Source organism: Nematolebias whitei, chromosome 4 (genome assembly GCF_014905685.2).
Source record: "Nematolebias whitei isolate Nwh7 chromosome 4, NemWhi1, whole genome shotgun sequence".
Lineage (NCBI taxonomy): Eukaryota > Metazoa > Chordata > Actinopteri > Cyprinodontiformes > Rivulidae > Nematolebias > Nematolebias whitei.
Window position 1 is genome coordinate 21,758,278 of NC_056501.1, and position 61,580 is coordinate 21,819,857.

The window sequence follows — 61,580 nt, forward strand, 5'->3', positions numbered from 1 at the left end:
ATATATGTATATGTATATATAGTTGCATTCTTTTGTTGCTGTGATTTAAATCAAACCGGTTTACAAATTCACGTTGTTATTTTAAGTGCTTTATAAATAAAGTGGTATGGCATGGATGGTATGTTAGTCCAGAGCAGGGGTGTCCACACTTTTTCAGCATGCGAGCTACTTTTAAAATGACCAAGCCAAAGTGATCTACCTACTATAAAAATACAAAACCTATACTTATTTATAAACACATTAAGTATTCTTTATTTGTACAATATATGTTGATGTATCTTGCATAACTGCAAGAACCTATATTGTGCTCTACAACTCTGTATATGTTTTTGTCATTACCGTACTCTGATGACTTTCACTGAATGGAATCGGCCAGGGATGCATAGTCTGGACATTAGCTACTGATAGCCTCAAGCACACTTCCAAATGACCATCAGTCATGGTGGAACAGTATTTGGATTTAATAATCTTCATGTGGGAAAAGGCCTACTCGCATAAATAAGTGGAACCGAATAATACGGTCAAGGAGGTAACACATTTCCTCATGTTGGGGTACGGTATTTTTCCTTCCAGAACTGTCCATGAGCCCTGGCCTTAAGCTGAATGTCAGCTTGTAGTGTCAAAATCTCATCCTCCACTCCAGAAAAGTTTAGGTGAAACAACAGTGTTTCAATCTTTGATGCCAAGCAACCTCAGCATCTTGGCACATGAATGTAGCGACTGGCTCCTCCAGTAAAACGAGTCTCGAAAGCATTTGTCAAACTCTGACAGACAGCTCTCCATCTGCTCTGTGTAGCACACACGCCTTCCCCTGCGTCTCCAGCTCTGTGAGTGGGGTTCTTGGAAGTTTGCCTAATAATGGTGCTGCAGCTTTAAGGAGATGTTGCACTGAGATGATCATATCAGTCAGTTTTGTCTTTTCAACAATGTTCAGGCAGGTCATCTGGACCGTTTCTTTTTTTTTTTTTGTCTGAGACATTTTGTTGTCCTTCATCCAAAGGACTTCTTTGATCTTAGGAGCCACCAACGGTGTTTAGAACCACTTTGGCACGACTGTCTCAGAGAAGTTGATGGGGGAGAGGACGGGCCCCGGAGGCCATCTTAGCACCAGCAAACTGTGTTTTTCCCACTATGGAGTGTGCTGTTTGTGGGCATCAGTTTTGTTTGTTGGTGGCAGATTGAAGAAGTCCTTTGGATGAAGGACGAAACGTCTCATCAAAAAAAGCATAAAAAAAATAGAAACCATCTAGATGGCATGACTGAACATTGTTGGATTTTATACCTGGATTATCGAGCATGACCTTTGGTGTTTTCTTTTCCTTGCAACATTAAAGTCATTCAACATGTTTGTCAGATTGGTTAAAAATGCTAAATTAGAGGCTAACTAGGCAACTCGGTAGCTTGCTTGCTAGTTTTTTGCGCAGTTGTATGCGCATGCGTGGTGACCCACGTGTCCAGAAAAGGTCAGGTCTCATATTGGGGGCCCTGCATATCAATCAAGTGACAAATTACATAGTGAGGATGGATGATGGGTTGACGTCTATTTTTTTATGCCATGCGATCTACTCATATTACCTTTGGTATCAACCAGTAGATCGTAGTTGACGTATTGGGCACCCCTGGTCCAGAGGTATCTCCTTCAGACTCCTCACTCAAATCTCCCAGGCTACTCAATCTTTTCTCATCCATCATGAAATTGTTCATAACTTACACCTTTTGTATTGATATGTACTAATATGCTATTAGTGCTTAGTGTATATTTAGTTGATGTTTTTCTTAGTTCATATCTTAGATGTTATTACTGTTTTTCTTATACATTTTATTGTTGGATGTAACGGGGACCCTGTGTACATAATTGCGCTCCACCACATGTACCACATGTGGTGTGAATGACAATAAAGAATCTCTGACTCTGATAACAGCCGAAATAAGCTAACTTTACCACGTTGGTTTCAAATGCTACACGCTTCCTGCCAGAGCAGAAATCCCATTTTATTGTTGGATGGACAGACAGTAAACAGGAAACTTTATTAAGAGCAATTTTTCAGGAGGACCCAAGGTACAGTCAAATGTATTGTAAAACGAAATGAACATAATAGCTGCAGTTTTCACCAGGTAGACCGATGCATGATCTGAAAGGGTCACCAAATGCAGTGGTGGGCACAGTTCTGCTAATCTGTTAACAGCTAATAACAGAACTAATATTTCGATTAACAGATTGGCGTCTTCGCTAACTTTGGAAACCATTGACCATGGGATACGTTACAGGAAGTTGGGTATAGGAGAGCCGTCAGGAATAAAGAGGTTACGCAGAGAGATTTCCCAAAATTGTAAATGACCCATCCTTTAAAAATACATCAGATGTTGCTTATTTTATATCCTGTTTTGAAAGCCTCACCTAACATAAACTGGTCTATTTGTGTATATCTTGTAAATGTCACAACTTTTTTTTTTTTTTGTGCTGGTCTTGATTTGCTGAATTTTCCTAAAAACAGTGGGTTTGTTCAGGAAAACTAAAGCCCAGTCTTTTATACTTGTGCTGCTTAAGCAAAGTTTTTTTTTTTACAGATTTAGATTTGAAAAATCACATTACAGATTATCACTGTTTTCCTGAAAAATACTGTCTCCGACACTAACCCTTTGTTTTTTATGTGCATTTTCAGCCTGTGCTGAGACGATCGTTAAGTTTTATATGACTGAGTTCACGCTTGACGTTGATACAGCAGTTCAAGTGTTGGACTTCACACCACTGGACAGTTTGGGCAAGCCGATAATCCTGTGGAACCGTACAAACCCTCAGAGCAACGATGAAAGAAGAGGAAACGTCAAAAACAATGTGTGGAAGATGTCCAACCTCACCCAGGCAGACAGCGGTTACTACAACTTCAAGCTAAAAAGCAACGTTGTGGAGTCGAGGATTTATCTCCTGGTAAAAGGTAATGACTGGGAGATAGATAGAACCTGCATGTGAAGATTTTATTATTTAATTCATGCACAGATTAAATGTTATTTTGCAATCTTTTCTGTTCCCTACAGAAAATACCTTTCACTATGACCTAAATGAAAATGAGCCCTTCATCATGACATATCCTCAGTTTGGTCGATCGTGGACTGTGATTTTTAAACCCAAGAATGGAGAAAACCAGGAGACGGTGATGAGAGGCGGCTTGTTGCTTTTAGAATTTCACCGATTCGCTCAGAGAATCAATATTAAGGGTAACGGCATTGAAATTGAGAATGTGGAACTCAAAGATTCTGGTACCTTCGAGTTTAAAGATTCACAAGGCAACCTGGCCATGGCTGTCCATCTGAATGTCAGCACAGGTGAGACACAGTACATTTACTTTTCTGTTTTAAAAAAATCACTGTGGGTTCCAGCTAATATTTCCCTTCATATTTATGTGTTTCTAAAGAACGCAATGATGCGATCGTTACGTATATTGCTGTTTGCATCGGGGCTGTCTTTGTGGGGATTTGCTGCTGCGGCTGTTGCTGTTGGTGTAAAAGAAGTTGCTGTGCAAAAGACAGCTCTTCACACCCGACAGAAGCAGCGGCACCGGCTGTGTATTATCATGTAAGTATTTGCTTAATCAGACTCTAAAATCAAGTGCTGTACTTCATGTTCAAATTTAAAATGTAGTATTGTCATAAAAACGGATGTGACTGCTCCTGAGACTAAAGCAACACATGCTTTGTATTATTGTGTAAATATTGTTAATGATTTACTTTTTATGTCTAATTTTCCTATTATTATTCCAGAATCCAGTTCCACAAACCGTCCCAAGTTACTCGGTTCCATCAGTTTACCCTCAACAGCCTGTAAGTCCCACAGCCACCAGTCAGTTTATTGCAAATGTGCTTTTGAGGATGTCCATGCTAGAAAAAAATATATATTAAAGAGTCTTAGAGAGGTCATCAGGTGAATGCAATACGTTTCCCATTACGTGTGTTAAAGTGTGACACGTCCAAAATGTCTGTAGTGAGGTCGTAGAGGAAAACACCTGCCATCTTCTCAAGCTGCTGAGTCGTGTGTCCTCCTTTTACAGCCAGGCTGAAACCTTCAGTTTGGTTGGACCTGGTTATTTTGGAGCTTCAGCCTGGACAGTTTTATTTAATCCAAGAAGTTAAAAACACGTACAGATGTGACACCTGTTGTGGTAGCGGTGTGATTGCATGGTGTGATGTCCTAGCTCGTAGCTGTATCCTCACGCAGTCTGAGAGAGAGTTGTGTCGTATCTGGTAGTGTTACTGTGGGAACAGGGTGCTGATGGTTGGAGCAGGAAAACTTCTTGACGTGTAAAGTAGCAGGGAAAAAACAATTTGATGAGGACTAGGAGCGTAGCAGCATCATGGCTGCCTTCACAATGAAGGTTGTCTAAATTTGTTGCAATCTGGCCACGTTGATGGAGGCTTTAAAACTAATGAACAGATGAGACAGAAAACAATGTATACTTTCCTTTGAGAAGAACACATTTTTCAAGCGGTGTGACTTAATGTAAAGTTGAGTTGATACATTCTGGATTAGCCCCCGGTCTGACTGAACTACTAATTTAACTCCTAATCCCAATCAGCACTTCATTATGGATTTATTTAGCCTAATCCTAAAAGTCGTCTCATTGCTCACATGGCATTAAAGCATCATTATCCATCAAGTACAAAATGGACTAAAGAGCAGTTCCTGTCTTTTTGATTCACTGTTTAAATGAATATTTATTTATTTTACCTTGCAGGGGTACCAACCTGTAAATATCTACCCCCCTCTATCTGGTATGGACATGAATCCCCCTCAGCCTGGTGTCAGCTTATACCCCCCTCAGCTTGGTACCAACATAACCCCCCCTCAGCTTGGTACCAACATAATCCCCCCTTCAGCTGGTATCAACGTGAACCCCCTTCAGCCTGCTACTGACGTGAAGCCCCCACAAACTGAGGTGCAAATGCAAACACACACAAATGAACCTTAAATATACAAAAAAACCAAACATGAAACCTAAACCTGTATTTGATTATTTGTCGTTTCACGTCTCTTCGTTCTAACTGCTGTTTCCAGGTTGGGCCTCCAACAGATCAGGGACCTCCAACAGCTCCGACATTCAGCTCCGCGTTCCTCTCCTCAGACGTTGAACCAACGTTTGAGCTGAAAGGATTCAGCTCTGCTAACCCCCTCAGTTCAGCCACGCCTTCCTACGATGTTCACAACTTGGATAAACTAAACTTCCTGTGAAGAAAACACTGAAAATTCCCGTAACGCTGATGTGACCTGTTATGTTAAAAACTCTTTGAGTTCACTCAGTTTTAGGGAAACTGTTTTTTATTTTTGTATGAAACTCAACTCTGGCTCTATCACCATGGTAACAAAGACTGACAGGATTACTTAAAAAAACCTCAAAATTTTTAATCAATAAACCAAATACCTTCTAAATGTAGCAAAGTATAATTCTAAATTTGATTAAATCTACTGTGTAGAGGAAGCTAATATTTGTTATAGGAGTCTGGAAGTTATTTTATAAGGTCATAATTTGCTGTTTTTGTTTTGTTTAAGCAGCTTCTTTAAAGTGATTACCTCTAAAATCACATGGTTGCTTTGGCTCTCATTGTACAGACATGTACGTCTTCCTAAAGGGAAAACACAAAAAGTATATTCATAAAATCAGACTATGAATTAAAGGTTGCGGGTAAATACATTCAGCTCTACTTGCCAACTAACCCTTAGCGTACTTGATATTTAGAAATCTCCTCAATCGTTTTATTTATTCTTTCTGTGGTTGCCATGTTGAGTCAGGGGATTGGGGCTCTAGATTTATTGTGCTCTTGCATGTGTTCAGGGTGAAGATACTCAGAGTCGTTGTAATCAGCTATAAGAAAACTACGAGTTTGAGTTTATGGATAAACTGGTTGAATATACTTTCAAGAATACCTCTCTGGAATTTGCATATTATTTTGTTTATATATTCTGAATATTACTCTGCCTGTATCAGTGTACTTAAAGCAATGTGCCGACTACTAGAACCAAAATATCTACTTGATAAACAAATATGCATACTAAACTACTTGTATTGTCTGTAGTGAATTTTCCAGTTTGTTTTGATTGTCCTATAGGGTTGTAGTTGAAAGTGAAGAAGTGGAGGGTGGATATAATCTATATGTGCATGAGATATAAACTAATTAAAACACATAACCGGACTGACTAATATGTTTAGACTGTTTTTAAGAAAGAATTCAATGCATTTTTCTCAGGTAAAACAAAGTGGACTGCCATATTCACAATTATTGAAGAATAAATGTATAAAATTCTGTTACATTATGAATGCATATGTTTATGTTTCCAGTGCCTTCAAAGAATGGATAATCTTTACTGTTGTTAATGTAAAGTGTTGGTTTATGTCGATGTTTTTTTTATATTATTTGTGCTGTTTTTGTATTTTATTACAAAGTCATAAAGTAAAATAAAAGATTTATTATACAAGTGTTGGCATTATCTGAAGAACTGTAATAGCACTGTGGGGAAATAAAGTTTAAACCATAAAATATATGTTTACAGTAATTGGAATTATATTTAAAAAAAAATCTAGATTATAACTGTATCCTGGGTATTTTAGTGAACAAATACCTGCATGAGTTTATATGTCTAATAACACTATTAAAAACCACAATTAATACAAAATTACAATGTACTTTTCTCTTTGCAGTTCAGATTAGTAACAACTATACATGATTAGAACTAACTGGATTATTCAGTTTTACTTGTTACATAAAGATTTTATCAACGTTTCTTTATTCATATTTTGCTTCCTGCAGTTTTTATGGACTGAAAAAAATTCTTGTATCTGAATAAATAGTGAAGCATTGTGTTAGGAAGGCTTCCTTTAATTTCAGACACGGAAAATAAATATGAATCTATGTAGCGGATTATAATTACAATATTTGCTTAAAATAAAGGTCTTTGCCCTTAAGGACTAATAAGTGATTCACTTAGGTCTTTTCAAGATGGCTACCATAAATGTCGCCTTGCACAGTCTGTGTCCGTTGAGCTCTGTTTCAGAGACCCCATCTTGAAAGAACCGAGTTAGCTTCATTTTCCTTCAGTGTACTTTATTTGCAAAGATTTAGTGTAAAATAGTGTCTTATCTTTCTCGTTCTGTTTACACATTAAGGTGTTTGACGGTTTTAATATGACCGGAACAAAAACTCTGTGAAATATGGTTACTGGTTTAAACCGGACGAATTGTTTTGAACCCAAAAGATGCTGCTACTGCTGCTGTTGTTTCTTAGCTCCTGTTTCTCTGTAGGTGAGTAACACTACAGTTAACATAATTAATCTAATCTTAAAGAAACATTTTATTGTTTGATACTGGTTCAGAATTTACGCTTTTCCTGTTTTATTTTTTGTTTCTGTTTTAGCGAAGGTTTGTTTTCTGTTTAGCTTCTAACTACATCCGCCATACAGAAAAACATTCAGGTTAATCAGGAGATGAGTGATATGCCTTTTGGTATTTGTGACTTTTATTCTTTTAAACAGGTTTGACCAGTTTTATTGTGTTTTCACTGGGCGCGACCAACTACGGAAGCCGATATGACATCGCGTTTCTGTAGTAATATTTTGAAACGGTCTGTCAGACAGACGCAGTGTTGCCAGATGAACTCAACTACGCTGCGGTATATGATTAAATAAGTTAACTACGCATATTAATTTATTTATTTAGGTGGGCACTTTTATGTAAAATACTATCCAGAATAGCACTTAATGATTTGGTCTAAAAAAACTAAAAGCAGTATTGGTCTTTTGAAAGCATGTAACTGTTCTAAAATGTAATTTACTTACTAGATACTTTTTGTATTTTCTGTATTTTAAACATATGCCACTAAAATTTATATCACAGTTAGTCAATAGTACACAAAAAGAATATTAACAGTTTTAAAATATAAAATGGTGGATTTTGTTAAAGTAAAATATTAATTTAAGCAAAACTGAATATTTAGTTCTTAGTCATAAACTTTTATTTGTATTACTATGTTTTTTATTTCTTTTTTTTTAGGCATTTCATTTGACAGTTATGACGAGGAAGACTATGGGAACACGCATAGGATGAGGGTGGCAACATGGGTTCATTCCATCGAGTTCGTACCTAAACACAGCTCAGAGGAGACGGTCCTGTGGAGACGAGACAACCCTGAACCCAGCGGGGACACCAGGCGGAGGATGTCCGGCAGCTACTACCTGATAAACAGCGTGACCCAGAGAGACAGCGGCAACTACATCCTAAAGGACAGAGACGGGATGATTCTGTCCAGGAAGACCGTTGAGGTTGTAGGTGAGGATCTTTTTTATATTTCAGGGCCTTGATATTTGACCAAGTATACATCGTTACTCAACAAGAGAAAACAACTGGCTACAGCCTTACACGTCAAGGTTTAACAAATGTATAAATATTCAAATATATATAAAATGTCAAAATAATGACATTTCTATGACTTCTGTTTTTTTGAAAACATTTAAAAAATGTGCAATATATGAAAAAAATCAAGGGTTGTTTTTAAAATATATATATTTTTCTCCATCAGCTAAGAAAGAGACTCGTTCTCTGAGTTCTGGTGAACGTCTCAGCATCACTTTTGACCTGGAACCAAACTCCTGCAACATTTACTTTGCCCCACAAGGTGGATATGAGACCGTGATCGTTTATAAAGGAGAGCTGCAGCAGCTGTCTGGCTGCTCAGGGATTGAGCTTTTAAATCCATGTGGGATTTCCCAAGATGCCGTCCAAACGTCGTGCGGTGGAAGGTTTGAGGTGAGGGATCATAATGACGACGAGGCCTTGGTGGTGTCGGTGGAAGTGGCGCGTAAGAAGCCTGCATGTTTCATGAGATTTCAAAATAAGATTTCACCACAAATATAAAGAAAACTATAACATAGTCTAATATGAGAGACATGCTGATTAAAAAATATATACATTTTCAGCTCAGGTCTCGTTCTCATACGTCCTGTATGGTGGAGGCGCCTTCGCCTTTCTCTTCCTGAGCTGCTGCCTGAAGAACTGCTGTGCTGCAAAGAGCTCCAGGGAAAAGAGCCGTCCTGAACCCAGAGCTGCTGCTGCTGAAGAACCAGCTGATCTACCTGAGGTGAACATGCTCGCCACTGAAGCTGCTCATACCGCTGCGTCATTGTGTGACTTGAGAGTCTGTGTGTGATTAAAACTGCAGTATGACCACGAGCCTGCTGGAGGGAGGCCACACCACCCCAGTGAGACGCTCCACCCCGCCCAGCCTCTTTCTGCACCGACCGGCCCGCTGGTTAGTGTGTGTTGTGTTTTATTGATTCTGAATCTCTTTCCCGCTCTCCACTGATTTGTGTCGTTTCACTCTGCAGATACACAGTCCCCCAACGAACGTGCCGCCTGCTTACTCCGAGGTACGAAAATATGGTCTTATTAATGTGAGCAAACAAAATAAATCAACTATAATTAATCAGTAATAACCTGAATCTAATTAGATATTAATTTGTAATGAACTTGATATTAGCAGCCGTTGTCATCTCCTCCAGTTGACTCCAAAGCAAGGCTTCATGTTTATATAAAAACCTTGTTTTAGTCGTTTTTGTATACGGTTTGTTTAATCTAAAATATTTGATTATCATGATGTGGCTGTTAAGACATTAAAATAATCAAAGTGTCCAATTTAGATGGTACTCCTGAACTATGTGTACTGCTAGTGAAGAGCGCTGTCCGGCCACTCCACTTCCTCACCTCAGAGTTTCGTTCTTTTTGCACACCTCAACATGATGTTGAATAATAATCCATTTTTGACATTATTGAATAAGTTCAGAGTTGTCCGTGTGCGCAGCAGGATGCATCAAAACCAAATCATAACCACCAGACCTTCTCACCAAACATAGAAAACAAACATGTTCAAATCCATCCGGTATTTCTCTGTTCCTGTACAGCAACAGTAATGATGTTAATACAAGAGCCCACAGTGAAAGGTTTGTTTTTCTCTTCAGGTTATAGATCCAGCAGAGCAGGTGGACCCTCAGACGGTCCTGATGAACCCCGACTACGAGCCTCGGTTTGAACTGAAGGGGTTTACGTCCAATTCTCCGCTGAGCTCCGACTCTCCTCACCATGAGGTTTACACCTCAGACAAACTCAACTTTCTCTGACTGACTTAAAAAGAGCCATATATATATATATATATATATATATATATATACAACTGTTGGCTCCTCCGAGCTAAGAAATAATCTGGGACATCACCGCCAGCAGAAAAACAAAGTAGTTGTTTTTTTTAAGCTATTTTTGTGACCACTTTAGGATCGTGATGAATTAACTTTGTTATCTCTGTAAGCTCATTTGAGTTGCTTTATTGTTTTTACTAATTTAATGTTGATCTTTTATCAGTCGTTACACATTTCTGTGTAAAGTACGCGCTGCGAAGTGATAGTCAGGTAAAAACAAAAACAATACAAGAAACAAAATGGACACTATATATATCATTAGTTACTGTGTCCTTCAAAATAAAAAGTTAGTAAAAGTCAGGACCAGAAGCCATCGTGCACATGAGTTCGTTTAATTGCTGAAACAGCCGAAGTGGCTGAAAACGGATCAACGATGGCAACGCTCATAAAAGAGCCGTTTGAGACTCCTGTCTGTTTGGATGTATTGATACATATTTAACTTTAGACATGTTGAATTACGTTTGCAGATCAAAGAATAAGTCAGGTTGAAATGGTACCAGTTTACCAGAAGTTTTACAAGAGCTGTGTTTGAATGAGTTCCACCGCCCAGCTGCATCCCTGGTATTTATTCTTGAGAGTCGTCCTGCTTCGTCTTCCTCTTTTCTTTACGTTTAGCTGCAGGCTCATTGTTCCATCTCAACGTCTTCTCGATGGTCTGATTCTGCCTTATATGTCCTGACCGCAGCCAGCCTGGTGCACAGTCCTGCGACTCGAGCTTCCACGCAGGTTTTCTGTGGGGTCCTTCAACGTCAGGGAGTGCATACCCACATTTCCTTTTACATCCATATATCTGGAACTCTACAGGGTTAAACCCCTTAAAGCTGCACTTTTCATTTAGGCCAGGATAACCGTTTTAAAGTTTTATTTCATATTTTATCATGAGAACATTTAAATCGATTTCAGCAGGTTGAAAGCTACATTTCATGAATATTTTTTAAGCTTGCTTTAAACGGTGTCCCCAGAGATTCACTAATACCTTTGAATACCTCACTGCTTTCACTAGCATTTTAGTTTATCATCTGAGAAGCCAAGTAAATAATTGTTTTTATATTTGCAGCTGTCAAAAATGAATCTTTTGTTTCAGACCAGCCAAACTGTGAATTTTTTCCATGTTCACAAATGCCATCTCACCTGTGTAGAGCCATATTTATACAAAGTATGAACACTGTTTGATATTGTCTGTAATTCTTTATATACAGCTAGTCCCCGTAGTTTGTTCACATAAATGTGTTTTTTTTTAATTTTAGATTAATTGACCTTTAAAAAATGCAAACCCATGAGCTGATCAAGATGAATTCAAAGCAGGGTCCAAATTGAAAGATGAACATTACGTTTTTATTGAACAATCGGCTTAAACGTGTGGAGTTTTTAATAAAAGGTCAGTAATGACAGTAGAAACAAGTAGTGTGGTCTCTGAGTCGTTGTAACTAGATAACCCCGTTGTGTCTGACAAAATGTACCAAAGAGCTCAAGTTTGTTAGACTGTTCAGCTTTTAAGTGCCTCTACAAACGTCCAGTCCATTAAAGACCGGACCGAGTCTTTGAACCTCTTCGTGTTCAGGTTTTTAAAAAATATCTTCCATGCCTGGTTTGTCTCTCACTCCTGCTACTGAGTGATTTCCTCCTCAAAAACAATACAAACCAGAGGAGAAGCGTCTTTTACTGCCTCTCCCGAGTCTGGATGTTGATTTGATTTGGCGTCCATCAGCGTGAACACACGACCATCCAGTTTCATTCTGGCGTTTGGTTTCTTCCTCTGATCCTGAGATGTTTGCCGGCTGGTGTCAGTTGTTGTGTGTGTGGCAGAGTCTGCATTTGTGTTGAAACTACTCTGGGTTCAAACCTTTAAGTCCATGTAGAAAATTACCATTGCTTTAAAATGATACAATTTGACCCAGCCTCTATACAGTGCAGGATGTCCTCTTTGTTTAACTTAATGCGTATTAATATGTTCTGATAAACCTGTTATGATCAAATAATTTGAAATGGACAATTTGGTTCCATTTTGGTGAATCCTATTAAGATTTATACCGGCAGCTTTTTCTCCGCATTTCTTTTAATGAATTGTGGCGTTAAAATACCTCCACATGTCCTCGCTGCACTTCTGTTAACTTTAAGCTCAAAGTGTGTTACTGTAAATCACAAATAAAGTGAGCCTTTCATTGTGTCCAACATTTTTACTTGCATAAAAAAACAGTAGCTCAATAATGAAGGTGAAATTTACTTTAAAACAAAAGTAAAACTTGAACGAGGAATAGTTACTGTATGTATTTGTACTGTATTTGCACGTATTTCTAGGTGTTAGCGTGCACGATGTAGTGTTGCGTAAATGTCTTTGACTAATTTGAATTATTTCAGAAACATAATGTGACAAATAGTGAAAACATGTTCCTGTGTACTGTCATTGTGTGTCAGGTTAAATAAAGCTCTTCCACCCCGAGATGTTTTTGTTCCGTTCTGTCCTCTGGCCTAAAACTTTCCACGGCCACAAAGACAAAAGCTTGCTAAAGCAAATATATTCCTTCCTGACACACCTTTAAATTTAATAAAGACCTAAATCTTAAGTTGTAACTGAGGCTTTTGTGTTCGGAAGAGAAACGGACTCAATGTGAGGACCGAGACAGCTTTAGTAAGGGTCTGTAATGACATTCTGCAAGCAAATGACTTTAGGTCAGTCTGTGATCCTGGTACTCTTCGACCTTACCGCTGCATTCAACACTGTTGATCACAACATCCTTATGTCACGGCTAGAACACTGGGTTGGGATTACAGGTGAGGCGCTAGAATGGTTCCGTTCATATCTGAGTGACAGGAGTTTTTGTGTTAACTTTGGCCATCATTTATCTGCTTCTGTCCCTCTTTCCTGTGGGGTCCCGCAAGGCTCCATTTTTGGACCCCTTCTGTTCTCATTGTATCTGTTCCCCTTGGGGTCTATCCTGAGGAAACATGGTATTTCGTTTCATTGTTACGCCGATGATTCTCAAGTTTATCTGCCTTTAAAACCCAACAGTTCCTGCTCCATCCACCCTTTGCTAAAATGTCTTGATGACATCCAGACATGGATGGCTGCGAGCTTCTTGAGTTTTAATGATCAGAAGACTGAGGTCATTGTGTTTAACCCAAGCTCTACCACTGTCACTGATCCTGTAAACCTGCACTCCCTTCAGCCACATCTAAAGCAGTCGGTTACCAATCTCGGGGTAGTGTTAGACTCAGACTTTAAGTTTAATAAACAGATCAACTCTGTTCTACAAAAAAGTTTATTTCAGCTAAGGCAGATAGCAAAGCTTAAGTCCGTTTTGTCCAGAGAAAAATTAGTCCATGCATTCATTACAATCCGGCTGGACTACTGTAACTCACTTTATGTTGGGATTACTCAGGCTTCACTTTCACGTCTCCAGCTTGTACAAAATGCTGCAGCTCGACTACTAACAGGAACTCACAGGTTTGAGCACATTACTACGGTTCTGTCCTCCCTTCACTGGCTTCCTGTGCGTGTCAGAATCTATTTTAAAATTCTCCTGCTGACATTCAAGTGCATCAATGGCCTCACACCCTCATATCTCTCCGACCTTCTTCATCCCTAGGCTCCTTCTCGGGCTTTGAGGTCATCAGACCAGATGCTTTTGGTGGTACCAAAAACCAGGCTGAAGCTCAGAGGAGATCGAGCATTTTCAGTCGTGGGCCCTAAACTCTGGAACAATCTGCCCGTCAGCATTCGACAGGCCACCTCAGTCTCGACTTTTAAAACTCTCCTAAAAACACATCTATACTCATTGACATTTAACACAGGGTGATCAGATTTAGATTTAGAATTTCATTGATTCTGATTCTGTTTATGCTTTTGTTATTCCTATTTAACACAAGGTCATCAGATCTGATTTAGTATTTCATTGTTTCTAATTATGTTTTCGGTTTTATATTTTTATTCCATGTGCTGTAAATATATCTTGTTACTTTTTATTTGATGTTGTGATATTTTTGTTAAGCACTTTGGTAACAGTTTCTGTTTTAAATGTGCTCTATAAATAAATCTGACTTGACGGCTCATGCCATTTGGAAACGAGAACTTCTTATGAACGAGTTCCTCCTTTCAACTTTTAACAGATTCTGAATCAGTTTTGCATCGTGTGAATGTTTATGAAGCATTCACACTATAGGGATTCATTTTTCTGCCGTACGTTTTTCGACATCTTTCTTGTTCACAATTTTTGTGCTATTTCAACAAATCATAAATCAAAACGTTCAGCTCGTTCAGGACAATCCTATGACTTTTGGTTTTGGTGCAACTTTAGTTGTTAGAAATATTTAGCCTTTTCTGCCATTTTTTTTCTCAGAAAATGAATTGAGCTCTTTTTACATCCTTCAAAGCTTCAGATGTGTTTACAACCTTTTACTGCTCCTTTCACACTTTGTTCTGGTTCAGCTTATTTTAGCTCCTTGTGCAAATAAGAAAAAATTCAGCTACTTTCAGTTTTTTTTTCAGCTGTTTTGTACACCTTTCTGCTTTATTCTGCTAATTACAACATTTTGTGCTTCTTCTAACTTCTTTCTGCTAATTTCAGCTTGTTGTGCTCCTTTCAGCTTATTTCTGCAAGTTTCAACTATTTCTGTTATTTCATCTGTTTTATGCCAAGTTGAGTTTTTTCAGATAATTCCACATTTTTTGCACTCATTTAAACTTTTTTCTATCTAATGCAGCTAAAATGTGCTCTCTTCACTTCCTTCTGGTTAATTTAAGCTTGTTTCTACCTTTTTAGCTACTATTCAGCTGTTTTTTTGGTGTTTGCAAATTTCTGCTTTTTTCAGATAATTTCTACTTGTTTTTGCTCATTTATGCTTCTTTCAGCCTAATCAGGCACAATTGTGCTCTCTCCACTTTCTTCTGGTAATTTAAGCTTCTTAATGCCTTTTCAGCATTTTTTTTTTTGCTAATTTCAACTTTGTAGCTAAACCAAATTCAGCAAATATGTCGGTTTTTTTAATTTTTTTGAAGATGCCATTTTTGTCAATGCTCAGCTTGTTGGTTTGACTGTAATGTTTTTAGCTGCATTGTAAGAAAGGTTTCAAGTGAGCTGAAGCAGTAATTTAAAACCTAACCATGAACAAAGATCAGTGGAGCTAAAATAAGATGAGATATTGTTTTGTTTTCTTGCTGTATCTTGAACTTTACATGTTCTTTAATCTTGTGATTTTGTCAGAGATGCAATAGTAGACTTTATTTTTTACTTTGGCACGCGTCGTGTTGGATGATCTCAGATGGAGCAGCAGTGGAGGGTGAAAATTGCTGCTGCACAGTTGGAAGATCACATCAACTTCCAGATGAATGAGCTGAAGGACTGAAAAGGCTTATAAAGCAAGGCTGCCCTTCATTGTGTGCTATTTTTAAATAAGTCCTAACTTGAGATCTCCACTCACGTCTCCAGGCCAGCCGCTCGCTCATAAATGTTATTCTCACACAAGTCAGGATGGCAAATGTACAAATCGACATCGTTTGATATTACTGGTCCCAATTTATTTGTATGATCATTTCTGCTCTCTGTATCTGAGCTGGAGTCACATTTTGTGCATACCTTACAGCAATTATTTGCTAATGGATCTCAATTAATTCTGCAGGGTTGCTTGTAAATGCAACGTTAAGTCTGGACCTTCTGGTCTTTACATGCCAAGTCAAACACGGTGTTGAAGAGCTGGACCATCAATTTAAACTCGAGGCTAGAAGCGCCTCAGCCCCCATTTATCTGCTTTAAGGGCGCTGTCGTGTTGTATTTTTGGAGCCAGACGGGAACGTGAGGATGAATGTTTTTCCCACATTCCATCACTTTTTAAAGCATTCTATTTGAAAATATGGCAGCAACGTAAGAACTACTGAAATCCCCAAAGTTCATGCTTAATAATCCAGGTATAAAACCCAACAATGTTCAGTAAATTCATCTGGACGTTTTTTTTATTTCTCTTTTTTGCTGAGACGTTTCGTCCTTCATCCAAAGGACTTCCTCAATCTGAGAAGTCACCAAACAAAACTGATTCCCACAAACAGCATACTCCATAGAAAACCATCCAGATGACCTGACTGAACATTGTTGGATTTTATACCTGGATTATTGAGCATGGATTTTGGTGTTTTGAACTACTTTGGTATGACTGTCTCAGAGGAGTTGACGAGGGGAGAGGGCGGCCCCAGAGGCCATTTTAGCACCAGAAAATTGTTTTTTTTTTTCCCCACTATGGATGCTGTTTGTGGGGATCAGTTTTGTTTGGTGGCTTCTCAGATTGAGGAAGTCCTTTGGATGAAGGATGAAACGTCTCAGAAAAAAAAAAAAAAAAAAAAAGAACAACCTGACTGAACATTGTTGAACTACTGAAATCATCATAACAACTGGGAAAAGATTTGAGGTGTATTTTAATTAACCTTTAAGTCAGGAAAAAGTCCGATTCTCACATGGACCTGTTCTGCAGGCAGCCTACAGGGGGCGCCTTTCAGCTTATGACACTGGATGAGCTGAACACAGAACTGAACAGCAAGTCAGAGAAATATCCCTACTCAGACCTTAAGCACACGACACATCCACATTGTGTTTTAGATTAGTGAACACACACGTGTTGTTCTGTCTTGCTGACAACCAACTCTTCATCCATCCATCCATTATCTTAACCAGTTTCTTCCTTTTTGGGTAATGGGGGTCACTGGTGCCCATATCCAGCAGTCACTGTACGAGGGCCTCCTTCAGGTCAGATATCGTCTCCTGTGGTTAACGTGTGAGCACAACAAACTTTAGATTTTTAAAGTGTTTCACTCATTTTACAGTCTCTGCTTCCTACTATGAAGTTTGGCATTTTCTTTATGAGGGTGAAGAAAGAACGTCTCTGATTAAAAATGTCAAAGATTACTTTATTTCTCAAGTTTGTAACAGATAAAAGAAAGCACAAGTCGCCACTCTTCTTGCGCCTGCATCGACACCAGCTCTGTCCCGGTCTCTAATCAGCTTTCGTCCTCTCCACGTCCCTCACCCGCCTCTCCAGCCTGCTCAGCCGGTGCTCCACGGCGGAGGACTTATCGAAGCCAGTCGTGAGCAGAGTCAGCAGGACGAACACCAGCACCAGGACCCCCACTCGGGTCGCCGTGGTCTCTGCGGAGGCGTGCTTGTCGGTCACGATCAGTCCGAAAAGCCAGAGCCCCAGGACCATTTTCACCAGCCAGAACACCTGCCTGAAAACGCCGATCAGGAGGCGGAGAATGATGGCCAGCACCCAGTACCCGATGAGGCCCACCAGACCCCACTGGGCGACGGCAGTCACACCCTCCGGAGTGAAGCGTGGCAGCGTCAACGCAACTGAAAAGGCAGGAAATCCAGTTTAGGCATATTTTCACAGAACAACGAGTAAAAAGAACAAACAACCTTTCTTGTAGAGAGGTAGTAAAAAAGGAGAAAGCGCTCACACCTACGAGGGTGTGGCAGACAGTTCGCCTGCAGAAAGGACTGCATATTTTCACTCGCACATAAAACTTTCAATGCACATTTCGCACACAAAGGGGCAAAAAGCAGAACACGAAAGCACTCTGCCTCAGCTGCAAGTATCCTGGTACCCACCATCGAATCCCGTGACCCTGAGGATCTCTGCCACGTAAACGGCGATGACATTCAGGCCGCTGGCAGCTCCTTCGGCCAGGAATCGGATCACCGTTTCAAAAAACTGTGGGAGGGGAGAGGATTTGTTTACCTTTATCTCACAAGTCAGCAATGAAGAGAGATGACATTCTGATCGTGCAGAGACAAATGAAGAGAGTGTGCAGGCAGCTACAGGACCACTGACAGCAGCACAAACCCATAAATCTGGAAATTTTTGTGTTGCACCTCCATAAAGAGCTGCTGTGCGGTTGATTTGACAGCTGGAGAACACCCCACTGTACGAGCTTAAAGTGCCTCCCCACCCTCCTCTCTTTCAGCCTTGTCCAGCGGGGTCTAGGATATCCTGGATAGTCGGACGGGGAACTTATCTGCACCTGTTGCTCTGCACACACACACAAGGACTGTCCCGTGTGTCAGAGCACGAGTCAAACATCTGTGGCTCCATATCAGCTTAAACTCATTTCCATACGCGAAATGTTTCAGTGATGGAGCTGCAGCTGGACCGTCAGGTGTTCAAACCAAAAGTCTGGCTCTGAAGAGAAACATTTAGAGCTAGAGAAACGGCATTTTCTGCAAAACAGTAGTGTGACTAATGAGTATTGAATGACGAGCAACAAGCTCGACAAGCTAAAAGAAGCCGACCACTCGCAAAAACTACCAAAATGCCAACGAAAAGCTGCTGTGGAGTACAGCTGGCAAAAAGACAAAAGTAGCAAAAAGCTGGTAAAAAACTAAAAACAGCCAAATGGCAGCTAAATGCAGCAAAAGGCTAGTTAAAAGTACCAGAACTGTAGCTAATCTCTAGCTGAAATTAGTGACACCCTAAATTAAATTTAAACATAGCAAACAACGACAAAAATAAAGCAAGTAACTCGAAGCAGATTTTAAAAGGTGAACGTTTTCGAAAGAACTGAAGAAATCTTATAGTTTTTTTAAGGAGTAAAAACATGTAAGATGAAAGGTCACACCTGTACAACAAGCTGAACCTTTTGAGATACAAAATGTCTAAATGAGCACAAAGCATGCAGTTGTCGTTAGATTATAAAAAAATTAAACAGGAAAACAAATGCTGAATCAGCGTTCATACTATTCAGGTGCGTCAAAGCTGATCTGAGGATCCGGTCCTAAAGAGTGAATTTAATGCAGCAACTTTATCTGTTAGACCTTGAAGGAACGTTACTCTGCTGCAGTAATTTTACACGGAGGTGATCAGAGTGCAGAGCTGCTGCTTTTGCTCTGATTGAACAACAGTTATTCCAAGATGTTTTTCTTTTATTGCATTTTATCGGTTCAAATGTGGAGATACTAAGTAGGGAGGTTTTATAGCAAATGGGAGTTACATAAGGAGTACCTGTGCCAAGAATTGTTGCACACCCCCTGCATGTTGCCAGCTGAGTCACAGTGAGCTACTTATGATTTTGCCAGCACAAAAACAAAACCTTACCTGCACAAATTCATGGGTGAAAGCTGCAGCTTGACATGTAAATAACACGTGTGCTCCTACATTCTGCTACAGGCGCGACATGAGCTTAAACTGACCCCCCATTCCCCAGGACGGCACGTTAAAGACACCCCCAGGAGGTTCCTTACCATGGCCATTGTGTAGACGTTCTCCTGACCAAGCAGTGACTCTAGAAACGGCACTGCACTCTGAGAAGGAAGCCGCAGCAGGATGGAAACAGATGCATGGTGGTGTTGGGGGGGGGGGGTATGTGTATGCCATGAGTGTGTGGGGTATAGAAGAAATTAGGGCAAAGCAGATGAGGGGGTCAGGAGGAAGGTTAACAAGTTAAGGAGAGCAGAAGGAAGAATGTGTGTGAAGGAGTAGGTGGAGAGAGGCGACAGCTGAAAATTAGTGATCAGGTTTTTGATCCAGTTAGAAAAATCAGGAATTAGTGCTGCACGTATTTTAAGAAATATTACCGTTATCGCAATATCGATGTGCACCGCGGATCGCAATACATCGCAAACACCAAATGTACGGCAATAACGTATTTGACCATCAGACAGACCACCTAAATGCTCAAAGACAGAGAATTTATCCACAAAGGACGACTTGGATTACTGTAGTTAACGCCACAAATCGAGTCTGAAACACATGCAGAGTGCGCTGCCCGCGTGTCATACACAACTAGGAGAGCACCGATTGCAGTTTTCTGGCTGATCACCGAGTTCTAAAAAGCCCGACCTGCCGATTCCAATTTTGGCCGATACGATTTAGTTTTATAAGCAACACTGTCAGGTGCTATAAGGTCGCAATGCACCTTTAATTTTCCAATATTATTTTTCTGAAAAACATACCCTTGAACAATATCCACTTGTTTTAACTGGCCATGAGGTAGTGCTCTGAAATATAAATGAAGTTCAGACAATTGTTAAAACTAGAAGAAATCGGTAAAATCGGTTTCTCATGCAATTATTTCCGTTTTTCCAAAATTAAGGAAATTGGGGCCGATTTATTGGTGCACCCCTATACACAACCTCACATCATCTGCAAAAGAGATGAGGATCACATGCCCCCAGGTGGATACATGGCTGTTATATTTTTGTGGCTTGTTAAACATTTTGTTTGAATATTCTTTAGCCAGATGTGTGACCGTGACTAAAGACACCAAATATATATAAAAAAAGCAATATTCAGTCTTTATTTGACATCCTCAGCATCTTTGATTGTAAGGACTTAAGGAATATTAAGGCCTATATTAGTCAAAAAGTGCCCTTTTGCAAACTTATACAAAAGGTAGCACTGAATTTATTTAATCTTTCCTCAAGAGTCCGTACTAAAATGGCGTTTTTAATAGTTTACGAAACTCAATTTAATTTATCTGCATAATAAAAATCTTTTATACACCAAGACTCACCAAAGTGTCCTCATCAGTGCCTGAATTTGAACAAACAACTCATAGTTATTGGCAAAAAATTTTTAAAAAAATGCTGATTTTGCTTATTTATTACAAATAATGCTGTAGCCTTTTGGTACTGGATGATGTGCCTTTAGTGGTACATTTATCATATATGATGCAGATATACAAAAAAATCTGAAAAAGATTCTGAAATTTATGGTTTTAAGTTTCCAATTCCAGACACGTCACTAACAGGGGAGCCAAGGGTGGCCAGCCTCCATGTGGGAACCACATGTGGGCCAAATAAGGCCCTTGGACCAGAAGAAGCCCGTGATCCTCATCAGTTTGCCCTTGATGTTCTTATACAAAAATAAGTCAACTTGAAATCAATTTTTTTTCCCCATTTGTTGATAAAATTATCCTCAGATGTAAACAGAGTCAGAGAACAATGGAATCAGAGCCACAAAGAGAAAAGATCTCTCTTCAGCGAGGAAAAAAACAACACAAAACGACGACTGTCACCAGGAAGGTAGCAATTTGGGGGAGGAACTCACGAATACTGTTCAGTAAGAGATGGTGCTATGAGCTGTGCCAAAACATTCCAAACTCTCATGGGAGAATTTCCTTAAACAATTGCCAAATTTACATTTGCTGTTCTCCAATGCAATTCTGGCAAAAACCTTGATTGGTTGGAATTGCATTGTCCCCAGAACAGCCATTTAATGATGGAGAATTACGTTAAACAGATTAAATTCAAAACAAAACTTTGAAAATTTGGGTACGGTCAGCTTTGGTGGCTTTAAAAAATGAAGCACCACTGGTTTTGATCATAAAGACTGTAATGGTGATGCACATGGTGAGTGTTGTGAGCACTATGGCGGCAGGAAAAAAAAAAGTAGATTTATCGCATCAGAATATTATCGCGATATTCAATAATATCGCGGTTATAAGAGTTTTTCTTCTAAAATATCGTGCAGCTCTAATAGGAATTAAAGAAAGCTGTTTAGAGCAAATATGTAGGAAGAAAATGGAGCCCAGTGAGGAGCTGCAGCTGTACCTCAGCGGTGGATCGGATCACGTTGGTCCCCAGAACCGACTCTGCATACCGCTGGAGCTCCTGGCAGGTCCCGGTGATGACGGTGCGCAGAGTGACCACCGGCGGGCCCTCGGAGCCGGCCTGCTGGGCTCCGGAGCGGCTCAGCCCCACGAGGAGGACCAGGGCGCAGGCCAAGAGCCAAACCCGAGCCATGATGGTTTGAAAGAGGAGGAAAGTGTGATGATGAGGAAGAAGGCGGAGCAGCAAAAATCAAGACTTAAAAATGGCTTCTGTTGGAGGGAGGCGACGGAGAGGAGTCAAATGCAAGACTCCAGGTGATTCAAGGATCCCGTTCAGCAGCTGGTGTTGGTCCCAGGCAGATCTAAATGATTGGATGACACCGCTCCTTCAAGCAGGGGCTATTTCTGGTTTCAGCACGAGTCCAAATCTGATGAGCAGCAGCGAGCGCTCACAGTTCATGTGGTCAAAAGAGTAAAAATGTGTATTTTTAAAAAAAAGTTTTCTTTATTTTAATGATTGGGTGAAAAAGCAGCAGCGACGCGGTGACGCTGAGAGCCCGATTTAAACTAAAGCTTCTTATTTGGCTCCGAGCTGCACAAAGCGCCACTTTCTCAGAGCTCCCCCGGTCTCTGATCCTCACAGAAGCTCTGCTGAGGAGGATTATGTTACAAGACGACCCCCGAATAAAAGCAATTTAAAAAAACTCCTTCCTGGTTTCCACTCCCTTCCTACCAGCGCTTTCAACGAGCTCTTTCCATTCGCGTCTGGAGCCACCGTGAGAAGGGGGAGGGGGCGGAGACGCAAATGTACAGTAGTCAACAGAGCGTTGCATCATGGGCCTTGTAGTTTAATGACTCTGGGTAAACGCGAGGATCACTCGCTTAGGTTTTAAGACAGAAAAACGTTTGAAAATTAATTAAATGCACAACGTTTCTTAAGGGACTATACGCCGCATGCAGCCTTTCAAACTATGATTATAAATTACTGAATAGCGACGAAATTGTAGTCGTTTTTAGTTAAAATACGAAAATGCCGCCCACTAAGCGCGATCACATTAAATATCGCGAGATTTCACCCTTGGCGTGTCTGCGGTGAATGACTCTCCGCTACCCCCACGTCGTTTTTGACTGAGCTGTAGCCATTTTTGTACTGGCGGCCATCTTGAATTATGTTTACTTCTAAAATTAATCATTTGCATGTTTTCATCCAGTGTTTACATTTTAAACCTTTATTGAAAATTGCCCAGTAGTTCATGAAACATTTTATTAATGAAAAGGAACCCTGCCAAATTTGGACATCTGTAAAACTGGCTACATTTTGTAGTTTTTTAGTCAGTAGGCATCTTGACTGGGCTCTAAAAGTTAATCAGTTGTAGATGTACATTTAAAGATGTTTTCCTAATAGTTTCATAAAAATTCATGAGTGGATCGTGAGATATTTTGCTAACAGTCTGAGCTGACTATGGCAAAAAATGTAAACAAAGATCTTGATCAATCTGTTAGTGTTTAGAGTGTTGGAGATGATTATCAGCTACTACCACACCAAATTTCAGGTGAATATCTGAAAATTTGACATTGTTATAACATTTGTTTTCTAAAGTTGGCAGTGGCGGCCATCTTGGATCAGTTTGACTCCAAACTATCGGTTGTAGATTTGCATCCAATGATTTCTTTCTGCAAGTTTCATTTAAAATCACTCAATAGCTCATGAAATATTTTGCTAACAGACACGCAAAACCAGGTAAAAATATATTCATGTGCTTTTGTTTCTTCAGTGGCGACAATCAGAAGCAGCAGTTTTGATATAAGTTTAATCACTAGCAGAACTTTGACCAAACCGAACGAGATTTCTTTTTTTCTTAAAAAAGGAACATTTACAACAAACATAAAACACTTGCATGAACTCTGCAGCACTAAAGGAAATGTTTTGTCTCTTTTTCTGTCCCCTTGAAAAGCCTGTTTTTAAATGAAAGCACACAAATGCACCACAAGTTTCTTTCAGTTCCTGATGAAATGATTCTTTCTGCTCCAATAAACACCACCAAAGCTGTGGATGCTCGAAGGAGTCGTGGTTTAAAAATATAAATATTAAAGTCATTTAGTCAGAGCATCCCTGAACGCATCATGTGACTTCACATCGACAGCATCCTGCCAGAGACGAGAGCTTCAGGTGCAGTTTTGTCCATGTCTTGTTTGACCGCCCCTCTTCGTTCTGAGCGTAGAGAGAAAGAGAGAGCGTGGTCGTGGATTTATCCGATGTAAATGCGATGGAAGTCGTTGGCGCCGAAGGCGGCGTTGCACTTGGGGCATTTCCTCTGGCGGGTGTCGTAGCGCGTCTTGACGCACTCGAAGCAGAAGACGTGGAAGCACTTTGTGAGGACGGCATCCTTCACCCGAGAGTTGCAGCACGGGCACGTCAGACGGGCCTGGGGGACACAGAGGGACAGAACGGTTGGAAAATTAAACTCTGAAGGTCTTCCTGCTCGCAGAGTTAGAAGACTAAATTAATGTCAGTTTCAGTCTGCTTCTTGCTGATACTTAAGGAGCTCGCAGGATCAATGGAAACACAAAGCACGTTTTAACTTGGACACCCGGTAAACTCACCTTGTATTCACTAATTTCTTCGTTCAGGATATCGTCTCCGTTGCTGATTTTCTCAGCAGGTTTCTTGGCCTTCTCGATCTTTCTCCTGAGTTTGGAGATGTCCTCCTGAAATAAAAAAATCATTCAACATCTGAAAAAAGGCAAACTCTGCCGACCAGATTTTACTGCGCGATCATGACCACAGTCCTGTTACATGGTAACTGATGTTGTTCCCACTATTTAAAAACAAACTGCAGCACAACTAAAATGAAACAAAATCTGCTCAGCTGTTTCATTAATTAGAAGGACAAAAAAGATAAACAATAATATACACATTAACATTAAAGATACTCAAAAAGGTAGTAGACTACTAAAAACAAATGACTAGAGAAATTGCGTTTCTAGAAAAATGCAGTGCGATGCATACTGCTGAATGATTTTAGCTGACAGCTACCGAAGAAGTTGAAACCAGGCTGAAAAGGTTTCAGCGCTGAACAGTTCAGCTGACATTTGCTGAAAGCAAAAAAATAAAAGCAGGACGCAGAGGAAAAACAGCAGAAATTAGTAGAAAAAGCTGAAATAAAGAGAGAGGCTGAATAGATTAAAAAAATATCTGAAATAAGAAACAAAGAAACTGAAATGAGCAGAAAAAAACTGAAATTGTCATAAAAGGTTGAAATCATTAGAGAAGCCAAAAAGGCCAAAATAAAAAAAAGGCTACAATTAGCAGAAATGTACCTGAAAAGCAGCTAAAAAGCAGAAAAAAGCAAAGAAGCTGAAACAAGCACAAAAAGCTTTAACTAGTAGAAAGAAGCTAAAGAAAATTGAAGAAAGAAGCTGAAATGAGCACAAAGAAGCTAAAAAAATATCTGAAGCAGAACAAAAGCTAAAATGAGCAGTAAAAGGTTTTAAACAGCAGAGAGGGTTTGAAGCATGTGTATTAATATTTAATTCTTTCTGACTGAGTTTATGTATTTGGTTATTATTCTGTGACATTTGACACAAGGTGATCTGATTTAGTATTTCATTATTTCTAATTATTTGTGTTTTATATTTTTATTCCATATGCTGTAATTATATCTCGTTACTTTTTATTTGATGCTGTGATCTTTTTTCTCTTTTGTTAAGCACTTTGGGAACAACAAAGTCCATGCTCAATAATCCAGGTATACAATCCAACATTTTTCAGTCAGGTCATCTGGACAGTTTCTTTTTTTTGTGCTGAAACGTTTCGCCTTCGATCCAGAAGGCTTCATCAGTCAAGGAAACACACAACAAAACTGATTCTTCCCTCAACAGCTTACTCCAAAGTGGAACAAACCAGATATGTTGGTGCTAAGATGGTGTCTTTGGCACACCCCCTCCATTGCCCGCCCTCTTTCTTGTTGACAGTCGTGTCAAACTGGTTGAAAACTACAAAGTCCATGCTCAATAATCCAGGTATACAATCCAGCATTTTTCAGTCAGGTCATCTGGACACTTCGGAGTAAGCTGTTGAGGGAATAATCAGTTTTGTTGTGTGTTTCGTTGACTGATGAAGCCTTCCGGATCGAAGGTGAAACATTTCAGCACAAAAAAAGAAACTGTCCAGATGACCCGACTGAAAAATGTTGCACTTTGGTAACGGTTTCTGTTTTAAATGAGCTATATAAATAAATCTGACTTGACTTGAAGGACAGAAACATGGCTGAATATGACAAATAATTCATAAAAGTTGCATAAATACCAAAAGTCATAACAAGATTCCAGCAAAGTTAAGTCAGGTCCTCTGGATGGTTTCTTTATGTTGAAACGTTTTGTCCATCCAAAAGACTTCAAGATGTTTTGAACCACTTTGGCCATGGCTGCCTCAAACGAGTCAGTGGGGGAGCGGGCGGGCTCCAGAAACCATCTGAGCACCATCAAACTGGTTGACCCACTATGTGAAGGTGCTACTTATAAGACTAAGTTTGTTGCAGCTCCTTGGGCTGACGAAGTCCTTTGGATGAAAGACGAAACATTTCAACACAAAGAAACCATCCAGAGGACCTGACGTAACTTTGTTGGATTTTTTTTACCTGGATTATTGAGCATGAACTGTGATGTCATAACTTGTTCTGAATGAGCTGAATGGTTTGACATATGACTTCATGAAATAGAATCTAAATTGTGGAACGAGTTACGTGCCGAAAAACATACAGAAGATAAATGGATCTCAATAGTTTGAATGCTTTAGAAACGTTCACACTATTGAGATCTGGAGCGCACACAAGGCTGCAGGTGGTCACACATATCCAGCAGCCTGCCCATTCAGGGCCTTACAAACAAACTTTAAAATCAATTCTACATTGAAGAGAGCCACTGAAGGGAGTTTTGTTCAAGTGTTTATAAATGAGCCACAGCAGAAGTTTCTGAAGCGCTGACATTATGGCCTGTAAGCATTTAAAGACTTCTTATCATTCGCCAACAGATTTAATATTAGACGTCTCAAAGTCTCGCAGAGCACGAGTCTTATTTTGCTTTGGTTCTGTTCAGAAGTGCACATCTTTTCCCCACAAATTGTCAGCGTGAAACTGAAGCACATCGGCCATTTTTAATGAACGCTGCAGCTCGGAGGTTCTTGGCGATTTCGTGCTTTGTTACCTGAGCTCGTTGGGCGTTGAATGATTCCTTTTCCCTGGAGATGCTGTTTTCGACCACCTCCTCTCGGACCAGTTTGAGCTTCTGCTGAACCTGTTCCAACTGACCCCGCATCTCCTCCGACTGCAGAGCTGACTCCTGAGCCTAGGGGGACGAGGAGAGAATTCAGTGGACAGCTCTGACCCTGGACTGCTTGAAAGAGAAGCTCATGCCTCTGGCGTCAGTCTGCTTTGTGTCTGTGGCTCTTTGCTCCTGATCACCTTGCGTTTGTTCATGTCTAAAGCTTGCGTTCGAAGCGTCAGCTCTCTCTCTGCAGTGCTGATGGTGCCCTGCAGGAGGCGCTCCTTCTCCTCAAGTTTCCTCACAACCTGCAGCTGCGCATCCACCTGGAAGTAGGCGCAGCCAAACTCTTTAAAGCACGCCCACACATCAACATGAACCACAACAAAATACTTTAACACAAGAACCGAGGCAGAACTTCTGGCTGCATTTCTTGTTTGTATAATTAATAATTATTATAACGTGATGTACATTTAAATATTCTGAAAAATGACAAGTAGTCGTCTCACGCTTCACCTGAGTTTTCAACGTGAGGAGTTGGTCGGCCAGCTCCTCCTTCTCCTCCTTTAGGAGCTTGTGGATCTGGTTGGACTTGATTCGCTCGCTCATCAGCTTGAAGTTGGCGTCGTCTTTCTCCCGGAGCTGCTGCATGAGGCGGATGTTCTGTTCCTGCATGTCCTCGAAGGCCTGTCCCGTCACGTCCATCTCGCTGAGCAGCGCGTCCTCCTCCTGCGCAGAGGAGCGAGCGTCAAAGAACGAAACGCAGCGGAGAACGAAACGCAGCGGAGAACAAGCCGAGCGGCTCACACACCTGCTTGGCTATGGACAGCTTCTTGTTGAGGATGTCGATCTGCTCCTCCACAGAACGGATCTTCCTCAGAGCTTCTTCGTCGGCCATTTTCTTGCCCTCTCTCCTCTCCCTCTCCTCCAGCTCCCGCAGCCTCTGTCGCAGCTCCTCTGCCTAAAACCAGAACAAATAAAGTGCTAAAACTCATCAATTTGTTCACAGAATAAACTAAATTTCAAAAAGAAGCACAAATATTCAAACTTTTTTTTTTTAACTTAAACTAGAGTATCCTTGTTTAATTGAGGGGACAAGATCACCTCTGACTTGGTCTTCTTCTCTGCAGCCATGAGCTGGACTTTGTCCCTCTGCTCCTTTGGTGCTGATCGGTACATGTCCAGCAGCAGCTTCATCTCCCTCTGGGACTCCTGGGCCTTCCTGCACAGTCACACTCAGGCTGTTACTTTTGTCAAACTGGTTCAAAACCAAAAAAGTCCATGCTCAATAATCCAGGTATACAATCCAACAATTTTCAGCCAGGCCATCTGGACAGTTTCTTTTTTTTCTCTCTGAAACGTTTCAACTTCCATCCAGAAGGCTTCATCAGTCAAGGAAACACGAAACACAAAACTGATTCTTCCCCCAAACAGCTTACTCCAAAGTGGAACAAACCAGTGATGTTGGTGCTAAAAGAAACTGTCCAGATGACCTGACTGAAAATTGTTGGATTGTATACCTGGATTATTGAGCATGGACTTTTTTAGTTTTGAACCAGTTTGACATGACTGTCGACAAGGAAGAGGGCCAGCTTCAGAGGAGGGGGCATGCCAAAGACACCATCTTAGCACCAACATAACTGGTTTGTTTAACTTTGGAGTAAGCTGTTTGGGGGAAGAATCAGTTTTGTGTTGTGCGTTTTCTTGACTGATGAAGTCTTCCGGATGGAAGGTGAAACGTTACAGCTAAAAAAAAAAATAAAAAAAAACTGTCCAGATGACCTGACTGAAAATTGTTGGGCTATGTACTATTTCTATAAAATGTCCACAAACATGAATAACACATTATATAAAGTCAATTCAAAACTCAACGATTATTGTCTGACCCCCAAAAAAAGACGCAGTGTAATTGTCTACGTGTTGCCTGTTTGTTAGCAAAATATCTCCTGAACCAGTGGATGTGTTTTAATAGAACGCTCAGAAAGTCATCGCTGGATGTTTATCTAACTTTTGGAGTCAAACCGTTAACAACTAATCAACTAACAAACACAGAAATAACTGTCATTTTTAGGAGTATTGAGCTACGACTGGGCGTGGTTGTAGCTGAGAGTCATCCCCAACACATGCCCTGAGAGCTAAAAGATCACGCAAAATCTGTGTTTAAAACTTTGGAAAGCAAAGCAGCAGAGGATAAGTATTTCTTCAAACAACAACAGTTAAAAATAATGAGAAGCTGCAGAGGTATGATAGTCTCTGTCACGTTGTGAGACATCAGACTATTTAAAGTCACATTAAACTGATGATGTTGACGATTTCAGTCATAAAAATCTTTCAGCTTCAAGCCAACCTACAGAAACAAATTCATCATTAAAAACCATATTATAAAAATAAATTAATAGAGTAATCCAACCAGAGCCACAAACCAAACACTTGTTACGTTCTAAGACGTCTAGAAGATCGAGAATATTTACAGATGTTTCCAGAGGAAAAGCAAGCATTTAATATTAAATCATAATCTATTTTTAAAAACTTTGAAACTTTGTGTTTTCTTGTACACAGTATCAGATCAGGATGGAAAATAAAACTCCCAACGTACTTGAGTTCTGTTCGAACGATTTTCAGCTGCTCCATCTCCTTCCTCTTGGATCCTCCGACCACAGACAGACGATCTCCGGTTAACTCCTCGGCTTGGCTGCTGCTTCCCAGCTTCTCCTCCTTTATGATGCTGCTGCTGCTCCCGCTGCTTCGAGGGGGCCTCTCTCTGTCCTTTTCCTTCTCCCGCTCCCTTTCTTTCTCCTCTTTCTTTATAAAGTCTTTTTTGTCTTCCTTGTCCTTTTTCTCCTCTTTTTCCTCTTCCTTTACAGCCGCCTCTGATTCTACACCGGGCTCTGTTTTTAGTGCGTTGCCTTCAGAAATACAAAGCAAAAGTCCAGATGTGACTTATTATAGTAAGACTGCCTAAAACAATATAATCTAATATGAACTCAGTTTGATACCGATGCTACTGGGTGTTGAGGCGTCGTCCAGCTCCGTCTTCACCACAGATTCTCCAGAAACAGCTGGAGTTGACGGAGAGGTCGTCTCCTCCTTCACGTCCATCTCTGTGCTCGACTGTGATTGGAGAATGGCGCTGCCCTTTGACATTCGAAGCTACGAGGTAAATGGATATCTTTAAGCGTTACTTTTCTGTCATGTTCTGTCTCACAACCTTTAGAGAGGATTTTATATAAAAATAGCTCCTGCTTTTTAATTTTTTTGCTGATGAGATAAAACCTACCTGGTTGAGCTCAGCTTGAGTCTCTCGTAGTCTCAGCTTGTATTTCACCACCTCTCCTTTTAGCTGCTGGTTGTGGGTTTGCAGCGTGCTGATCAGGTGACGCATCTCACGGTTGATGGGACCTGTGAAGCAAGAAGCACGTGAAAATGACAAGAACAGGTCGGGGCTTTAATACACTTGGTGCATATTACTGGTTGCATAGGTTTACCTGCTTGCTCGTTGGCTGCAAGAGTCTGCTCAAATTCTATACGCAACATCTCGTACTCCTTCTTGACCTGAGCCAGTGTGTCCTCCAGCTGAAACACTTCTGTGCGAACCTTCCTCTGCAGAGCCACCTCGTCGTTCTGCACTCAGACGAGACGGAAAATGAACGGAAGGCAAACAGAAACACAGCTACCGACTAAACTAAACATACCTCCATGTGCTCCAGCTGCCGAAGCCGTGCCGTCCTTGTCGTGTTGAGGCGGGCTCGAGTCTCGTCTAACTGGGCCTTGAGGATCAGGGACTCGTTGTAGAGCACAGAAAACTGGGACTGCAGGCAGCGATACTCAGAGGTCTCCTTGACCAAACCTTCAGCTCGGCTGAGCAGCTCCGTCTGAGACAAAAAAAATAAAATAAAAAAAATCAGAGACAAGAACTTAACAGAAATAAAGGCCTAGCATTCTTTGGACAATATTTATTGTCAGTCAGATGCATATTGAGTTTAAAACTAACAATGAAAGAGTTTTTGATCAAATGTGCACCATCGTTAAATGCAACTGCAGAAAAAAACTGCAAGATTTTGCACAATCAGTGTGATATATGTTGAGCTGAACACGTAGAATTTTAACGGAGATGCAAAATTACCCACAGAATGAGGGTGAGAATATACGTTAGCACAAAGCTGAATTGTTGAACTCATGTGGCTTTTCTGTATTTCTGCACGGCCATTAATCTGATGCAGAACATTGCTGTGTTCAGTAAAAATACCTTCATGTTGTTGTTCTCCTGTTGAACGTTCTGCAGATCCTGCTGAAGTTTCTGCAGCTCAATGAAGCGATTATCTGCCAGCTCCCTGTTCTCCTCCATCTCGCTGTTCATTTCCTCAAACTATTTTAGAAGATTAACACAAGTTAAGATCCAAAACAGCACTTCTCACAAAACAGCTTGTTCTAACTAAAATAAAGCGAGGACAAATAAAGTGTACCTTTCTCTTGTTAATAGTGATGGTTCCACAAACACTGCTGGCCTCTCCACACACTTTATAGCCTTTGCTGTTGACCTGGAGTGCACAGGTGACGTTAGAACCTACTTCTGCATAAACAGACACATTGTACTGTTATTATAATCTCACCCTCTCCAGTATCTCGCTCAAGTGTGCGTTCAGTCTGTTTTCTCGTCGACGGATCTTCTCCATGTCCCACTGGAGCTCCTCGATCCGGGCCTGCAGCTCAGTGACGCGCTGGTCTGCTTTGTTAGTCGCCCGACCCAGAGACCGGGACTGCAGAGGAAAAAAGTACAGAGACTGAAGCTCATAGGTGCCGGTACATAACACGCTCGAAGAAATGGCTTCACAACAAAGCACAATCTAACTACAAAGGCCCTCAGAATTTATAACCATACATCTAGTAAATCAAGATGGGAAGTTCTATTGTTATAACAGGGCAAGATGATTTTGAAAAAAATATATGTTTAATTAATTAGTAAGTGATTAAAACATATGAGGCTTACCTCACTGGTCATGTGAATGTGTTTCTGTTTGAGGTCTTCTGTCAGCTGCTGGAGCAGTTCGTTTTCAGTGGCCAGGCGGGAATTCAGCTTGGAAGTTACCTGCTTCAGACTCCCCTCTGAAAATGAATACAGAACAGGGGTAATTACTTCTCTTGTGTACATTTTACATGTAACTGTTCTGGCAGTACATGTATTTTCCTAAGAAAATAAATAAATAAAAATAAAACCTTTTTTCTCTCTCACCGTGTCCAGAGTCTAACTCCAACTTTAGCTGATCCACGGTGTCCTTCAGGCTCTTGTAGATCTCCACAACACGACCGGCCTGCTTCTGGCTGGACTCCACTCGCTCTTGGAGCTCGGTCTCCATCTCCTCACAGGTGCTGCTCGCCAGCGTCGCCAGAAAAGAGTTGGAGGTCTCCCCTTGATGCCCTGTGAGGATAAACAACAGCAGAAAATCTTTTGAGTTCAGATTTTTGTTTTTCGTTGCCAATTATTTCTGTTTCAGGTCTGTTTTCACCTCTGTCTTTGGCCCTCTCCTGGTTAGAGTCTCCATCAGGTTCAGGAGTTTCCGGCTTTAGGCTCCGACCCTCACCTGGTGGAGATTTCTCCGGTTCGCTGTTTGATTGATCATAGCGCCTGATGATGAGCCGAATGTTTTCATCAAACTGAAAAGAGGAGCATTACGTCACATGTTGACATAAGGAACATTTGTTGAACAAGCCATTTTTGTTACAGCTTCCTTCAGCGTTCACCTGATTCCAGTATCTGTTGAGGATGAGCAGGCTGGCGTCATCAGTTGCCTGCCGGGTCTCCAGTCTCTCGATCCGCTCTCGCAGCTCGTCCTCAATCACCTACAAATAAAATCAGAATAAACTTGATTGCAGTCTGAAGATAAAGCACAGCTACTCCCCTGTGTCTGTGTAAAGAGCTGTAAATACAATAAATTTACCTGTCTTTGATCAAGAGCTTCTCCTAGCTTTCGGTTTTTAGCTTGAAGAGCTTTGATGTCTTGCTCTTCCTTTAAAAAAAATAACAATAGTTCACATATAATCATAAAAACAGACATGATGCTTTTGTAATTAGAGGTAATAACACAGATATGACTGCGTGATATTAACGAGATGCTCACAGAGTTGGACACTCCTCCCAGTTTGATGACCGTCTCCACCGCGGTGCTGCCGCCGGCCCCAGCGCTGACACCGGGCCCTCCGTCCTCTCCGTCCCGCTCCCTCCGCTTCTCCGGCGGGGCTCCGGAGAACGAGGGTCCGCAGGGGTCAGCAGGACGCTTCTGTCCAGACATCCTCAGACCCCTGAACACACACACAAAAAAGAAAAATAAGGCAGAGTGTCAGTGCGGATTCGGACCTATAACACATCCTCAAACCTAGGTCTCTTCAACAATGAGCATTCTTAAAGTCAATAATTTGTTTTTTACGTTTCAATCCTTGAAGTTTGGCTGAATCAGTCATGAGGCTAACGCTAGCTTATGGCTAACGTTAGCCTTACGCTAGCGTTAGCAAATATACTAACTGGGTTAAATTCTGGGAAAACAAACAAATAATGCAATAATTGAGCAGTATGGTACACATGGACTAAACCTTACCGATTTAAAGTTTAATAGTTGTTAACTGGCTCTGGTAATAAGGATGCTGCGGCTTTCTGTCTTCACGGAAACGGAAATGATAGCGGTAGCAATCAGCTAACACACTGCCCCCTACCGGGTAGGAGGGCGTTCAAAATGCCTCTAAAGATGACTACATAATAATATACATAATAATACATCAATTTGACCATATTTCTTCTGTTTCTCATTATAAATACAGATGAAAATTAGCCTCTCTGGATAAATCTGGCATATTTATGTGATGTATTCATGTTGATTAATATGCATTGTCCCTTTATGAAATAAAGAAATATGAAATAAACAACTCCACAAGTTGCCCACTCGCTCCTCCAGTTTGTTATCAATATCTCACCTTCTCTGTTCTTCTCAGGAGTCTAAATAGACAACGATGTTCTACGTCGACATTGCGATCCGCAGTGAGAGTAGAGAGCATGCGGAAGAGAGTCTGGAGAGGATGCTCTGGAGAGACGAGGAATGAAAGAAGCAAGACAGAACACGTGTGTGACTAACAGGGGTGGAAGTGAAGTAGCTGGTGTCAAGAAGAGGCAGGTAGGGTGGAGTTGATGGAGATACTGCAGTTTTCATTATACCACTGGCTCTTGCTGCCTCAAGTGGAGGAGTTTAAGTGGCTCAGGTTTTGTTCATGAGTGAGAGAAGAATGGAGTGTGAGATCTGCAGACGAATTGGTGCGGATTTCGTAATATTGCGAACTCTGTGCTGGTCCGCTGTGGTGAAGAAAGATCTGAGCAGTAGATGAGATTCTCTGTTTATCAGTCAATTTAAATTCTTACTTTCACATTTTGAGCTCTAGGTAGAAACCAAAAGAATGAGATCCCGGGCACAGGCGATGAAAAGGACTTTCCTCCGCAGGGTAGCTGGTAAAGACTGAGTAGAGCCACTGCTCCTTCACATTAAAAGTAGCCAGTTGAGAAGTTTCGGGCATCTGGTAAGGATCCCCCCTGGACGCCTCTTTAGGGGGATGCTCGGAGTATTTCCAACAAGAGTAAACCCAGGAAAGACCCAGGACACGCTGGAGAGTTTATGACTTTCAACTGGCCTGGGAACGCCTTGGAGTCCTCAGCTGTGGTGGCTATGGAAAGAGATGTCTGGGCCTCCCTGCTCAACCTGCTGCCCTGTGACCCGACTCTGGAACAAGTGGCAGATAAAGGATAGATGGGACTGACTCTTGACACCTCATGTTTCTGCACATTACTTTTTAAAATATACTTTTTATTCTTTTTGTTGATATTGAAAGTCAATATTCTTTATAAAAAATAGTGATTGTATTTATCATAGCCTAAAGCAGAACTCTGAAATAATCTTATAATGCTTCCTTTGTAATATATGGTTCAACAATTACACAATGTCTAAAAGGCAGACAAACTGCCTATTGCACAGCAGGTGACACAAGCTGTTTATTTTACAGAGACCCGGATATCAGTCTTTACCTCACTATCTAGTCCTTGTTTTTGTTACATTTAAAATTTAACCAAAGTCTCGGACTCTTCCATCAATAAGGTCGCCAAATCACATGACAGAACCAAATCTGTTTTAGTGTCAAAATGCTTTTAGAATCATTACCCTGAAGGTCTGGAAATGTGTACGCTTAGTTTCTTCACAGTGATATGGACTAATAAAAACAACGTTGCTTACTAAACTGAAGTATTTTATAAAATTGAAGTTTTACATCTAATCCAAGACGTGTGGTGATCTGAGTGACAAGCTCTTTTTTTTTTCTTCCATAAATGTGATTTACAACTTGTTGGGTTTTGCCATGTTATATTGAAAACACGCAAACCAGAAATTGTTTAATTACTATCTCACATACTTGCTGGGACGGACAGCATACTTTGTATAAGTTTCAGATTAAAGTACAATATGTGCAAACAAATTCTCAAAGACTGAACTCTGAGCTGTAATATTAGAAAGGACCTTGCACAGAGTGCAGAGTTCAGATTGTGCAAAGGATCTCTTGTCATTATTTGCGAGTTACAAATCAAGCCCAGCCTTGTGGGGTCCAAGATCCCTATCTGCTGTGATACGCTGCATGCGTGAGTTGACAGATGTCAGTTTTAGTTGTCGAAGTAAAAAACAGTTCATGCACGAGACGCTTTGGCATGAAGGTGGTGTTCAAATTTAGCTTTAGATCAAATTTAAACCACTGGAACAATAAATGCTTCTTGGTGTGTGCAGAAAGTACGCTTTGACAGTTATAATGAAAAAAACATAAACATTTAAATGGTCCTTTTTTGAAAAGTAATTCTGCAAAAGAAAGTAAAATTGGCTAAAACTGTTTACGTTGTTATATGCTCATTTAAAGAAGGCTTTAGGTTTTATAACGCTGAGGGAAGACTTAAAAGTTTTTGTGCTCTTTGACTTTAAGGAAAGAGAAATGAGGAAAAGTTTTTTGTGTTTTTTGTTTGTTTGTTTTGTATGGTAAAGTAAATGTAAATGAGTCCCGGAGGCTCACTGGGATTAACCTTTATAAATAAAGGTTGAACGAAAAGTAAAAGGGATCTGACAACTGGACATACCTGCATCTTTTTCTTTCAAAATGAGCACTAGTGGTTCTTTAAAAGCTGTATTTCCTATAAAGCTGGGGCTGAGTCTGTGCAACATCAAATGAGGGGGGGGGCTTAAGAAGCTTTACAGGAATCAAAATAACTTTGAAAATTATTGATAATTTAATTGTCGCAATGACTTAAAATCAGTGATGATAAATGGGTAAAGTGAAACTAGCATTTCTTGAAAGATTGTTTATCACATTAAACAAAGATCTTATTTTCTCTGTTAGCGCAAGTAAATGTAACAGGGTTGACACTTGGCTGCTACCACAATATCTGTAGTTATAGTCATTCAGCTGTGGTAGCCATCTTGAATCCACTTCAAAAGTCAATTAGATCCAGTGTAATCCAATAAATACTTTCTGAGTTTTATTAAAATCCATCCAGTTATTCGTGAGAGATTTTGCTAGGAACTGACTTGCTTGAAACTAACAGTCAATGCCAATGTTTTGAACAAGCTCTAACCCCTAACCCCAAAATGGTGTTCCGCTAGGACGGTGCTTCGGTCCCCAGAAGGACTAGTGGTCCTAACGAGGCATATGTGTATACCATACACATACACATTGTTTTTTGAACCCGTCCAAAGCTGACTTAACTTTTTTAGATTTTTCTACCTAGATTATTGAGCATACATCAGGATATACCATAAAGGATTCTAAAAAGGTAACAAAACCAAGGCATACACACACATGCAACATGATCAGATTTCATGGAAGTGATAATGACTGGCAATAGCATATTTAGGCTTAAATATATAAAATGGTTGGGCTCCTTGGTAAATGCCTTTTTACCATAAGTTTCTGCCCCATTTTATGGGTTGAAAGTTAAAAAGTGTAGCTGTGAAAATAGTAGTACATTATTTGCTTGTGTGAATGTCTGCATTTGACTCTGCAGGAACAGAACCACAAACCTGAAGTGCAACATTTCAACAGGCCTCTCAAGTCAGTGATCAGGAGGCGGAGCTGGTTCACAAACTGTCATGTTTTCCAGCCCAGTCCAGGCCCTGATATGAACCATAAAGTCCACAACCCGCCCCTGAGGTGTGTCAGATGACTGGGGCCAATTGTTTCAGCAGAGGGACAGCCGCCCCCCTCCCGAGCCACATCACCAGCACCTCCCCCCACCGCCTCCAACCGAACCATAAAAACAGCTTTTCACTCACTTTCAGTCTGATTCATCAGGCTGATCACCTCTGGGAGGCAAAGTGTGTTTACCATCGTCTCTGTCTGACAAAACCAACAAGTAAGACGCTTTCTAAATTTTTAGTGTTAAAATTGTTTGCATTTTTTCTGCAGGCTTGCTCTGTTCTGTGCAGCTTTTCATGTGGGTTTGCACATGCTTTTGCACAACTTTTTCTCTGATTTATTTTAAAAAATCAGTGGGTATTTTATACTGAAAAGTTCTTACAATAGCTTAATATAACCTCATTTGTCCAAATGTGTATTAATTATGTTTCCTGCAGATACATCTCAGTGTTTATCATGTGGGTTTGTGCTGCCTGTTGTTTAAGAAAACTTATAACTCTGTAGCTCTTAAACTTGACTTGTAGCTGTTTTCAATGCATTCCTCTGCAGAAAGCATTGAGTGAACTTAGCAAGCAGCTTCAAATGAACTATGAATGAATGTTGCATCATGAAGGAGAACTTTGTTTCTGAAGGCCAAAGTTCAACCATGCAAGCCAAATATTTAACTGCCATGGTGGTGCAGGAGAAGCAGGACGTTGTATGCGGAGTTGATTAGAAATGGCTGAACCTTCCTCATACCTGCTCAAGTCTTTTGTTGTACAGCTCTCAGTTTAATAACTATTGTTGTTTCTACCAGGATGACTCATCAGTTCCCTGCGCTGTCCCCGGAGAAGAAGAAGGAGCTGGCTGACATTGCCCAGAAGATTGTGGCTACAGGAAAGGGGATCCTGGCTGCAGATGAATCGACAGGTGAGCCTCAATCTCGGTTCTTGTTTCTGCATTTGGTGTAACAGCTGAAAAATAAATGAACGCCGTCCTCGTCCAGGCACCATGGCCAAGCGGCTGCAGAAGATCAATGTGGAGAACACTGAGGAGAACCGCCGCTTCTACCGCGACATCCTTTTCTCCTCTGACCCCTCCATCGCCAACAGCATAGGCGGGGTCATCTTCTTCCACGAGACGCTCTACCAGAAGTCAGACAGCGGGAAGCTTTTCCCCCAGCTCATCAAGGAGAAGGGGATTGTTGTTGGCATCAAGGTAAGACATTTAAGTCTTTAAGAACAACCATGATCTCGTTTTACAGATGACTCTGACTTGTGTTTTGTTTTTTATGGGTGTAGGTCGACAAAGGCACAGCTGCTCTCGCTGGAACAGATGGAGAGACCACCACACAAGGTAAACCAAAAGAACGTTTGACAAATAAAAATGAATATTTTGAATGAATCGTTTTATGGTTTGTTTAGGTCTTGACGGCCTCTCAGAGCGATGCGCCCAGTATAAGAAGGACGGCTGCGACTTTGCTAAATGGAGGTGTGTGCTGAAGATCTCGGGCAGCTGCCCATCAGCACTCGCCATAGCAGAGAACGCCAATGTTCTTGCCAGATACGCCAGTATATGCCAACAGGTGTGTTTTTTATCATTTATCTTCAGTACTGGCCAGCAGATAGTAGCGATCATAGCAAGTTGAATCAAATGCATCTGGACTTTGTTTTCTGCATTCCTCAGTGATCTTATTAGTGTTTAATCATTTGATTTGATCTCCCTCAGAACGGCCTGGTGCCCATCGTGGAGCCAGAGATCCTGCCTGATGGTGACCACGACCTGCAGCGGTGCCAGTACGTCACAGAAAAGGTTGGTGTGGTACATAAAACTGGAGATGTTTTCCCCACTACACAAAAGTGACTGACATCTTTGCATCTTTAGGTCCTGGCTGCTGTCTACAAGGCTCTGTCGGACCACCACGTGTACCTGGAGGGCACATTGCTGAAGCCCAACATGGTCACTGCCGGACACTCCTGCACTAAGAAATACACCCCGGAGGATGTTGCCTTGGCCACAGTGATGACTCTGAGACGCACTGTCCCCTCTGCAGTGCCTGGTGAGACTCATATGATCAGCTTTTCAGCCCCATAATGAATCCGTTTTTAAAAATGGCTATCTAGAATGCAAGTGCTATTTGTGTGTTTGCTTGTTCTTTTAGGCATCTGCTTCCTGTCTGGTGGTCAGAGTGAGGAGGAGGCCTCCCTCAACCTGAATGCCATCAACCAGGTGGCCCTCTGTCGCCCCTGGAAGCTGACCTTCTCTTACGGACGAGCACTTCAGGCGTCTGCTCTTTCAGCGTGGATGGGCAAAGCTGCCAACAAGGCAGCAGCCCAGCAGGTTTTCTGCCAGAGGGCCAAGGTGAGACGTCCAGATGTTGAGTTTTCATTATCAAATCACTATCAACGAGTCAGAACTGTTGATTAAGTTACTTATCTTGATGTACTCAACTTTATGTCGTCTGGTAAATCATTGATTTCTAAAAGCTTTTCGCCTCTTCAGTCTTGCACTCATGCAGTTCATGTTATCTGGCTGATCATTAACACTCACATTTGACTTTGCCCTTCTCCGTCCTCTGATCAGATCAACGGCTTGGCTTCCAAAGGAGAGTACAAGCCTGCCGCCACAGCTGACAAGGCCTCCATGAAGTCTCTGTACACTGCCAGCTATGTCTATTAAACACCGCGAACACTTAAAATAAAATAGAACCAAAACAAATGGACCAAATCTGCCCCCTCAGCTTGATGATCAGTTTTTGTGTACCACGCCTAGATGACTTCCACCAACATGTCAAGCTGCTGTTTGTCTACTCGATGAAATAACTGGAAATAAATTAAAAGCCCCAAAACATCTGGCTTCTTTGCAAATTTTTTTTTTGGGGGGGGGGTCACAACTTCATTTTTTTTCCTTCTAGTTTTGCTAAATAAGAGGTCAGGACAGTGGGAGTTTTGTTCGTTCATTCACGTCCGTCACTAAATAAGACGATGAGGCATTTGGCTACAGGACTGATTAACAGAGGTGCCATTTTCACCCAATAAAAAAACACACACAAAAGAGATGCAAGATATTTAATTTTATTGGATAAAAAAATATATACAGTTGCAACACCAGCCATTACTAAAACAACAAAAAACTAATGTATTTAAGATGAGGCATCAAACCTGTTGTTTTTATTTTTGACTGAATTACCGGATAGTATCCAAAAATAATTGATTGATTCATTACAAATCGATAATACAGTGGTGCTTAAATGTTTGTGAAGCCTTTAGAATTTCTAGATTTCTGCATAAATATGACCTAAAACAACATCAGATTTTCACACAAAGAGAACCCAGCTAAACTGAGACAAAAATATTATACTTAGTCATTTATTTATTGAGGAAAATGATTCAATATTACATATTTGTGAGTGGTAAAAAGTATGTGAACCTCTAGGATTAGCAGTTAATTTGAAGGTGAAATTAGAGCCAGGTGTTTTTCAATTAATGGGATGATGATCAGGTGTGAGTTTGCACCCTGTTTGATTTAAAGAACAGGGATCTATCAAAGTCTGCTCTTCGGGCAGCATTATAAGCCCAATAATGTTTTCTATAATGATAGATAATGTTTTTGCACAAACTGATTAAGGAATGGGCTGTTTGCTTTTTGCGGATGATGGAGCCATTTGGAAAAGGGGACGTAATGTAGATTTTACTGCTAAAAAAATCAGGATGCTATTGTTAAAATAGAGAAATGGGCATATCAACGGGGGTTTGAATTCTCTGTGGAAAAAACAAAGTTGATGATGTTTATGCAGAAAAAACAGATAAAGGATGTTAAAATTAAATTATATAATCAAGAATTAGAACAAGTAAAATGTATAAAGTTCTTAAGAATACAGTTTGATGAGAAAATAACATGGAATATTCATATACAAGAAATTATTGATAAATGTAAAAAAGTTCTAAACATTATGAGATATTTAGCAGGAAGTGATTGGGGGGCAGAAAGAGGGGCGTTAAAAAGAATTTACATAGGTTTGATCAGATCAAATATAGATTATGGAAGTATTGTTTATGGGTCAGCAGCGAAGACATCTGGAAACACTGGACAGTATTCAACATCAAGCGCTAAGGATTTGTACTGGAGCATTCAAAACCACCCCTATAGCAGCAATTAAAGTTGAGATGGGAGAAATGCCATTAGAATTAAGGAGAATACAATTAGCTATAAGCTACTGGATCAGTTTACAAGGAAATAAGTCAAACCATCCGACAATAGAAACTTTAAAACCATGTTGGGAAAAAGAGAAAAAGGAGACAAGGAGTTTTGGATGGGTAATTAATAGAAAGGCAAAAGAATTACAAATAACCAACTTAAGAATTAGTCCAGTGGTGCCTTTGCCAGCAGTACCACCATGGATCCTACCAGATGCAAGAGTATATTTAACTCTTTTAGACAAGAAGAAGGATAAAGGATATATTTTAAATTCAAACAGTACAGATATATATAAACAACGACTATAATCATATTCAGATATTTACAGATGCATCAAAAAATCTAACTGGAGAAATAGGAATAGCCTTTGTTATACCAGAATTTCAGATAAGACAAGGAAAACGAGTTACAAATGGGTTATCAGTATACACAAGAGAAATATTAGCATTATTATTAGCAATACAATGGATAGAAGAAATTAAACCTTTAAAAACAATAATTTGCTCAGATTCTAGTTCAGCATTAACCAGTCTAAAATACAACCACTCAGACAGTAGAGCAGACATTTTAATAGAAATACAGCAAATATTATTCAGGATACAAATGATGGGATTAACAGTTATATTTATTTGGGTTCCAGCTCACATTGGGATTAAGGGTAATGAAATAGCAGATAGGGAAGCAAAAAAGGCAACAACAGGACAAGTTAATTTTACAGTGAAGCAAATCAGAAGCAAAAAGTATAATTAAACAAAAATTGAGGGAATGTGGCAGAAAGAATGGGATGAAGATAAAGGAAGGTGGTATTACAGGATTCAAAAAAAGAGTAGGAAAAATGAGAGTAGGAAGAAAAAATAGGAGAGGAGAAACTATTAACAAGGTTAAAATTTGGACACAATGGACTTAGCAGTTCGCTATACAGACTACAGCAACACAATACAGGAAACTGTCAATATTGTGGAGAAAACGAGACAATAGAACATATTATTTTATTATGCACAAGATATGTGATAGACAGGAGATTAATGTTGGAAGAATTTAGGGAAAAGAAAGAAAAGTTTAATTTAATAAATATACTACAGGGAAATTCAGATAGTAAAAGTACTCAGATTTTAATTAGATTTTTCTGGAAAACAAAGGTGATTAACAGAATACAGCATAGAATAAAAGAAACATTTTAAGACACACTCCATACCGGTAGGTGGCGGTAATGCAACCTCAACGTTTCTTGCCAACCACCAATAAAACGTCAACAACAACAACAACAACAACAACAACAACAACAACAACAACAACAACAACAACAACAACAACAACAAGGCTGCACAACATGTTTGTGTAAGTGTATTATGGCAGGAACAAAGGAGATTTCTGAGGACCTCAGAAAAAGAGTTGTTGTTCATCAGGATGGAAACGGTTACAAAAACATCTGTAAAGAGTTTGGACTCCACCAATCCACAGACAGATTGTGTACAAATGGAGGACATTCAAGACCAGTTACCCTCCTCGACCAACAAAGATCACTTCAGGAGCAAAGTGTGTAATTGTTGGTGAGGTCACAATGGACTCCAGGGTAACTTCTAAGCAACTGAAGGTCTCTCTCACATTGACTAATGTTCATGAGTTCACCATCAGGAGAACACTGACCAACAATGGTGTGCATGGCAGGGCTGAAGGAAGCCACTGATCTCCAAAAAGAACATTGTTGCTCATCTGCAGTTTGATAAAGATCATGTGGACAAGCCAGAAGACTGTTGGAAGAATGTTTTGTTGGACAGTTGAGACCAAAATAGAACTTTTAGGTTTAAATAAAAAGTGTTCTGTTTGGAGAAAGTAAAACGCTGCATTCCTGCATAAGAACCTTATCCCATGTGTGAAACATGGTGGTGGCAGTATCATGGTTTGGGCCCGTTTTGCTGTATCTGGGCCAGGACAGCTTGCCATCATTGATGGAACAATAAACTCTGAATTATATCAGAGAATTCTAAAGGAAAATGTCAGAACATCTGTCCTGAATCTGAAGAGAAGGTGCGTCATACAGCAAGACAATGACCCTCAGCACACAAGTTGTTCTACCAAAGAATGGTTCAAGAAGAATAAAGTTCATGTTTTGGAATGACCAAGTCAAAGTCCCAACCTTAATACAGTCCAAATGTTGTGGAAGGACTTGAAGCAAGCAGCTAATGTGAAGAAACCACCAAGATCCAGAGTAAAACTGTTCTGTATGGATGAATGGACTAAAATTCCTCCAAGCCGGTGTGTGCAGGACTGATCAACAGTTACTGGAAATGTTTAGTTGCAGTTATTGCTGCAAAGGGAGGGTCACACCAGGTACTGAAAGCAAAGGCTCACATATTTTTACCACTCATAAATATGTAATATTGGATAATTTTCCTCAATAAATAAATGACCAAGTATAATATTTCTGTCTCATTTGTTTAACTGGATTCTCTTGATCTACTTTTAGGACTTGTGTGAAAATCTGATTATGTTTTGATCATATTTATGTAGAAATATGGAACATTTTGAAAGGGTTCACAAACATTCAAGCACCACTGTATGTCTAATACAGGTAGCTGCTAAATTAAATCATACTTGAAAACAGACTACCTGAAGTTTAAAGGCCCGTGTTAAAACAATTCTGTAATGATAGCTAAGAAATGCAAAGTTTAATGATTTAAACTTAAGCTGCAAATTGAAATATAATAGATATTATGTAAACAGATTTTGGAGCTTGTCGAGTACAGTACATCAGATTAAAAAAAAGCTTTTTGAAGCAACTATTTTTACATATTACATGGAAAAATATTTACATCATGTAACAATATAGTTCACTTCCATTTAAAGTACAGTATATGAAAAAAAAAATCAAACGTGTTTAAGCAAAACTGTAACACTGGCATGTTGTACCGAAACAAGACACGGTTCAATCACAACATACCCAAACTGCAGTAGAAACAGTGTTCGTGCAGATTAATACGTCAGGCGGCTGATCTTAGTGCGACATCTCACTCTGTGGCGGCCGGGGATTGTACTGGACAATAACCTAACAAAAAATAACAATGAGAACAAAACGTTGAGCAACAAAATTAATAATTTTAGGATTGTGAGAAGTTGCATTCTACTCCGGGCTGCTTTACGCCTTGTTATATTTTAGTGATGTAAGTTTGTCTTGTGTGAAAAGTTAAAAAGATATTTTAAATGATTTTTGATCAACTTTCACATAGTTTGAAGTTCATATTCACCCTTCATTATACTCATAATGTAATTGAAACTGTTGCAGTAGAGTCTAAGGTTGCAGTTTATTGATGACAACCGTGATATTAAAAATATGAAAATGACTAAATATTAAAACAAAAGTATAATTATGTCATGGTTGACCACATTTCCTGGCCTTTCATTTCATTGTTATGCTGATGATTGTCAGATTTATCTGCCCTTGAATAGATTCTGCTCCACTCACCCTCTGTTAAAATCGTTAGTTACATACTGTAACCCCAGATTCTATGAGTATAGGCGTAGCCCTTTAAGGCTGTCGCTGGTGGGTTTATCCCGTCATGCAAAGCATTGCACTGAAAAAATTAGTCCACGCCCACCTGTCGTGTGGGCCCCACCCAGTCCGTATAAATTACGTTAAGAGCGGGTAATCGGCTCCCAAATAGCTTTTTCTTCAGCCATTTAGGAGCCAGTGAGGCCCGATGCTTAAAGGGCTATGACTATACTCATAGAATCTGGGGTTACAGTACGTAACCAACGTTCTATTTCGTATAGGCTTCGCCCTTTAAGGCTGTCGCTGGTGGGTTAAGGGCGAAGCAGATGTAGTCTCCGCCTCACTGGGTCCATTCGAACACCATAAGAAGCACCCGCTTGCCCAAAAAACATCTAGTCACTCAGCTCTCCATGTGCGTAATTACGCATTGCATAATTACGCGCACCATGCACAGACGCGCACTGAGTAATTTATGCGTTCCGAGTGCATGAACGCCCCGGAAAGGTTTTCAACAGAAAAAGAGGAGAGGCTGAAAAGGCCGTGAACAGAGCAGATCCATGGCTCTTCAATATGAACATATTAATAATAAATGAACTGATTATTAATCAAATGAACTGATTGATGACAATAGTCATGAACTGATTAGTGACAATAGAACAAGAACAGCAGTCACAACCTGTGACTGATAACATCTCACACTGTATATGCATGCAGTCATATGCGAGTTTAAATGAGATTTCATGAAACAATAATAATATTCATTCTGTTAAGGCAGTAAGGACACAATGTGTCATGGAACGAGCAGTCACATCACGTAAATAAAAGCGAATAAATGAACAGGGTGTTGACCACGCAGCCACAGTACAAATATCCTGCACTGACATACCATTATGCAAAGCAGTCGAAGATGCGATACCTCTGGTCGAGTGCACCCTGAGGTTGTCAGGAGGCTCTAAATCTGATGCTCTGTAGGCTTCAGAAATGGCCTCACACAGCCAGTGTGACAGGCGCTGGGTGGATAACGAGCGACCTGCAGATGCGTCTCTATAGTGCACAAACAAATGTTGAGTCTGACGCAATGCCGCCGTGCGTGTTACGTAACACGTCAACGCATGTACAGGGCAGAGAAGATGGAAAGATGCTTCTTCTTCTGATTTGTGGGTAGGAGGGAAAAAATCCCTCCAACGATATCGCTCTTGATTTAAACGAGCTTATGATGTTTTTAGGCATAAACGCTGGATTAGGCCTCGGATCAGCTGAGCTACCATCAGCCTGAATTCTGAGACAAGACGGAGCGACAGAGAGGACAGATAAATCACTCACCCTCTTAGCGGATGTTAAGGCCAACAGCAGGGCTGCTTTAAGAGACAAATTAATCGGAACCTGATCTAGTGGCTCGAATGGAGCTTTGATCAGGGCTCGCATAACCAGCGTTAAATCCCACTGCGGAGCAAGTGGGCATGAAACAGGCCTGCGTCTCTGTACACCTTAAAAAAAAAACGCTTAATCAGCGGATGATTAAAAGATGTTCTGTCCCCGAAACCTTCGTGATAAGAAGAGATGGCTGCAGCGTACGTTTTAATTGTACTGAATGCCGGATTTCTGTCCATCAGCTGATGCAGAAAGGACAGCACGCCACCTAGTGGACATGAGGTGGCCTCTACACCTTTCTCCGTACACCAGCGCTAAAAAGCTATCCACTTTGATGTGTACAGCGCTGTGATAGATGCAGCACATGAATCCTAGATTGTGCGCACAACCTCTTGAGAGAGACCCATCTTCTATAAGCGGATCCGCTCAGTGGCCAGACACAAAGGTGCTGGCCTAATTCTGGGTAACTCCTGATCGCTCCTCCCGCCTGGAGGAGAGCATTCTCCCTCCACGGCAGTTTCCACGGGCGCCCCGATAACAGGCGTCGTAGAACTGGGAACCATGGGGCATTCACACGCTCGGGAGCCACCAGGAGAGCTGTTAGTCCCTCCTCCTGAACTCGGTTCAGAAACCGTGATATCAGAGGGAGTGGGAGAAATGTGTAAAGAAGCATTTTGGGCCACGGGCTGTGGGCAAACGCATCCACCCCTAGCGGTGGTTCGTCTCGTGGGCTCAGTGAGAACCATAGTTGACACTGAGCGTTCTCTCGTGTTGCAAACAGGTCCACGGCTACTTTGCTAAATTTCTTCCACGTCTGAGCCATCAGCTCAGGATGGAGGGTCCAGTCCCCGTGACACGGACCACCCCTGGACATCACATCCGCCCCCCTGTTCAGAAAACTGGGGATGTACACTGCTCTGATGGAGAGCAGATTTTGGTGTGCCCAACAAAGCAGCCGTCTCGTAATGTGTAACATTTGGGCTGAGCGCACACCCCCCTGCCGGTTTATGTATGCAGCAGTGACCTTGTTGTCTGTGTGAATCAACACATGTTGATTCCGCAGCACAGAGGCAAAGTGTTGATTCACGTTCAAAACCATGCGACACTCCAAAACATTTATATGAGCTGCTGTGTGGGGTGGTCACAGCGCATCCACAGCTCGACTCATGCATGTGCCCCCCTCCAACCTGACAGGAACGCGTCTGTGAAGACTGACACATGTGATGTAGGTCTGCTGACGGGAACTTCCTCTGACAAAACAAGAGGGTTTCCCCAGTGTCTCAGGTCGCTTCTCATGGAGGGGGGCACAACGATCAACAGTCTCTTCTGCCTCACCGGATCCACACGCAAACGAGCGAACCACCTCTGGAGACGTCACATGTGGAGTAAGCCCAACGGGATCACCGTGTGAGCTGACGACATTGTTCCTAAGAACTTCATGACAGAAACAGCAGGTACCACTCTGCCCGGTTTCACGTGGCGGAGTTGATCCTTTAGAGCTTCGGTTCTCGTCTGTGATAAACGAGCCCCCATAGTGACCGAGTTTAGCTCCACTCCCAGATAAACGATCGTCTGGGCCGGGAGAACTGAACTCTTTTTCCAGTTTATGGTGAAGCCGAGATTTTGCAAGTGTGACGTCAGTGTCAGAGTTTGCGCTGCTGCCTCCTGTCTGGAATGGGTCAGCAGCAACAGATCGTCCAGATAAAACAGAATTCTCATCCCTGCACTGTGTAACGGCTGCAGAGCCACCTCCAAGCATTTTGAAAATGTGCGTGGCGCAAGGGAATACCCGAACGGGAGTCTGTTGTACTGCTACTGGGTCCCTTGAAAGGAAAAGCACAGGAACTTTCTGTGCTTTGAAATGATCGGGATATGGAAGTAGGCGTCTTTCAGATCGATGGAGGTAAACCAGTCGTTTTGCTGAATGATGTCTAACAATTGTCTGGTTTTCAACATGTGAAATTGTCTCTCCAGGATTGATCTGTTGAAAATTGACAAATCCAAAATGGGTCTCATCCCTCTGGTCCGTTTTGGGACCAGGAAGTAATGAGAGTAGAACCCTGTGTTTTCTTCTCCTTCTGGAACCCTGGAAATTACATTTTTCACCAGAAGTTCTTGAACCTCTGCATGAAGAAACGAGATCTGTTCTGGGCATGACAGAACCGTCTCTAAAATTCCTCCAAACGGGGGGTGGGGGGGGGGGGGTTTGAGCTGCGAACTGCAGCATATATCACCTGCTGATAAGATGGTTCATCCATCTGTCTAGAGCGCACACTCGCTGCCACTTCGCGTAACGTTCGGGGAGCGGACGCGCATCTCCGTGTTGCGTCATGTTTTTTACGGTCAACTGATTTACAGCCTCTACCGCCGTCATGTGCTGCGAAGGCATGCTTCAAGCGACCCAAAGTGAGGCTTTCTCGAAAGGGCCCTGAAGGCAACTCTGTGCCGCGCTCAGGCTGCGGGCTCACATCCGTGCTTATGTGAGCTGGCGTGCGCTGAGGAGAGGTGCGTGCACCCTTGGCCATGCGGAACCGCTTCGGCAAAGGCTGTCGCTGCCACGTGGGCGCGCGTTTGCTGCCGTTGCGGTCAGAGGAGGCGGCGCACGGCTTAGGTTAAGAGCGAGGTTTCCCACTGGACTCGGTCTACTGAAAACATTCACTTTTGAATGTGTCACATTCACCTTTTGTGTGTTTTTTTGAGCTGCAGTGATTTTTGAAAACCTGTTTGAAGGACACCGGCTTGTTTTGTGTGGAGGATGTGTGAGGAGAAGCCGCTGTGAGATCATCCGAACTGACAGACAGGCTGAAATCAGACACTTTAATTCCTGAATGATGTTTATGTTTTATTCCAAAACTCGAACCATCATTTTGCACACACAGATCCTCCGCAAAGAGTAATTTTTTTAATCTTCTCTCCCATGAGCCTTGCGGTTGATTCTTCCAGGGCGGCGCCTGTTGGCAGTCTATGGGGTAACGCTGCACCACTGGATGCCGGGAAGAGGAGGGCTGTTCTCTGACGGGAGGGGCTGGTGGTGGAGCGGAGCGAGAAGACACTGCTGCAGCTGTGCCGCATCTTTGCTGCCGTCTTTGGTCACATTGCTCTCTCCAGCGGGTGGGGGGGCGAGAAGAAGAATGCGGCTTGACCAGATGGTGCACAGCCTCCAACACCTCCTCCGACTTCTTTGAGTTGTCAAGCATGGCCTTGAAGTTGGCTCCGAACAGCGCGTCTGTCATGATGGGGCCTTCCAACAAGTCCTTCTGCAACTTTTCCGACAGGGAGGGGAAGTGACAGAGCCAGGTGGATCGCTGAACCATCGTCATCCAGGCTGCGATGCGAGACAGGCAAACAGCAGACGAGGCGCACATATTCAGGATGACGTCAGACACCTTGCAGAGGGAGCTCTTCTTCTCCTCAGGCAGGTCTGTTTGTTCCAACCACTTTAAAATGCTGTACGCTAGCAGCGCAACATTATTGTTTGCTGCGGCCACCTGGAACGTGCACTGGTGAGCTCGGCTGGACAACGATGTCACCGTCTGGTCATGCTTCCCCGGAGGCACAGGACGCTGGTCCAACCTGGACATCTTTGCTCCGAGAGCCTCCGCCAGACTTGGCTCTGGGGGGGCACTGAGGGAAAACTCCACTCAGTAAACCCCTCCACTCTGGTGATGGGCGCGAATGTGGAAACCGGCGCTCTACCGGGTCCGGCTGCAACCTCGTTCCAGTAGGACGTCACTGCTGGGAAACAAGGCCAGATGGGATCAGTATGGCAAGCCGGGGTGGAGCCAAACCTTCCCGCTAGAACATCCGATCTGGGTAGGGGGAGGAGAGGGATGGAAAGTCCCTTCGTGTCAGCCGCCACCTGAATTATGATGGGCAGCTCCGAGAGGAGGGCACCGACAGCTGGGAGCTGTGCAGTCACTGATGCGGAAAGGCCCGGGAGGTGGGGGTGGGGGGGTGTGAGCATTCGCTCAGCCGTCTCTCGTCCCGACACAACGCTCTCCAGGAGGGAGTGAGCAGCGGGGCTGCTGCTGACATCGCCTGTCCTGGAGGAACCATCCGATTTGCTCCGAGAGCCGGCGTTGAAAAAAATCAATGGCGTCGTCCAGCGAACAGTCTCCTGCCACGGAGAGGCACTCCTCGACGTTAGCCTTGAACAAGGCTGCTCGCCTCTGCCTCTCCTCCGGAGGGAGGAGGTCACAGAGGTGGCAGGAGGAGGTGAGGTCGGCATGGCGTGGACCAAGGCATCCTTCGCAGATGTCGTGCCGGTCAAAACTCAGCATGTAGCCGGTCTTGCAGGACGGGCACAGGCGGATGACATTGGTGCTGGACATCGTTGTTGAAGCTCAGTGCTATACGCTTGCTGAAGAAAAATGGGAGCCGATTACCCGCTCTTGACGTAATTTATACGGACCGGGTGGGGCCCACACAACAGGTGGGTGTGGATTAATTTTTTCAGTGCGATGCTTTGCATGACGGGATAAACCCACCAGCAACAGCCTTAAGGGGCGAAGCCTATAAGAAATAAAAGTCTTGATGACATTAAGGCATGGATGGCTTAAATTTTTTTAATTTTTAATGATCAGAAAACTGAAGTCATTGTATTTAACCTTAGCTCTACTGCTATCTCTGATCCTGTAAATCTCGACTCTCTTGAGCCAAATCTTTAGCAATCTGTTATGAATCTCGGGAAGATTTTAGACTCTGACTTTAAGTTTAATAAATAGATTAACTCTGTTAAACAAAAAGCTTCTTCCAGCTAAGGCAGATAGCTAAGCTTAAATCCGTGCTGACAAGACCTGACCTTGAAAAATCGTCCATACATTTGTTACAACCCGTCTAGGCTACTGTAACGTGCTTTATGTTGGAGTCAGTCAGGTCTACTTTTCACATCTCCAGCTAGTTCAAGATGCTGCAGCTCAGCTATTAACAGGAACTCTTTTGATCATAACAAAGTCCATGCTCAATAATCCAGGTATAAAATCCAACATTTTTCAGTCAGGTCATCTGGACAGTTTCTTTTTTTTTCTTGTGCTGAAACGTTTCGCCTTCGATCCGGAAGGCTTCATCAGCCAGAAATGTTGGATTTTATACATGGATTATTGAGCATGGACTTTGTTGTTTTCAACCAGTTTGACAAGACTGTCAACAAGGAAGAGGGTCGGCAATGGAGGAGGGGCATACCAAAGAGACCATCTAATCACAAGCAGAACTGGTTTGTTCCACTTTGGAGTAAGCTGTTGGGAGAAGAATCAGTTTTGTTGCACGTTTCCTTGACTGATGAAGCCTTCCGGACCGAAGGCGAAACGTTTCAGCAAAAAAAAAACTGTCCAGATGACCTGACTGAAAAATGTTGGATCTTTTGATCAGATTTCACCAGTTTTGTCCTCCCTTCACTGGCTCCCCTGTCTGTGTATGTCAGAATTGATTTTAAAATTCTCCTGTTGACCTTTTAAGTGCATTAATGGCCTTGCACACTCATACCTCTCTAAGATCGGGCTTTTTCAGTCATGGGCCCTAAATTTTGAAACAATCTGCCCCCCAAAAAAACAAAAACAAAACAAAACAAAACATTAGACAGGCCACTTCACTCCCTGCTTTTAAATCTCTCCTAACAACTCACCTGTATTCACTGACATTTAACACAGTGTGATCTGATTTACTATTTCATTGTTTCTCATTGTTTTTATATTTTTGATGCTTTTAATTACATCTTGTTGTTTTTATTTACTGCCTTGATCTGATTGTTAAGCACTTTGGTAACAGCTGCTGTTTTAAATGTGCTTTATAAATAAATTTGACTTGACCACAACAGAAGAAAAAACTGGCACCCAAGTTGTTCATTAAATGTCAGTTTTTTTCTAATAAGACTTTGCACCTGTTTATGCATTTTCAGTTTAATACGGTTGCCAAAAAAAGGGGAAAAATTTGCATAAATGTAAAATATTTTTGAAAATAAAATTTAAAGAAAATTGAGAAAACAAATGATTTAAGAAAATACATTATATAAAATGTTACTGTTGTTATAGAAAGAAGAAAAAAGTTTTTGTTAAATGTGTTACATAAAAACATGTTAAAGTGCGTTTTGGAAGATTAGTTAATTTTAGGTCATGTTTTTCTAAAATATTTGTTGTGATTTCTAAAAAAAAAAAAAAAGCATTTTTTGTGTTTTATTTATTTATTTTGTTAGATTTTAGTACGGTGTTAAATAATGTGTTTTCCAAAATGTGTTTCTTTGTGTTGTGGTGGTTGTGTGCAAAGTTAAAAAAATTTTTTTTTTAAAAAGCAAACAATCTGTTGTTTTTCAATATAGTGAAAAATTGAGTTTTCTTAAAAGTTGACGTTTTCTAAAAAATGTTTTTTTGTTTTTTTTACATTCGTCTTTTAGTTATTCGTTTTATGCTACAAATAAATCCCATGTATTCAAGGTTGTGACGGCTGAGAATGATGCCCCCCTTTACACAGGAAATGTAATGGTCTTAAATTAAACAACACAAAGAGCATTACCTGAGTGTGTGTTGACTTTAATGCAAAACGTGCACTGACGATCAGGACGATAAGAAGCCCCAACACACACACAGAGGATATGAACAAAATGATTTCCACATCTAAAGCCTGCGGCTACAGTAACAGAAAAAGGACGTTATCAGACACAAAAGTAACCATGACTCATCAACTTTGTAAAATGTTTTGTTTTTTAATCAAAGAAACGAGTTTGGAACTCACCACTCTTCGGTAGGGAGAATAACGGTAGTAGAACATAAAGCTAAAAAATATGAAGAAGCGTATCCTGAGGCCAATGGAGACTAGAATCCCCAGCAAAGAGACCACATACATGGACAAACACACGGTCACCTGGAAAAACATCAGTGCAGGTTACAGAAAGACATTTGGATCAGTAAAGAACATTAAATCCAACAACCAGAGGAAAAAAGACTATACCAACCAGTTTCTTGGACAGATGTAACTCAGTGTAGATTGACAAGATTCCACTTACAAGAAACTAGAAATACAAACATTCAAACGATCAGATCTTCCATACCTCTACACATTATATATAATACAGTAGATACTACAGGTTGATTCTACAAATTACACTGTGTGATTCAGTGGCATGTATGGTTAAAAGTAACAAAATTTCCTTTTTCTCTGAACTGTTGGATTTTAGCTAAATTATCGATTTCCAAAACAGTCGTGCTGCCCATAAGTGACTAAAAACTGATTTTTGTTTTAATACATGTTAAACCGAACATTCCTTATTCAATTTAAAGTGTACATTTGATTAAACTAAGGGCACAATGGATCAGTTGGTAGAGCCTCTCTGCGATAAGGTTGTCGGTTCAAATCCCAGCCAGGCGTCCTTTCTGAGTGGAGTTTGAATGTTCTCTCCGTGCATGCGTGGGTTTTCTCCAGGTACTCCAGTTTCCTCCCACAGACCAAAAACATGCATGTTAGGCTGATTGGCAACTCTAAATTGTTCCTAGGTGTGAGTGAGAGAGTGAACGGTTGTTTGTCTCGTTTGTCTCTCTGTGTCCCTGTGATGGACTGGAGACCTGCAGGTTGTCCCCCACCTCTCGCACAGTAACTGTATGGGCACCAGTGACCCAAAAAGGAAGAAGCGGATAAAGATAATGGATGGATAACTTGTGGAGTTCCCCAATTTAAAATGGCCAACACAGCTACAAAGATGGCTACACCTCATCCAGATATTGAGCTGACATGTGGTGTGGTAGTAGCGGTGATAGTACCAGAGTGCCTTGCCAGAAGGGGACATATTGTTGGTTGGAGTTGTACGTTCTGCCACCAGCCATGACAAATCCCATCATCAGCTCAACAGATCCAAACATAAGAATGACTATCTAGAAGAAGAAAAAAAAAAACACAACAGCAAGGAAATATTCGTGTGTGCAGTTATGCAACAGTGCACAGCTTCCTCATTCTTTTAGGATGGTGTAAGACTAGATGTTACCCCAAGACATCTGGGATCTTTTCGGACAAAGCGGTGCAGAGGCTTGCCAGACATCAACACTTCGTCTGTCCCCTGACTCTCATCTCTTCCAGCTGCTCTCTGTCTAGTTGTTGTCTCGGTGTCCTCCATTCTCAGTTAACTACACAACTTTGGCTGCGAGTGAAGAGAACAAGAGATTACAAGGCCTTAAAGAGATAAACAAAATGTGGTGAATAAAGTTTAACACTGCAGGTCTGTGAAGACAGTCACAATATCTGTACTTACTTAAATAAAACTACTGATAAAACTCACCAAGATTTTTATGTAGAGACGCAGATACAGAGATACAGACAACAGGAAAGAGCTGGCGATGATCACACGAGAATGTTGGGAAATTAAGTGATTTCTCCTTTTCTTTAATAGGAGGAGCTAAAAACAGCCTTACAGGAAATAGAGCTTTGGAACCTATGTCACTGCGTTGGGGGCGTTCCCATCTCAACCACCTGTCCTCAGAAAAAAAAAAAAAAAAAAAAAAAAAAAAAAAACCTCAGGTGTTTTTTCATGGTGTCACTGTCGCTTCATAATGCTGAAAAGCAGCTCAAAATCAAGGCCGGATTAACCATATAGGCAACTGCCTAGGGGCCCATGATCTCTAAGGGCCCAGGGCAGTGAGGGCACAAGCAGAATATCTGGTTAACTCCTGCTTTACTTGCAGCCCTGCGCTGCATTTGTTCAGCCCAGCCTCCTGCAGCTTCTTCTTCTTCTTCTTCTTTTAATTTATTGGCGGATTGCAAACAGCTTTCAGGTGCATACCGCCACCTACTGAGCTAGAGTGTGCAACTCATGACTTCTGTCCCTAAATTCTGTTTTTAATGTTAATGTTTTTCAAATATATATCCAATGCTTTTCTTACATCTTTTATCTTATCCTTCTCCCCTTCATTTCCTAAAATTCCTCCTAAACTCCAAGCTCTCCCTTTCTCTTTGACTTTTCTTTTCAGTCTCTCCCTTTCTTCCGTATATTTAATGCAATCCATCAATACATGTTCCACACTTTCTGTTTCCCCACATTCCTCGCATCTATTGTTATTCCTTTTCCCCAATATGAACATTGTGTCATTAAGTAATGTGTGCCCCACCCTCAGTCTCATAATTATCACCTCCTCTCTTCTACTTCTTTCTCTAAACGTTGTTATTTTAACTGATTTTTGGATCCTGAATAATTTTCTTCCTTTCTTGTCCTCATTCCATCTCTTTTGCCATTTATTTAGTTCTTGTCTTTTAATAATTGATTTACCCTCTCCTTTCCCTAATGGAATATTAGCTGTTATTTCTCTTTTCAACGCTGCCTTGGCAAGATCATCCGCCCTTTCATTCCCTTCCACCCCTTCATGTGCTGGCACCCAACAAAAATGCACATCTATTCCTCCTCTGTGCAACCTAAATAATGCATGTTGAATTTCTAAAATGAGGTCTTTCCTATTGTTTCCGTTTGACTTTATACTTTCTATTACCGCTTTTGAATCTGTGAATATTGCCACTCTATCTGGTCTAACCTCCTCAATCCATTCCAAACTAAAAATAACTGCCACCATCTCAGCCGTGAACACTGACAGGTGATCTGTAATTCTTTTGATAATACAAACTTCAAATTCTGGTATGAAGACTCCTATTCCCACCCTTCCCTGATCATTTTTTGATCCATCTGTATAGATTTCTAAGTAATTGGAATAAGTTTCTTTAATATATCTGCTAGATTTCACCCCTATTTCATTACCTTTCCAATCTTTTTTCCATTCTAGTAATTTTTTGTCCACTTTACTTTCAGGGATTAGCCAGGGTGATATAACACTTTTTGGATTACTCCTAGCAAATTCTATATTTTCTATCCCATTTATTTCTGCTAATTTATTTATTTTCCATCCAAATCCTCTTCCTTGATATTTGTCGTACTCCCAACAGTTCTGTATAGTCATAGCTGCTGGATTTCCTTCTTTATTTCCTTTAAGTTTGATCCAGTATGATAGTGACAGTTTTATTCTTCTCATTTCTAATGGCGTTTCCCCTGTTTCAACAAGAATTGCGTTTATGGGTGTCGTTTTAATCGCTCCTGTGCACACCCGTAATGCTCTGGATTGTAGTCTATCTAATATTTGAAGTTTAGATTTTGTTGCTGCTCCATAAACTATACATCCATAGTCCAGTGTCGATCTCATTAGAGCTCTGTAGATATTTAATAAAGATATTTTATCAGCTCCCCAATTATTTCCTGCCACTGCTTTCATTAAATTTATTACTTTTTTACACTTAATTTCTATCTCATTCAAATGTCTTTGCCATGAATACGCACTGTCTAACCATATTCCTAAATATTTAAATTCATTAACCCTTTTCAGCTGTTGCCCATATAATAAGAAATGACCAATATTGATCTTCTTTTTGTGAGTAATCACCATGTAGTTGGTTTTGTTTACTGACAATTTAAAACCCCATTCATAAGACCATTTCTCTATTTGATTTATTGCTTTTCTTATACATTTAGCTACATGTGGAGCATTTCTACCCCTCATCCATATAGCTCCATCATCTGCATATAATGCAGATCTAATACCCCTATCCAGATTTGCAAACATGTCGTTAATCATTAAATTAAATAGTACCGGACTAATTACACTTCCTTGAGGAGTGCCGTTTTCTACTTTATAATCGCTTGATAGTTCACCCCCTACTTTAACTCTTATTGATCTTTCCTTCAAGAAGCTGGAGATCCAGTTGTACATCCTCCCATCTATTCCCATTTGTTCCAATTTTATAAGAAGTCCTTCTCTCCACATTGAGTCGTAAGCTTTTTCAATATCAAAGAATACTATTATCATAATTTCTTTCATTTTTAGAGTTTTCTCAATATCTGAACATACTCTAACTAGAGCATCCACTGTGGATCTACCTGTTCTAAATCCGCTCTGATACTTATTGATAAGTTCTCTTTTTTCAACGATATATAACAATCTATTAATTAGTACTTTTTCCATCAATTTACATAAGTGAGATGTCAATGCTATTGGTCTATAATTATCTGTATTTGTTGGGTCCTTCCCCGGTTTATTAAATGGTAAAATGATGGCTCTTTTCCAACTCTGAGGTATTGTTCCTTCTACCCATATTTTGTTAAATAGTTTCAATATTATACTTAAAGTTGTTTCTGGTAGATGTTTTAACATGATATAACATATATTATCTTCTCCTGGCGCCGCATTTCTTGTGTCTTTTAATGCAATTTTAATTTCTTTCATTGTTAGTTGTTCCTCTAGTGTTGATCTTGATTTATTTTTCTTTTGTCCTACTTTCTTAAATGATTTGAGTTTTACTTCCTTCTGCTGCCTATGCTTTTGTTCCAGATGATCCCCATTATTGATATTAACAAACGCCTCTCCCAGAGAATCCGCCTTATCTTTATTGGAAACCTTTATTTCGTTATTTTTAATTAGTGCTGGAATTTTCACTTCACTTCTCTTTCCATTCATTTTTTTAATCATTGACCAAACCTGATTAATATTTATTTTATATCCTATTGTTGAACAGTAGTCCCTCCACGATTTCTTTTTTGCCTCCTTGATAATCCTACGAGCTATTGCTCTTTTCTTTTTGAAATCTATAAGGTTACCGCTATTCATATTTTGCCGTAATGTTTTTAGAGCTTTATTTCTCTCTTTAATTGCTTTACTGCATTCTTCCGTCCACCAAGGTACAATTTTTATCCTACTTTTCATAACTACTTTAGGAATACTAGAGTTTGCTGCATCTAAAATGTGGTCTGTTACCTTGGCATTGCATTCTTCTACATTTCCTGTAAGATTTACTAAATGGTTGAACTTCTCACAATTAATCTTAAACTTGTCCCAATCAGCTTTCTTAAAGCACCATCTAGTTTCAGATAATTCGTTTTGATTTTTCAAATTGTCATTTAACATTGTACTAATCGTAAAGTGATCGCTTCCCAGAGTTGAGTCTCCGTTCACACCCCATTCACATGATTTACCTAGAGAATCTGATACTATTGTTAAATCTATACAGGAAACTGTTCCATTATTGATATTAACTCTTGTTCCTTGTCCATCATTCAAACATACCATTGATCTGTCATCCATCCATTCTTCTATTATATTGCCATTATAATCTGTTGTGCTACTACCCCACAGGCTATTGTATGCATTAAAGTCTCCACACCATATTTCTTTCCTGAGTATATTTCCAGTTAATTCTTTAAACATATCCTTTTCTATTGTTTTACATGGGTTGTAATAATTTACTACTCTAAGATGACCAATACTTTTTAGATTGTATATTTCTATAATCACACATTCATATTCTGAGTTGTTGGCAATTTCCTTATATGCAATTCCTTTTTTAATAAATGTCGCACACCCTCCTCCTCTATTCCCGACAGTTCTGTCTTTCCTTACTGAATCGTAGCCCTGAATTTTAAATTCTAAAATAGGTTTTAACCATGTTTCCTGTATACATATTATGTCTGGAGCTACTTTTAATTCATATATAAATTTTTTAAGTTCTTGTCCATTAGCAATAATACTCCTAGCATTCCATTGTAGAATATGAAAGACCATCCTATTCCTTTCCTTGGCTGTTTCCTGATGATTCAACTGTATTTAACAGAGAATGAATCTGATCTGCTTGTAATTCTTTCATGTCCAAAAATTTTCCTGCTGCTGCTACTACTGTCTTTATTTTATCACTTTTCTTTTTCATTTGGATAGTTACGTTGATAATATGACATATGAATGCCACAAACTTTTCTTTTTCTACAATCATTGATTTGTCATCTAATGTACATTTGTGAGAGCAAACATTGTGTTGTTTTATTGGTAGTAATGGTGATGTGCTCTGTTGGTTATTGGCACTTTGTTCCAAGTATCTCTGATCTATTTCAACACTTCTCATTTCTTTCGTTTCTACTTTTCTTACCCTCTTCAGTGCTTCTGCGTATGTTATTTTTTCAGTTGTTTTAATTCGTTGTGCTTCTCTTGCTTCTCTCTGAACTACACATCCCCCATATGCAGCACTGTGCTCTCCTCCACAATTACAGCATTTAACCTTCGAATCTTTTTCACATTTACCATACTCATGTGGACCTCCACATCTTGCACACCTTATTTTTCCTTTACATTCTTTTGCAACATGCCCCATTCTTTGGCATAAATAGCACCTTATTGGATTGGGAATGTATTCTCTTACCCTGTAATTTACATAACCCAGCTGCACACATTCCGGTACAGAGTTTTCGAACTGTAGTATAATCGACATAGTTTCTTTGATGATTCCATCTTTCTTGGTTTTAATCCTTGTTGCGCCTGTTACTTTTCCTCCTTTGATTTCTTGTTTAATGTTGTAGTGGACTAGGCCTACGTCGAAACCCAGTCTAAGGTCAAAACTCTTGACCTTTAGAACCTTGTGGGACAGAAGCTGTCATTTCATGTATTTGAATCCATAAATACAGGTTCACCCATCCTGAGACTTTCTTTCTTGAAGATTCAAGTGAAAAGAACACTCTCTTTTTATCATTACTATCTTACAAATGTTGATAATCAAAGTGTCTTAGTTCAAACCATTTTAGATGTTGCAGTGAACTAATCAATTTTATTAACTGAGTAATGATTTTTATTCTCATGTTAAAAGCTGTTGCAGAGTAATTATGCATTTTTCTGATTTCTGCTTTTGAATGAGCAAGTGTGTGCGTTTACAAGGTTACAGTCAAACAAAAAACAAGTTGTTATGTTAAAACTGTCATGTTTTAGAATCCTCTCAGACGTAAATAGAGATGTTTTGCACCTGTTTCTTAAACACGCCACAACAAAACCCTCTCGGTCTGTGAGAACATTTCTGAGCTGTCCCATAACAATTCTCGCTGTCTCTAACCTCTTACGTCACAAAACCCACCCCGTCTGGTCGTTTCTGACCAATGAAAAATCCCAAAAAGTGAACCGGGAAAGAGTCTTTAAAATGTCAGTACTTCCTGGTCTACACAGACTCACGGAGTTACAGACTCACAGAGTTGGAGAGTTGTCAGACTTCTAGAGTTCTGGAGTTCTGATGGAGTGCTGTTGGAGTTCCTGACATGACAACAAAGCTCTTCCGAGTTCCATGGGATTATAACATTTTCCACTGAGGTGAATGTGTGTCGAACAGAGCCTCGCCACTACTTCTGACGAGCTACAGCCATTCTAAGGAGACGCTGGACCGGTAGCGTTAACGGAACACCATATCTGCTGATTATCATCAGAAAGGTAATGGGTCAAGTTTCCTACCAAGCGTACCGAGGCGAGCTGGGCTTCTGATGGAGAGTGTCGGTTCTGGTGAACATTCCTCCCCTCCCATTCAATCTTACTCCCTTTAACTTCTTTCATCTTTAACTTTCTATCAAGTAGAAATTCTCCCAGATGTTTATAAATGTCTGTGGTGCAGCAACGGAAAAATCATGGCCGTATGATTTTTCCTGATTGATTGCTTATATTGTTATTTTCATAATTTGCCAAATTAATGTAAATGTTTGATGTTAAATTTGATTCTGTAAATAAATGACCGCATTCATTTTGATGGGTCAAATTTAAATGACGTCTCACTTTGCATTTCCTTAAATTCAATGCACGTTTTATTCAGTCCAGAAAAATGAGGAACCCGCGTTAAATGATGAATATATCCCAGCATCTGTTCATCTACAATGTCCTCTACAGTCATTTCTACTGGAACTCTTGAAATCACCCCTTTTAGTTGAATATTAGAACCTGGTATGTATGTTTTAATTTCTTCTCCCATCAGTGTTGTCATTTTCAATATTTTCTCCTGCTGTTTTTTATTTATTGCGTGAATTAGAACTTTTCTATTGTTTATTAATCTGGCTAACTTGATTTCTCCCATTTTTTCCTCTATGCCTTTAGTTAGTTTAATCGGATGAAAACATTTTCCTTCTTGTTTAAATTCTATGATTACTTTCAGTTCCTCTTCCCTGATTGATTTCACCTGTGTTTGATTGCTTGGACTGGGATTAGATTTGGACTTTTTGCTCATTTCTATTCTTGAGTCACTTTCTTGTGACCAGCTCCTATCTCTTTCTTGTCTTTTCCTTTGAATTCTTTTCATTTTTGCTGTATTTGCCATTGTCCACTCCATTTCATCTCCACTATTTCCTCCTGATGAGGAAGCCATAATGTTGCATTCAGAGCTCAGTTTATGCAAATCCACCAACTGTGTCCAGCTCCTACCTTCTCCTCCAGATGCACTTTTACCTTGTATTTTTTAACTTTAGACCAACTCAATAGGAGGAGCTAAAAACAGCCTTACAGGAAATAGAGCTTTGGAAC

General features: G+C 40.7%; 4 protein-coding genes and 1 long non-coding RNA gene across 6 annotated transcripts; 3 read left to right on the forward strand and 2 right to left on the reverse strand.

Annotated features, from left to right (window-relative positions):
* The first annotated feature begins 3,455 nt into the window (after positions 1 to 3,455).
* Positions 3,456 to 5,179, forward strand: LOC119409001. The gene is made up of 4 exons (XR_005186755.1): positions 3,456 to 3,574; positions 3,760 to 3,819; positions 4,731 to 4,931; positions 5,051 to 5,179. It is a non-coding gene; the product is annotated as an uncharacterized LOC119409001 (long non-coding RNA).
* A 2,860-nt stretch (positions 5,180 to 8,039) lies between these two features.
* LOC119409002 lies at positions 8,040 to 10,169 on the forward strand. The gene is made up of 6 exons (XM_037675863.1): positions 8,040 to 8,312; positions 8,563 to 8,841; positions 8,960 to 9,120; positions 9,202 to 9,291; positions 9,368 to 9,409; positions 9,998 to 10,169. Exons 1-6 carry the CDS (start codon positions 8,087 to 8,089, stop codon positions 10,154 to 10,156), a joined length of 957 nt encoding a protein of 318 aa, XP_037531791.1. The 5' UTR covers positions 8,040 to 8,086; the 3' UTR covers positions 10,157 to 10,169.
* Positions 10,170 to 17,098: 6,929 nt separating this feature from the next.
* On the reverse strand, positions 17,099 to 22,539 carry LOC119408479. 2 transcript variants are annotated; one of them, XM_037675304.1, is made up of 4 exons: positions 21,763 to 22,539; positions 19,453 to 19,512; positions 17,824 to 17,926; positions 17,099 to 17,565 (listed from the first exon to the last, which is right to left on the reverse strand). In XM_037675304.1, exons 1-4 carry the CDS (start codon positions 21,952 to 21,954, stop codon positions 17,210 to 17,212), a joined length of 711 nt encoding a protein of 236 aa, XP_037531232.1. In that variant the 5' UTR covers positions 21,955 to 22,539; the 3' UTR covers positions 17,099 to 17,209. The 2 variants fall into 2 exon arrangements, with proteins under 2 accessions (XP_037531232.1, XP_037531233.1); XM_037675305.1 differs by lacking the exon at positions 19,453 to 19,512 and having other exon boundaries at positions 17,110 to 17,565.
* A 1,167-nt stretch (positions 22,540 to 23,706) lies between these two features.
* Positions 23,707 to 33,691, reverse strand: rnf20 (ring finger protein 20, E3 ubiquitin protein ligase). The gene is made up of 22 exons (XM_037675303.1): positions 33,614 to 33,691; positions 33,140 to 33,320; positions 32,960 to 33,028; positions 32,763 to 32,861; positions 32,528 to 32,675; positions 32,254 to 32,439; positions 32,011 to 32,126; positions 31,634 to 31,780; positions 31,487 to 31,561; positions 31,270 to 31,389; positions 30,716 to 30,895; positions 30,509 to 30,644; positions 30,301 to 30,422; positions 30,020 to 30,173; positions 29,620 to 29,929; positions 28,128 to 28,245; positions 27,835 to 27,984; positions 27,540 to 27,752; positions 27,224 to 27,349; positions 26,967 to 27,107; positions 24,366 to 24,470; positions 23,707 to 24,187 (listed from the first exon to the last, which is right to left on the reverse strand). The coding sequence occupies exons 2-22, from the start codon at positions 33,308 to 33,310 to the stop codon at positions 24,011 to 24,013; spliced, it is 3,063 nt and encodes a 1,020-aa protein (XP_037531231.1). The 5' UTR covers positions 33,311 to 33,320; positions 33,614 to 33,691; the 3' UTR covers positions 23,707 to 24,010.
* A 3,653-nt stretch (positions 33,692 to 37,344) lies between these two features.
* On the forward strand, positions 37,345 to 40,057 carry aldob (aldolase b, fructose-bisphosphate). Its single transcript, XM_037675306.1, has 9 exons — positions 37,345 to 37,440; positions 38,020 to 38,132; positions 38,209 to 38,420; positions 38,504 to 38,558; positions 38,627 to 38,787; positions 38,931 to 39,014; positions 39,087 to 39,261; positions 39,364 to 39,563; positions 39,786 to 40,057. The coding sequence occupies exons 2-9, from the start codon at positions 38,021 to 38,023 to the stop codon at positions 39,879 to 39,881; spliced, it is 1,095 nt and encodes a 364-aa protein (XP_037531234.1). The 5' UTR covers positions 37,345 to 37,440; position 38,020; the 3' UTR covers positions 39,882 to 40,057.
* The last annotated feature ends 21,523 nt before the right edge of the window (positions 40,058 to 61,580 follow it).

Excerpts from the sequence above, each read along its gene's own strand:
- LOC119409002 (XM_037675863.1), top strand. The coding sequence starts at position 8,087 with ATGAGGGTGGCAACATGGGTTCATTCCATCGAGTTCGTACCTAAACAC. Across the intron at positions 9,292-9,367 it reads CTGCACCGACCGGCCCGCTG|ATACACAGTCCCCCAACGAA; the intron begins GTTAGTGTGTGT and ends TTCACTCTGCAG. Across the intron at positions 9,410-9,997 it reads TGCCGCCTGCTTACTCCGAG|GTTATAGATCCAGCAGAGCA; the intron begins GTACGAAAATAT and ends TTTTCTCTTCAG.
- rnf20 (XM_037675303.1), bottom strand. The coding sequence starts at position 33,310 with ATGTCTGGACAGAAGCGTCCTGCTGACCCCTGCGGACCCTCGTTCTCC. Across the intron at positions 32,127-32,253 it reads GGAGTTAGACTCTGGACACG|AGGGGAGTCTGAAGCAGGTA; the intron begins GTGAGAGAGAAA and ends ATTCATTTTCAG. Across the intron at positions 30,423-30,508 it reads TGCAGCCAACGAGCAAGCAG|GTCCCATCAACCGTGAGATG; the intron begins GTAAACCTATGC and ends CTTGCTTCACAG.
- aldob (XM_037675306.1), top strand. The coding sequence starts at position 38,021 with ATGACTCATCAGTTCCCTGCGCTGTCCCCGGAGAAGAAGAAGGAGCTG. Across the intron at positions 39,015-39,086 it reads GCCAGTACGTCACAGAAAAG|GTCCTGGCTGCTGTCTACAA; the intron begins GTTGGTGTGGTA and ends TTGCATCTTTAG. Across the intron at positions 39,262-39,363 it reads TGTCCCCTCTGCAGTGCCTG|GCATCTGCTTCCTGTCTGGT; the intron begins GTGAGACTCATA and ends TTGTTCTTTTAG.
- LOC119408479 (XM_037675304.1), bottom strand. The coding sequence starts at position 21,954 with ATGGCTCGGGTTTGGCTCTTGGCCTGCGCCCTGGTCCTCCTCGTGGGG. Across the intron at positions 19,513-21,762 it reads TGATCCGATCCACCGCTGAG|AGTGCAGTGCCGTTTCTAGA; the intron begins GTACAGCTGCAG and ends CTTCCTTCTCAG. Across the intron at positions 17,566-17,823 it reads CAGGGTCACGGGATTCGATG|TTGCGTTGACGCTGCCACGC; the intron begins GTGGGTACCAGG and ends CTGCCTTTTCAG.